The 72,089-nt window shown below is 45.9% G+C and overlaps 2 protein-coding genes across 2 annotated transcripts in view; both read right to left on the bottom strand.

The window, feature by feature from the left end:
* Positions 1 to 1,267, bottom strand: part of LOC106566745 (interferon regulatory factor 4) — a 4,638-nt gene extending 3,371 nt beyond the window's left edge. The window contains exons 1-3 of the mRNA XM_014135095.2: positions 799 to 1,267; positions 342 to 537; positions 144 to 229 (exon numbers count right to left, since the gene is read on the bottom strand). Coding sequence (XP_013990570.1) covers positions 144 to 229; positions 342 to 537; positions 799 to 972 — 456 coding nt within the window. The 5' untranslated portion in view covers positions 973 to 1,267. The remainder of the gene's footprint in view (positions 1 to 143; positions 230 to 341; positions 538 to 798) is intronic.
* A 13,325-nt stretch (positions 1,268 to 14,592) lies between these two features.
* Positions 14,593 to 69,433, bottom strand: LOC106566746 (bone morphogenetic protein 7). Its single transcript, XM_014135097.2, has 7 exons — positions 68,685 to 69,433; positions 28,034 to 28,226; positions 26,873 to 27,021; positions 25,855 to 26,061; positions 16,952 to 17,028; positions 16,222 to 16,332; positions 14,593 to 16,067 (listed from the first exon to the last, which is right to left on the bottom strand). Exons 1-7 carry the CDS (start codon positions 69,082 to 69,084, stop codon positions 15,918 to 15,920), a joined length of 1,287 nt encoding a protein of 428 aa, XP_013990572.2. The 5' UTR covers positions 69,085 to 69,433; the 3' UTR covers positions 14,593 to 15,917.
* Between the last annotated feature and the right edge of the window lie 2,656 nt (positions 69,434 to 72,089).

The following is a 72,089-nucleotide window of genomic DNA, read 5'->3' as shown; positions in this document are numbered from 1 at the left end:
AATAATCTGACTTGTAGAACATTCTGTGCAAATGTGCAAAACTTCATTCATATGTAAATGTAAGTTATTGCAACCATTGTCCTCTAGATGGCAGCAACTATCCACCTGCTACACAGCATCTAAGAGAAAACCTGCCGTGTTACCTGTGGATGGTGTGTGACAATGTTCCTCAGTGGAACACTGGAGCGGCTGGTCTGGATGATCACCCTACTCTCAGGCGGAGGAGATTCTGAGACAGAGGAGGAATAGAGAGTAAATAATCACACGTTTAACCCATAAAGGGCTCTGAGTTCTCTACACCAGAGCTTCATGAGGAGACTGAACATTGTGGCTACTGGTACCTGAGTCTCTGCCTGTCTCTGGCTCTGCCTGGATGTGGTAGACCTTGTAGGGCTCGGATACATCTAATTGGCTGCGCTCTGGGACTTCTTTGAAGTCTGTGCTCTTGTTGAAGGCACAGCGGAGACGAGTCTTCCAGGTGGTGGGATCTGCCTTGTCTCTCCCCTCCCGATACTTCCCCTTATACACTGCCCACGCCTGGTAGGGACACACACACATAAACACATGCACACACACACAAAGAAGGATATGAATGCCAAAAAAGAAACACAGAGTATGTTAATGGCTGATGAACATAGAGGAAGAGTAACACATGCACTGATATGCACATGGACATCCAAATCAATGCATTAATTAGGTCTATATCAAAAATATTGATCAATCTATTAAACAAAATTAGACTAGACACACTGACAATCTTGGGTGAAAAAAATGTATAGAAACAATATACATTCTAACCTTGAATAGTGCTGCATCTTCGTTCAGACTATAGTCCTGTTTTGCCGCGTGTTTCCATGGGATCCTGAACATAGTTTTGTCTTCGTTCTCCCAGGTGAGCCCTGCATACTTTCCACTGTCTATCTGCGCTATCAGCCACTCTCTCAAACGCATTTTCTTGACCGGCTCCTCCATCTTCAAAATACATATGAAACAAATAGGCTACTACCAAAAAATCTAAAAGTTGTAGTTGTACGTGTAGACCACAAGTAGACGTAATCACATGATCCCTCTTTGCACATAGACTATAACATGCTAATACAAAATGATTAATCAAAATAAATTCTTATCAAAATAAAACGTCTATGTTTCAGTTAGGCTATATCAATATTTTCCAGTATTCATTTCAGCACAACGAATATGACCATGGAAATGTCCCCAAGAAAGTAATCATCAAGCACTGTAGAAGTGCTCAGGGCGCCTTTTTAAATGAAAATGAAAGTAAAACGTGGGCTAAAGCAAAGATGATCTATGTGAGAGTACTTTCAGTTTCCGACTAGATTTGTAGGCTACATGCCATAGGCTCAGTTAGCGCCCAGAGTGCAGGGAGGTGAGATTACAAAAAATAAAACCATTTTATCCTAAATACATTAGTAGAATAAGTCATTTTAGCTTACCTATTCTTTTGTAAAACAAGACATTATATAGGCTTACAGTCCGTTCAGTTATGATCAAATATCGCATGCCATTATAGCATTTCGAAACAATTGATGTCATCTATTATCAGTTACCATCTGAAGTCATCTATTATCAGTTACCTATCAGCCTAGTTTATTTTCCTGAAGACTGAGTAGCCTAGGCAATGTCTTTCCCTTTCCCTTCCTCATGCGGTGGATGGATATTCATGCACCACAGTAATGCTCTTTCAGGATGAATAGCTAAACATCCGTTTATTTCATGAAGGGTTGTGAAAGTCCCAGGGCCACATAGGCCTACAGATCATTTCATAAATCATTAATATGATTGTAGCCCCCATCAAAATACCTACTAAAAAGACACAAAAAGAGAGAGGGAAGATATTTATCACGTTATTATGAAGTTATATTAATATATATATTTATCCTTTATTTAACTAGGCAAGTCAGTTAAGAACAAATTCTTATTTACAATGACGGCCTACCCCGGCCAAACCCGGACGATGCTGGGCCAATTGTGCGCCGCCCTATGAAACTCCCATTCACGGCCGGTTGTGATACAGTCTGGAATCGAACCAGGGTCTGTAGTGATGCCTCTAGCCCTGAGATGCAGTTCCTTAGACTCCTACACCACTCAGGAGCCCTATATATATATCATAGCTTGGTTGAAAGTAACTGAAAAACATTGAAATAGATTTTTAGCAATTAAAGGCTGTCCCGTAAGGAATTGTGCCTCTCTCTCTCCTCCCTCTCTATGTGGTGAGGTACAGAGATGAGAGGAGTGGAGAGAGTTTGACAGAAGAAACAAGGGGATTTCCCCTTCAATCAACACTGGAATAAATGTGTGTTGTTATTAGAGGGCACCCCCTGGGTATGTCATGTTCCTGCTCTCAGCCAGGCAATGCGCACGTTCTTTAAAAAATGTAGGTATGTGTGTGTTTGTGTGTGTGTGCGTGTGTTTGTGTGCGTGTGTGGGTGTGCGTGTGTGTGTGTGGGTGGGTGGGTGTGTGCGTGGGTGTGCGTGGGTGGGTGTGTGCGTGGGTGTGCGTGGGTGTGTGCGTGCGTGAGCGTGTGTGTGCCTGTGTGTGTGTACGTGTGAATAGTTGTGTTTCTCTGTCTGCTCTAGGTTTGGGTTCCTGTTCTTAACCACAGCAGTGACAATGAAGATTCATTTAGCCTCTGATGCAAAGGGGGAAAAACATCACGACAAGTCAGCACACAACATATATATGTTTGGAACAGAGATGGAGTGTTCCAACAAGGTAAAGATTTGTCATTGGCTGTCTCAGTATTCACATTCCTTAGACTCCCTAGTAGGCTCACCTTTATGTGTATCAGGTTGTGTTTCTACAGTATATTTATCATTTTATTTCAAAAGAGATAGGAAATCACCTTTAAAGGTCAACTCACACACGCACAGATGCACACACACACACACAATAACTGATTAGAATTACCTTACGCTAACACAATCTTCCGCTAGAACGACCAACACACACACGTATGCACGCATGCAGCCACACACACACACACATTCACAAACACACACACACACACTCCTAAACACACACACACATGCACACAGACATTGTATACTAAAATGACTCCTATTGGCTAAGATCTAACTCGCCCACATACTGAAACCTGATAAGAAATTCCATGTGAAAGTGAAAGTTAAGAGGATTGTTCTGGAAAGGCTTTCTAGCTTCTGCTCCTTTTACTACCAGCAATGAAAAAATAACAAGCAGTACTTTTCATCAGACCAACTGGTAGAAATAGAGTCCATGTCATTGTCTGGCCAGCCGAAAGTACAAGAACCAGGACCATATTACACACAGTACCAGTCAAACGTCTGGACACACCTACTCATTCCAGGGGTTTTTCTTTATTTTAACTAGTTTCTACATTGTAGAATAATAGTGTCACAACGTCCACAGAAGGTGGCGCCTCTCCCCGGTCGGGCGGTGCTCGGCGGTCATTGTCGCCGGCCTACTAGCTGCCACCGATCCATGTTTCTGTGTCTTTTGGTTATGTCTGTTTAGTTCTGCACCTGTTCCTTGTTAGTCATTAGTGGGGGGTATTTAATTTGTCTGTTTCGTTTGGGGATTCGTGCGGGATTGTTGCTTGTCATGTTTTATGTGGTAGTCAGGATTTTCTTATGTTCTGCTACGCCGCGTATTTTGTTAGGCATTAGGGTTGCCGGGCTGCGCCCCGTCTGTTTGGATTTTGGAGCTGTCCTCCTGTCTATTTTGACTGTGCACCCTGCCTTGTTGCGGCATATTTCTCTGTGGATTCTTAAACGTCTGTTCAACGGACCTCAGTCTCCTGCGCTTGACTCTACCCCTTTCCTGCTATCTAAGGATATCGTGACAGAATCCCGCACCCGTACCAGATGGAGTCAGCAGGAGCAGAAACGCCGTCCATGGCGGAACAGGTGTCTCAACATGCCAGCCTCCTCCACCGCCTGGGCACGGCCATGGATCAGATGCTAGCCCGTTTGGAGAGCTGGGAGAGAGGTGCTCCCCCACCACATCAGCACCGGTTCACCACCTTGCGTCCCTACCGGCACCCACAGAACCCAGCTCGAGTGGGATCAGGATCACGCCTCCCAGGGAGTTCGATGGGGCGGCCGCTGGGTGCAAGGGGTTTCTACTCCAGTTAGATCTGTACCTGGCGACCGTCCGCCCCTCTCCCTCTGATGAGGAGAGGGTGAGCGTCCTCGTCTCGTGTCTCACGGGTAGAGCCCTAGAATGGGCCAACGCAGTCTGGGAGGGCCCAGACTCGGCTAGGGGCGACTACCCGGAGTTCACCCGCCGCTTCCAGGCGGTATTCGATCATCCCCCGGAGGGCAAGGCGGCGGGTGAGCGATTATTCCACCTGAGACAGGAGACGAGGAGCGCTCAGGACTTTGCCGTGGAATTCCGGACTCTCGCCGCAGGATCGGGGTGGAATGAGCGGGCCCTGATTGACCACTACAGATGTAGTCTTCGAGAGGACGTCCGCCGGGAGCTGGCTTGTCGGGACAATACCACCAACCTGGACCAGCTCATAGATTTGTCCATCAGGCTGGACAACCTGCTGGCTGCCCTGGTGCGTTCCAGTCGGGGCCTGTTTGTTCCACCTCCCAGCCCTCCTGCTCCAACCAACGCCCATGGAGATAGGAGGGACTGCAGCTAGGTGGACCGGAGGGGGGGGGCCTCTCCTGCACCCACTGTGGTCGTAGAGGACACACTGCGGACCGGTGCTGGAGAGGTCCACCCGGGAGTTCAGATGGCAGACAGAGCACCAGGTCGACCCCCCAGGTGAGTCAGCACCAGCCACACCCAGAGCCCCCTGTCGACCACATGTACACCTCAGTTTGTTTTCCTGAGTTTTCCCCTCACCTCCAGCATAAGGCACTAGTCGATTCAGGTGCAGCTGGGAGTTTTATGGACCGTTGGGTCACCAAAAGTTAGGGATTCCCCTGGTTCAGCTGGACCACCCCTTCCCCGTGCATGCCCTAGATAGTCGACCACTAGGATCCGGCCAAGTGAGGGAGGTCACAGTACCACTGGTCATGGTGACGCGGGGGGGGGGGGGCATGAGGAACATATCAGCCTGTTCCTCATTGATTCCCTGGCGTTTCCTGTGGTACTGGGAATTCCCTGGCTAGCCACTCACAACCCTAAGATTTCGTGGAGGCAGAGGGCTCTTAAGGGGTGATCGAGGGAGTGCTCAGGCAGGTGTATAGGAGTTTCCATCAGTGCGACCACGGTGGAAAGTCCAGACCCGGTCTCCACCGTGCACATTCCCTCAGAATATGCCGATTTGGCTATCGCCTTCAGTAAAACGAAGGCGACTCAATTACCCCCTCATCGATGAGGGGATTGTGCGATAAACCTCCAGGCTGACGCGGCCCTTCCTAGGAGTCACGTGTATCCTCTGTCTCAGGAGGAGACAGCGGCTATGGAGACACACGTCACTGAGTCCTTGAGACAGGGATACATTCGGCCATCCAAGTCACCCGTCTCCTCGAGCTTCTTTTTTGTGAAGAAGAAGGAGGGAGGTCTGCGCTCGTGCATTGACTATAGAGGTCTAAATTCCATCACGGTGGGTTTCAGTTACCCGCTACCTCTCATCGCTACGGCAGTGGAGTCATTTCACGGGGCGCGCTTCTTCACAAAACTAGATCTCAGGAGCGCGTATAACCTGGTGCGTATCCGAGCTGGAGGTGAGTGGAAAACCGCATTTAGTACCACATCTGGCCATTATGAGTACCTCGTCATGCCGTATGGGTTAAGAATGCTCCCGCCGTCTTCCAATCCTTTGTGGACGAGGTTCTCAGAGACCTGCTCGGTCAGGGTGTGGTGGTGTACATCGATGACATTTTGATCTACTCCGCCACACGCACTGCGCATGTGTCTCTGGTGCGTAAAGTGCTTGGGCGGCTGCTGGAGCATGACCTGTACGTCAAGGCTGAGAAATATGAGTTCTCCAAACGAGCCGTCTCTTTTCTGGGGTATCGAATTTCCACCATAGGGATGGTGATGGAATGTGACCGCATTACGGCCGTGCGTAATTGGCCGACTCCAACCACGGTGAAGGAGGTGCAGCGGTTCTTGGGGTTTGCCAATTACTACAGGAGGTTTATCCGGGGCTTTGGTCAGGTGGCGGCTCCCATCACCTCACTGATGAAGGGGGGTCCGGTGCAGCTGCGGTGGTCGGCAGAAGCGGACAGAGCCTTTCGTCATCTGAAGGCTCTGTTTACCGACGCCCCGGTGCTGGCGCATCCGGATCCCTCTTTGCCATTCATAGTGGAGGTGGACACGTCCGAAGCTGGGGTAGGAGCGGTGCTGTCGCAGCGTTCGGGCGCACCTCCGAAGCTTCGCCCCGGTGCGTTCTTTTCTAAGAAGCTGAGTCCGGCAGAGCGCAACTATGATGTGGGGGACAGGGAGTTGTTAGCCGTGGTCAAGGCCCTGAAGGTGTGGAGACATTGGCTTGAGGGGGCACGACACCCTTTCCTCATCTGGACTGATCACCGTAACCTGGAGTACATCCAGGCAGCGAGGAGACTTAACCCTCGTCAAGCCAGGTGGGCCATGTTTTTTACGAGGTTTCAATTCACCCTGTCGTACATTCCAGGTTCCTGGAACCTGAAGGCCGACGCACTGTCGCGTCTCCACGACACCGAGGAGCGGACCATTGATCCTACTCCCATACTCCCTGCCTCCTGTCTGATGGCACCAGTGGTCTGGGAGGTGAATGCGGACATCGAGCGGGCGGGGCAGTCAGAACCCACTCCACCTCAGTGTCCCGCGGGTCAGAAGTACGTCCCGCTCGGTGTTCGCGATCGTCTGATCCGGTGGTCGCACACTCTACCCTCCTCGGGTCATCCTGGTGTGGAACGGACGGTGCTAGGCCTGAAGGGGAAGTACTGGTGGCCCACTTTGGTTAAGGATGTTAGGCGCTATGTCTCTTCCTGTTCGGTGTGCGCCCAGTGTAAGGCTCCTTGGCACCTGCCTCAAGGGAAACTACAGCCCCTCCCCGTTCCACAGCGACCGTGGTTCCACCTGTCGGTGGATTTCCTCACGGATCTCCCGCCGTCTCAGGGGAACACCACGATCCTGGTCATTGTGGATCGGTTCTCGAAGTCCTGCCGTCTACTCCCTTTGCCCGGTCTTCCGACAGCCATACAGACCGCGGAGGCCCTGTTTACGCATGTCTTCCGGCACTACGGGGTGCCTGAGGACATCGTCTCTGATCGAGGTCCCCAGTTCACGTCCAGGGTGTGGAGGTCGTTTATGGAGAGGCTGGGGTCTCGGTCAGTTTGACCTCGGGTTTTCACCCCGAGAGTAATGGGCAGGTGGAACGTATTAACCAGGATGTGGGCAGGTTTCTGCGGTCCTATTGCCAGGACCGGCCAGGGGAGTGGGCGAGGTTCGTGCCATGGGCAGAACTCTCTGCGCCACTCCTCTACTAACCTGTCGCCCTTCCAGGTGGTGTTAGGTTACCAGCCGGTCCTGGTGCCATGGCATCAGAGCCAGACGGAGGCTCCTGCGGTGGAGGAATGGGTACAGCGCTCGAAGGAGACCTGGAGTGCCGTCCAGGAGTGCTTTAAACGAGCAGTAGGACGGCACAAGGAGAGCGCTGACCGCCGCCGCACTGAGGCCCCCGTGTTTAACCCGGGGGACAAAGTCTGGCTCTCGACCCGGAACCTGTCCCTCCGCCTGCCCTGCCGGAAGCTGGGTCCGCGATTTGTGGGGCCGTTCAAAGTCCTGAGGAGAATAAACAAGGTGTATTATAGGTTACAACTTCCTTCATATTACCGTATTAACCCCTCGTTTCATGTGTCTCTCCTCAGGCCGGTGGTAGCTGGTCCGCTGCAGGACGCTGAGGTGCGGGAGGTCCCTCCGCCCCCCCTGGACATCGGGGGGGTTCCGGCGTTCACAGTCCGGTCCATCTTGGGCTCCCGACGTCGGGTGGGGGGCCTGCAGTACCTTGTGGACTGGGAGGCGTACGGCCTGGAGGAGAGGTGCTGGGTCCCAGTGGGGGACATTCTGGATCCAGCCCTGCTGCAGGAATTCCACAGCCTCCATCCGGATCGCCCTGCGCCACGCCCTCCGGGTCGTCCCCGAGGCCGGCAAGTTTCTTCAAGTGCAGTTGCAAAATAAAGGGCTCCCTATTGGCGTTGGGGTCTAAGGCACTTCATCTCAGTGCTTGAGGCTTCACTAAAGACACCCTGGTTCAAATCCAGGCTGTACCACAACCGGTCATGTTTGGGAGTCCCATAGGGCGGTGTGAAATTGGCCCAGCATCGTCTGGGTTTGGCCGATGTAGGCCGTCATTGTAAATAAGAATTTGTTCCTAACTGACTTGGCTAGTTAAATAAAGGTTCAATAAAAAAAAAAATATATGATGAAATTGACTCTCATGAGCACCGCCACAAGAAAGGAAGACCCAGAGTTACCTCTGCTGAAGAGGATAAGTTCATTAGAGTTGCACCTCAGATTGCAGCCCAAATAAATGCTTCACAGAGTTCAAGTAACAGACACATCTCAACCTCAACTGTTCAGAGGAGACTGCGTGAATTAGGTCTTCATGGTCGAATTGCTGCAAAGAAACTACTACTAAAGGACACCAATAAGAAAAAGAGACTTGCTTCGATCAAGAAACACAAGAAATTGACATTTGACCAGTGAAAATCTGTCCTTTGGTCTGATGAGTCCAAATTTGAGATTTTTGGTTCCAACCGCCATGTCTTTGTGAGACACAGAGTAGGTGAATGGATGATCTCTGCATAAGTAGTTCCCACCGTGAAGCCTGGAGGAGGAGTTGTGATGGTGCTTTGCTGGTGACACTGTCAGTGATTTATTTAGAATTCAAGGCACACTTAACCAGCATGGCTACCACAGCATTCTGCAGCGATACGCCATCTTATCTGGTTTGCACTCAGTGGGACTATCATTTGTTTTTCAAAGGACAATGACCCAAAACACACTTCCGGGCTGTGCAAGGGCTATTTGACCAAGAAGGAGAGTGATGGAGTGCTGCATCAGATGACCTGGCCACCACAATCACCCGACCTCAACCCAATTGAGATGGTTTGAGATGAGTTGGACCGCAGAGTGAAGGAAAAGGATCCAACAAGTGCTCAGCATATGTGGGAACTCCTTCAAGACTGTTCGAAAAGCATTCCTCGTGAAGCTGGTTCAGAGAATGCCAAGAGTGAGCAAAGTTGTCATCAAGGCATAGGGTGGCTACTTTGAAGAATCTCAAATATAAAATATATTTTGATTTGTTTAACACTTTTTTTGGTTACTACATGATTATTTTCCTCATGACTTGTTTTGATGTCTTCACTATTATTCTACAATGTAGAAAATAGTAAAAATCTGGAAAAATCCTTGAATGAGCAGGTGTGTCCAAACTTTTGACTGGTACTGCACATATACAGTTGAAGTTGGAAGTTTACATACACCTTAGCCAAATACATTTAAACTCAGTCAGTTAGGATTACCACTTTATTTTAAGAATGTGAAATAATAATAATAGTAGAGGGAAGGATTTATTTCAGCTTTATTTCTTTCATCACATTCCCAGTGGGTCAGAAGTTTATATACATTCAATTAGTATCTGGTAGCATTGCCTTTAAATTGTTTAACCTGGGTCAAACTTTTCGGGTAGCCTTCCACAAGCTTCCCACAATAAGTTGGGTGAATTTTGGCCAATTCCTCCTGACAGAGCTGCTGTAACTGAGTCAGGTTTGTAGGCCTCCTTGCTCGCACACGCTTTTTCAGTTCTGCCCACACATTTTCTATAGGATTGAGGTCAGGGCTTTGTGATGGCCACCACAATACCTTGACTTTGATGTCCTTAAGCCATTTTGCCACAACTTTGGAAGTATGCTTGGGGTCATTGTCCATTTGGAAGACCCATTTGCAACCAAGCTTTAACTTCCTGATTGATGTCTTGAGATGTTGCTTCAATATATCCACATAAATTTCCTTCCTCATGATGCCATCCATTTTGTGAAGTGCACCAGTCCCTCCACAGCAAAGCTCCCCCACAACATGATGCTGCCACCCCATGCTTCACGGTTGGGATGGTGTTCTTCGGCTTGCAAGCATCCCTTTTTTTCCTCCAAACATAACAATGGTCATTATGACCAAACAGTTCTATTTTTGTTTCATCAGACCAGAGGACATTTCTCCAAAAAGTACGATCTTTGTCCCCATGTGCAGTTGCAAACTGTAGTCTGGCTTTTTTATGGAGGTTTTGGAGCAGTAGCTTCTTCCTTGCTGAGCGGCCTTTCAGGTTATGTCGATATAGGACTCGTTTTTTTGTGGATATAGATACTTTTGTATCTGTTTCCTCCAGCATCTTCACAAGGTCCTTTGCTGTTGTTCTGGGATTGATTTGCACTTTTCGCACCAAAGTACGTTAATCTCTACGAGACAGAACGCATCTCCTTCCTGAGCAGTATGATGGCTGCGTGGTCCCATGGTGTTTATACTTGCGTACTATTGTTTGTACAGATGAACGTGGTACCTTCAGGCGTTTGGAAATTGCTCCCAAGCATGAACCAGACTTGTGGAGGTCTACAATTTGTCTTGGCTGACGTCTTGGCTGATTTCTTTTGATTTTCCCATGATGTCAAGCAAAGATGCACTGAGTTTGAAGGTAGGCCTCGAAAAACATCCACAGCTCACCTCCAATTGACTCAAATTATGTCAATTAGCCTATCAGAAGCTTCTAAAGCCATGACATCATTTGCTGGAATTTGCCAAGCTGTTTAAAGGCACAGTCAACTTAGTGTATGTAAACTTCTGACCCACTGGAATTGTGATACAGTGAATTATAAGTGAAATAATCTGTCTGTAAACATTTGTTGGAAAAATGACTTTTGTCATGCAGAAAGTAGATGTCCTAACCGACTTGCCAAAACTATAGTTTGTTAACAAGAAATAGGTGGAGTGGTTGAAAAACTAGTTTTAATGACTCCAACCTAAGTGTATGTGAACTTCCGACTTCAACTGTATATAGTGTAGTGGACACGTGTGGGCATGTGTCCACTACATTTACAGTACCAGTCAAAAGTTTGGACACCTACTCTATTCAAGGGTTTTTCTTGATTTTTACTATTTTCCAAACTATGAAATAACACATATGGAATCATGTAGTAACCCAAATAGTTTAAAAAAAATCTTCAACTGCATTCTCTGAGTGGTTTGGAGGGGGAAAGTGCATGTGTGTGTGTGTGTGTGTGTGTGTGTGTGTGTGTGTGTGTGTGTGTGTGTGTGTGTGTGTGTGTGTGTGTGTGTGTGTGTGTGTGTGTGTGTGTATGGGGTTGTGTGTGTGTGTGTGTGTGTGTATGGGGTTGTCAAGTGTCAGTCTCTGGGGGAAGCAAATAAACAGAACTGTTCATTCTCTTCATCAGTGTGATGAGGTAACAGTGGAGCCTGTGGGGACATATAACAACGTGACACCAGGAGGAAGTCAGAGGGAGAGGTGGTGATGGATGGGTGGGCCATAGATATCCCTCATTCATTACTATAGGGGGTTGGTGCTTGGCTGTATTGCTGGGGGTCAGGTCTGGAGGGTTGATGAGGGCTGAAGACAGGCAGTGTTTGGGGTCAAGTTTGGGGGCAGGGAGCAGGGGGGCAGTAGGGGAATAAAGCTTCTGGGTGCAGAGAATTGAGGGCCACATTACCACTCTATTGACCCCTGACACCTGTTGTCTGAGGAATGGGGCTGAAGTACACCAGAGCTGAAATGGAAATGGTCCATTTCATTTAGTCCTTTTCTCCAGGTTGCTACAGGTTACTACGTGTAAATATTTTGACCTAGTGGAGGCTGAAACACTGAAACACTGTCCTGTTCTCCAGCCTCTTGGTATGAAACCGTGTTGCCCACACACATACGCTGAGTTTAGGAAGTCTGCGGGTGGCGAGGAGCACTAATCCCAGCCAGGCCATGTAATAAACAGGATGGGGAGAGGAGAGAGGGACGAGGCATGCGGAAAGAGAAGAGGGGGAGATGAGATGAGAAAGGGGTGAAGAGTGAGAGAGGAGGGGAGATGGGAGGGAAGATAAGAAGTGGTAGAGGAGAGAGGGAAGTGGCAAGGGGAAAGAGGATAGAGGGAAGAGGAGAGAGGAAAGAGAAGAGAGGGGCAGGCCCGACTCCAGGATGACATTTTAAATCCATCCTGGGGCACAACTAGTATTGCTTTAGAGCCCTAATAAAACAAGGTAGATTGGTCCTACTACTATTTACAAATGTCTCTGATATGTAGCCGTACACATTAACAACCGTCGTTTTATCGAATAACACAAAAAAGATATGCACCTCAATACCACATACCACAAGTGTATCTGAAATGCAGCCGTAGTTGCCGTAGGCCTACACATTTGCACCTACTGTACCAACACGCACAGATTAGCTCGGCAGAATGAGCACCACTAGTCTATTAAAGATTCTTCATAGCTTAAACTTCAGTAATTACAACTATAGGCTACATTCCTGTCAAATATGTGACACTACGCAACGAGTGTAACCAAGACCGCTTCTACAGGTTTGAAATATTTCATGTTGGGGAGAGTTTCACACACACACACACACACACACACACACACACACACACACACACACACACACACACACACACACACACACACACACACACACAATAGCAAGAGAGCAGGGAGGGGGTGTTTTCATAGTATTGACATCACTTTTACAGTAGCCTATCACACAACTAATGTGTAATGCAAATGAATGATACAGAGTGAATGTTTCTACTTCTTTTAGTAGGCTACACACGGTATTGGTCCTACTACTGCGACATACAAAATGTACTCAAATGTAGGCCTATCTGAAATGCATCCATATACAGAACAACTGTCATTTTGCAAACAAGAAAGCATGTTGAGGAGAAGCCCCATGAAGACTGGACCATGGACAGAAGGCTACCGCCAGTCAGCGCAATGAAAGGATAACGTTAGATGCGCTGCCATTTTCAGCACCACCAGAGTGGACAGCCAGGACACCGCGAGCACTGCACTAGGGCTCACAACCATTAGGCTACATTGGTCATTGTCCCTAAACCCATCAAATAACTCAAAGCTGTATATCTATCAAGAGCAAAAAGACCGGCAAAAAGAAGAAGCCTAATAGCATTAAGAATCATAGATACATCTAAAAGATGCATTGAAGTAAAATGGCCTAAACTATACATTCAAAAATGAGCCAAACAACCAGTAGGTTTACATGAGGGAAAACATGAGGGAAAACATAAGGGAAAACCAATGAATAAATCATTCTGGAACGGCAGCCAGGGCCATAAAGGTTGTAGATTACCGTTTAGAGGAGTTGCAGCCTCCTCCATGCTGTTGAACCTCATGAGACGTTTCTGATTCCAAAATGTACTTGTCAGGTCCCTCTCAAATGCCATCTGGACAAGCTGGGCTTTTCATTGATGTAACATACTCTGTGTTCAAAGTCTGTGTTCACTGAATAGGTTCTTCAGGGTTTTTTTGCACATTGCAGTAGATGCCCCAAAAATGTTAATCATGTTTCAGTGCCAACAGCACAGTCGTCATTGCTAACAAAGGCCCGCCGTGTCTTTGAAGAACACAGATGGGGTACATTTGTTGCTGCTGGCTGTGATTGGGATTTTATTTTGCAAGAATGTGCGAGCCACAATCAACTCTGCTTCCACTGGTTCAGGTGGTCAGGTGCTAGTGGCTGGGGTAATGGAGGTGCAGGTGCTTGTTGTAATGTTACCCTGGTTCTGCTGGTGCTAGGCCCTCTTCTCGATCATGTTGGTCAGCAGGCGGCGTGGGGGATGGGCGGGTATTACATTTGATGCTAGGCTCCTCAACCTCGGTGGTCAGGCCTGCAGACTGCTCGGTGAGCTTGGCATCGCTCTCAAAATGGTGCCCAGCCATTTTCGGATATTCATGCTGATCAAAGCTTAGCCAACTAGCTATAATTATTCAGTGGTCCGCTACCAAAACATAACAAAGCTAGTAGCTAATAGCTAGCATGTTATTAGCTGTAGCTGTCTGCAAAAGTGAACAACATTTTCCCCTCTCTGTGAGAACCCGACCTGGGATCCAATGAGCTTCCTAAACAAGGTAATGAAGGTGGTACCTTATGACATTGCATGGCCAAGTGCCCAATCAGAATACATTTTGGGATTTTAACTACTAAATTGTACATTATTACATCCCCTCTCACTCACCCCTCCTCAGATCATGAGCGTAAACCCAGCATACAGCCTCTTTCCCGGTCTACATTGGCAAAACCGGGCAGGGTAATTCATACACCATTTGTTATGTTTATGGAGAAACAAAACTGGAAGGGCACAAATTCTATCTGGGGGGTTCATGCCACCCCGTAGAGCATGCAATGGAGAGGGGGGAGGAGAGGGGGGAGAGGAGAGAGGAAAGAGAAGAGAGGGGTGAGGAAATGAGAGGGGAGAGGAGAGGGGGGAGAGGAGAGAGGAAAGAGAAGAGAGGGGAGAGCAGTGAGAGAGGTGAGGAAAGACGAGAAAGGGTAGAACGCAAAGAGGGGAAAGAAAAGAGGAGAGATGAGAGGAAAGTGTGCTGTTGGTTAGGGAAAAGAAACCCGACACCAGAAAGTCAGTGATGCTTCCTCCCATTTTATTGAACCAGTTCTGCAGTAAAACAAAGACTTTTGTAAGTTAATAAGATTTAGCGTTGGTAGAGAATACCAGCCTTCTCGCCTCTCAATAAATAGTCCTCTTAAATAGACAGACCATCCTAAAATGGCCTGGCACACAAGTACACATATCTATCTCTCTCAATCCCCCTTCTTTCTCTTACGTCTGTTTTTCTGAAACCCTCTGTATTATTGCTTCTCAATGACTTGTGTGACACGTTTTTAAGCCTAGCTTATAAACAGAGCTATATTAGTGCAAATGTTGTCGTTTTTTCTGAAGAGAACTATCCACTTTTTTCTATATCTGAGTCAATACACTATGACATCAGAGTAACATTAAGACAATGTTTGGGATATGGAGAGGAAAGGGCAGAGTTGTTTCCCATGACAAGACTGTAATGATAGGTCCACACTGATGATAGATTTAACACTGTTACTCTGCAGGGCAAACAACTGAGCAAGCATGGTGTAAAACAGAGAGGGAGAGAACAAGAGATAGAAAGAGAGAGAGAGCGAGAGAGAGAGAGAGAGAGAGAGAGAGAGAGAGAGAGAGAGAGAGAGAGAGAGAGAGAGAGAGAGAGAGAGAGAGAGAGAGAGAGAGAGAGAGAGAGAGAGAGAGCGGAAGAGCGAGAAAGAGAGAGAGAGAGGTGTGTTTGTACTATACTGTATGATGAGTGGGACGCAATGTAAAGAGTTGCATAACATACAGTACATGTAGACACTGGAGTACAGAGGAGAAACATTGAACCTACCCTTAACATTCCCAAGACCAGGAAATAAATACACTTCTCTTTGTTTGAAAAACTATTTACACAGTAATGTACATGAAGAGTCCATAGAGCATCCACACTTCCTAAAGCCTAGTCTTTCAGTCATAAAAAGCATACAAAAACAATATAGATCAAAAATATCTAGAAAAACACCTTTAACTACACAGAAAACATATTGACATGAACAAAATATTGTGGACTGTGTATTACTATACAATCACTGCTTATAATGTCTCACACACAGTAGAAAGCACAGAAAGTGTGTGTGTGTGTGTGTATGTGGGTGTTTGTGTTTGTGTGTGTTTTCCAGGTTGGACTCAATAATCATGATTGTCCGCCAGTGCTCATGTAGCTCCTATCCAGCAGCACGGCAAGGCACTCTAGGACATGTAGTTCATTCATGTGTCCATTCAAGTCTCTAGATGAAAGTGACGAGTGTTGAGGGATATTTAGAGGCAGGAATGTGTGTGTGTGTGTGTGTGTGTGTTCTGAGGGTTGAGAGGTTGGCTGGAGTCTAATGGCAGCCACAGGCTCTGACCACCATGTTGCGGTACTTCTTGAGGATGACATTGGAGCTGTCGTCAAAGTAGAGCACTGAGATGGCATGGAGCTGGGTGGGAGCACAGCAGGGCTTAGGAATAGTGTCTGGGTTTATTAGGTGGACCTGTACAGGGGGTGGGGGGGAGACAGGTGGGGATTGGAGTAAGGGAGACACTGAACTGATAAAATGTCAATGCAGTTGTCTTTGTGTTGACACTGTCTAGTATATTGACTGAATGAATGATACGAAAATATCATGTTTATTCTTGGGTACTCACTAGTGTCTGCACGATGGCGTGGTTAGTGGCATTCATGTAGGAGTTGAGAGGGAAGGCACACTCTCCCTCACAGTAATAAGCTGCATAGCCCTCTGGAGCTATGATCCAGTCCTGAGAGAGAGAGAGAGAGAGAGAGAGAGAGAGAGAGAGAGAGAGAGAGAGAGAGAGAGAGAGAGAGAGAGAGAGAGAGAGAGAGAGAGAGAGAGAGAGAGAGAGAGAGAGAGAGAGAGAGAGAGAGAGAGAGAGAGAGCGGGATAGAGAGAGGGTGGATAAAGAGAGAAAGAGAGTCACACTGTTATCCTTCATGTGATTGTGTGATCAGCATGTGATGCAAGCCACAGTAGTCACAGTAGCCTCAGTAGTAACAACAAGCTTCCCGGTTCTAAACTCAGAACTTGTTGTGAACTGTGGAGCCCTAGTAAGGCGATAAATCTGCCCCTTTCCTTCGCATATCCCACTGTTTACCCAGCTGTTGGAATGGATATCATGGACAACAGTGAGAACTGAAGATCACTTTGGATTTAGGTCTCTGCTAAGAAAAGGCATTAGGGAGGACAGGGAGGGAAACAGCGGGGACAGAGTGTAAAAGAGGGAGAACAGAGGTGTGGTGAGGAAGAGATAAGTGTGGGAGCGAGTGAGAAAAAGGGATAGATTTTAAGAGGGAGGGTAGATAAAAGAAAAGGAGAAGAGGAGAAAGAGGGAGAGATAGAGGAATGTGTGGGGTGCGTACCTGCCACCCCAGGTCTCTGAAGCTGACATAGAGCTCGTGTTTCTTGCATGCCTGCTTCTGATCAGCACTGCTGTTCTCTGAGAGAGAGATGGGGGAGAGAGAGAGAGAAAGAAAGAAAGAGAGAGAGAAAGAAAGAAAGAAAGAAAGAAAGAAAGAAAGAAAGAAAGAAAGAAAGAAAGAAAGAAAGAAAGAAAGAAAGAAAGAAAGAAAGAAAGAAAGAAATGGAGAGATAAAGAGGAGTGTAAAACATTACAATATTATAGCATGGAAACCTTGCTGAACATGATATCAGTCTATGTAGTACAGGCCTAAACCTTTTTGGGTAGTTCACTGTGCCCTCTGTATACTCTGAGTTGTGGGGCTAGCAGAGCATAGAGGACAGAGAGAGGACAAAGAGGCTTAACCCATCTCTTTCACCACTCCATTCTATTCCCTCTCTTTTTCTTTCTATTCCCTCACTCCCTCTGGTACCCGTACCCTCAGGGGTTCTGTGGAACATACATCTGTCCCAGTCATTGGGATTGGGAATGATCAGGAACAACTGGTTCTCATCAGCTCTGTCACACACACACACACACACACACACACACACACACACACACACACACACACACACACACACACACACACACACACACACACACACACACACACACACACACACACACACACACACACACACACACACATACACACACACACACGTGATCTGCCCCAAACATAGGACCTGACTTTGCTCTATGCCGGGTTCTTGGCCCTGTCTGTCCACTCCGTGAGGCTCATGTATTTAAAGCCAATGAATTAAGGCATCAAGATTCACAGTTTTGGCAAGTCGGTTAGGACATCTACTTTGTGCATGACACAAGTAATTTTTCCAACAATTGTTTACAGACAGATTATTTCACTTATAATTCACTGTATCACAATTCCAGTGGGTCAGAAGGTTACATTCACTAAGTTGACTGTGCATTTAAACAGCTTGGCAAATTCCAGAAAATGATGTCATGGCTTTAGAAGTTTCTGATAGGCTAATTGACATCATTTGAGTCAATTGGAGGTGTACCTGTGGATGTATTTCAAGGCCTACCTTCAAACTCATTGCCTCTTTTCTTGACATCATGGGAAAATCTAAAGAGATCAGCCAAATCAGACCTCCACAAGTCTGGTTCATCCTTGGGAGCAATTTCCAAACGTTCATCTGTACAAACAACAGTATGCAAGTATAAACACCATGGGACTACGCAGCCATCATACTGCTCAGGAAGGAGATGAACGTACTTTGGTGCGAAAAGTGCAAATCAATCCCAGAACAACAGCAAAGGACCTTGTGAAGATGCTGGAGGAAACAGGTACAAAAGTATCTATATCCACAGTAAAATGAGTCCTAAATCGACATAACCTGAAAGGACGCTTAGCAAGGAAGAAGCCACTGCTCAAAAACCACCATAAAAAAGCCAAACTACGGTTTGCAACTGCACATGGGGACAAAAATCATACTTTTTGGAGAAATGTCCTCTGGTCTGATGAAACAAAAATAGAACTGTTTGGCCATAATGTCCATCGTTATGTTTGGAGGAAAAAGGGGGATGCTTGCAAGCCGAAGAACACCTTCACAACCGTGAAGCACGGGGGTGGCAGCATCATGTTGTGGGGGTGCATTGCTGCAGGAGGGACTGGTGCACTTCACAAAATAGATGGCATGATGAGGAAGGGAAATTATGTGGATATATTGAAGCAACATCTCAAGACATCAGTCAGGAAGTTAAAACTTGGTGGCAAATGGATCTTCCAAATGGACAATGACCCTAAGCATACTTCCAAAGTTGTGGCAAAATGGCTTAGTGGCCATCACAAAGCTCTGATCTCAATCCCATAGAACATTTGTGGGCAGAACTGGAAAAAGCGTGTGTGAGCAAGGAGGCCTACAAACCTGACTCAGTTACATCAGCTCTGTCAGGAGGAATGGGACAAAATTCAGCCAACTTATTGTGGGAAGCTTGTGGAAGGCTACCCGAAACATTTGACCCAAGTTAAACAATTTAAAGGCAATGCTACCAAATACTAATTGAGTGTATGTAAAATTCGGACCCACTGGGAATGTGATGAAAAAAATAAAAGCTGAAATAAATAATTCTCTCTACTATTATTCTGACATTTCACATTCTTAAAATTAAGTCGTGATCCTAACTGACCTAAAACAGGGAATTGTTACTCTGATTAAATGTCAGGAATTGTGAAAAACTGAGTTTAAATGTACTTGGTTAAGGTGTATGTAAACTTCTGACTTCAACTGTATATATATTATAAAGCAGATAGACAGGCATCGAGGCATTCGGTTACTGTTCGATTGAACGTTAGATGGGCAAAACTTGTGGCCTAAGGGACTTTGAGCATGGTATGATCCAGCATCCTGGAGTCGCCTCTTGACTGTTGACGTTGAGACTGGTGTTTTGCGGGTACTATTTAATGAAGCTGCCAGTTGAGGACTTGTGAGGCGTCTGTTTCTTAAACTAGACAATCTAATGTACTTATCCTCTTGCTTAGTTGTGCACTGGGGCCTCCCACTCCTCTTTCTATTCTGGTTAAAGACAGTTTGCGCTGTTCTGTGAAGGGAGTAGTACACAGCGTTGTACGAGATCTTCCGTTTCTTGGCAATCTCTCACATGGAATAGCCTTCATTTCTCAGAACAAGAATAAACTGATGAGTTTCAGAAGAATGCTGATGCTCCAGATACTCAAGTTGTCTAAAGAAGGCCAGTTTTATTGCTTCTTTAATCAGAATGACAGTTTTCAGCTGTGCTAACAGAATTGCAAAAGGGTTTTCTAATGATCAATTAGCCTTTTAAAATCATAAACGTGGATTAGCAAACACAATGTGCCATTGGAACACAGGAGTGATGGTTGCTGATAATGGGCCTCTGTACGCCTATGTAGATATTCCATGAGAAATCTGCCGTTTCCAGCTACAATTGTTATTTACAACATTAACAATGTCTACACTGTATTTCTTATCAATTTGATGTTATTTTAATGGACAAAAATGTGCTTTTCTTTCAAAAACAAGGACATTTCTAAGTGACCCCAAACTTTTGAATGGTGGTGTATGTAAAGACAAGATTAATTCAAGAATAGTGTGATGGGTGACAATATTAGCCTATCATTTGTAAATTATATATTATCACTTGTGAATAATGCCTAGCTTAAGGCAAACAGGACATGCTTTTTCCCCCAACGTTTTCAAATCCTTGTCGCTCACTTCATGTAGCCTAGCCCATAGGCCTTTATGTTTTCATAAAGTTTGTTTACTAACAACTAAAGTGGTCAAATAACTTCTTAAAATGAAGCACATTAATCCACTTTACAACAGGTGTAGATCCTAACTGGCATACATACACAGCGCGTGAGTTTCTCGTTTGGGGAAGATGATTTTCACCATAAAAATGCACCTTTATAATAAAAGCATTACATGCATAATCACATCTGTGGTCACTTTTGATAATGGTGTTTTCCTGCTAATGGAACATTTGTGCTTATAGCCTACTGCCGTGTGCGCATTGCTGCGCTCAGAATGTGAAGAAATAGCCCAAATGTTTGTCAACATTTTAAGCTAAATGTTCTCATCTGTTGCGTCAGGCTCATTGCGTAAAACAGGTTTTTTGATGCTAGTGGCTGTATTAATGTGGCATCTATCACATCCCACAACTGTCCCAGACTATGTTTGGAATATTTATTTCTCGCACAGAATAGAATAGGTGAACTTTTGTACTATGGGGGATAGTAGATTGACATAGGCTAGTGCTTTTGCTGTTCGTTAGGCCTACTCATCTTATTGGCTGATGAAAAGCTAATGTGGACAGTTCTTCCATATCTTCAATATGCGCCTCAGAATTGGATGAGGACGCACACAGTTGGGTCCCTGATGTGTCTGTCTTCACTTGTTGTAAGGATCTATGCTGGAGACGAGAAGCAAGTACAAGGAGTGAACATTTACTGGAAAACGGACATCAAACCAAAACAAGAACACCGTCTGAATAGGTTGAACATAACCACAATAATGCTGACATGGGGAATCAACTGAGGAACAGACAGATATAGAAGGGAAATCAACAAAGTAATGGAGTCCAGGTGAGTCCAATGAAGGGCAGCCTGGCACCCTCGAGCGCCAGAGGGGGAGCGGGAACATGCTTGACACTTGTAGCCTGTGAGAAAGAGGTGCTTCGGCACACAGCTGGGAGAAGGGAATTATAATTATTATATGCAGCCCAAGGGCACAACAGCCACTGGCCGCAAAAGGCATGCATTTGTTTTAGGGGGCATTATGGCCACAAAAAGGGGATGACGCCAAATCGAAACATTATCAATTGCTTGTCAAATTGTGAATGAGAGACTGATGAAGTGTGTGCTGCCTGCACAAGAAACAAAGCAGAGCTCATGCCTTTCATGCAACTTTTTTCAAATTAGAGTCTCATTAGAGTCTCATCATGCAGCCGTAGAATGTAGTAAAATCATAACATATAGCCCAACGTTTGTATCACAACTAAAGTTACATAAATAACTCTAAATTAAATATATATGAGTACCTCTTTCATTGTTAACTGTTCAACACAGAATAGCCGCATGTGCAAACTGTGAAAACGTGCAAACTGTAAACCACATATCCTGAGGCCGCATTTATTGTAGCTGGGGATTTTAACAAAGCAAATTTGAGGAAAACGCTTCCAAAGTTCTATCAACACATTGACTGTAGTACTCTCTTAGGAAAAACACTAGACCACTGCTACTCGCCTTTTCGAGATGCCTACAAGGCCCTCCCCCGCCCTCCCTTCGGCAAATCAGATCATGACTCCATTTTACTCCTCCCTTCCTATAGGCAGAAACTCAAACAGGAAGTACCAGTGCTAAGGTCTATTCAACACTGGTCTGACTAATCGCAATCCATGCTTCAAGATTGTTTTGATCATGCGGACTGGAATATGTTCCAGGTAGCCTCTGAGAATAACATTGACGTTTACACAGACATGGTGACTGAGTTCATCAGGAAGTGTATAGGGGATGTTGTTCCCACGTTGACTATTCAAATACAAAACAGTGTAGTTATTCCCTCCATAAGGCAATCAGTCAAAACATCAGTACAGAGACAAAGTGGAGTCGCAATTCAACAGCTCAGACACAAGACATATGTGGCAGGGTCTAAAGATAATCATGGATTACAAAGGGAAAACCTGCCACGTCACCCTCAGACAAGTTAAACATCTTCTTTGTCCGCTTTGAAGATAACACAGTGCACCGATGTGGCTCGCACCCAAGGACTGTGAGGTCTCGTTCTCTGTGGCCGACTTGAGTAAGACATTTAAGCGTGTTAATCTTCACAAGGCTGCCGGCCCAGACGGCATCCTTAGCCGCGTCCTCAGAGCATGCACAGACCAGCTGGCTGGAGTGTTTACGGACATATTTAATCTCTCCCTATCCCAGTCTGCTCTCCCCACTTGCTTCAAGATGTCCACCATTGTTCCTGTACCCAAGAAGGCAAAGGTAACTGAATTAAATGTTTATCGCCCCGTAGCAGTCACCTCTGTCATCATGAAGTGCTTTGAGAGGCTAGTTAAAGTTCATATCACCTCTACCTTAGCTGACACCCTAGACCCACTTCAATTTGCTTACTGCCCCAATAGATCCACAGACAATGCAATCACCATCACACTGCCCTATCCCATGTGGACAAGAGGAATGCCTACTTCAGAATGCTGTTCATTGACTATAGCTCAACCTTCAACACCATAGTACCCTCCAAGCTCATTATTAAGCTCGTGGCCCTGGGTCTGAATCCACCCTGTGCAACTGGGTCCTGGACTTCCTTACAGGCCGCCCCCAGGTGGTGAAGGTAGGAAACAACATCCTCAACACAGGGGCCCCAGAAGGGTGCGTACTGGGGCCGTACTTAGCACCCTCCTGAACTCCTTGTTCACCCATGACTGTGTGGCCACGCACGCCTCCAATTCAAACATCAAGTTTGCAGACGACACAACAGTAGTAGGCCTGATTACCAACAATGATGAGACAGCCTACAGGGAGGAGGTGAGGGCTCTGGCGGAGTGGTGCCAGGAAAATAACCTCTCCCTCAACGTCAAGAAAACAAAGGAGCTGATCGTGGACTTCAGGAAACAGCAGAGGGAGCACTGCCCTAACCACATTGACGGGACCACAGTGGAGAAGATGAAAAGCTTCAAGTTCCTTGGGCGTACACATAACTGATAATCTGAAATGGTCCACCCACACAGACAGTGTGGTGAAGAAGGCGCAACAGCGCCTCTTCAACCTCAAAAGGCTGAAGAAATTTGGATTGGCCCCTAAGACCTTCAGAAACATTTACAGATGCACAATTGAGAACATCCTGCCGGGCTGCATCACCACCTGGTACGGCAACTGCACTGCCCGCAACCGCAAGCCTCTCCAGAGGGTGGTGCCGTCTGCCCAACGCATCACTGGGGGCACACTGCCTGCCCTCCAGGACAGCTACACCAGCCGATGTCACAGGAAGGCCAAAAACATAATGAAGGACATAAACCACCCGAGCACGGCCTGTTCACACCACTAAGGTCAGTACAGGTGCATCAAAGCTGGGACCGAGAGACTGAAAAACAGCTTCTATCGCAAGGCCATCAGACTGTTAAATAGCCATCACTAGCCTGCTACCACCCGGTTACTCAACCCTGCATCTTAGAGGCTGCTGCCCTATATACATAGACATGGAATCACTGACCACTTTAATAATGGAACACTAGTCACTTTAATAATGTTTACATACTGCTTTACTCATTTCATATGTATGTACTGTATTCCATTCTACTGAATTTTAGTCAATGCCACTCTGACATTGCTCATCCTAATATTTATATATTCCTTAATTCCATTATCTTACTTTTAGATTTGTGTGTATTGTTGTGAATTGTTAGATATTACAGCACTGTTGGAGCTAGGAACACAATCATTTCGCTACACCCGCAATAACATCTGCTAAATATGTGTATGTGATCAATAAAATTAGATTCCCTCAAATCGTTTGGTCAATATATGTTTTCTATTTTATTCAGCTATGTTAAACTGTATTCTTCATATTGTAAAATAATGGCACGGAATTCTAAGAAAATCTTGCTAAATGAACCAGTGTAGCCCACAGCCATATGGCACAGCCAGATCAGGGCCTAACATAAGGACAACTCAGAATATGCTAGACTACATTTTCATCATATAATTTCTCCTTAGACCTGTCTAAAATAAATAATGGATTTATTGTGATGGTGTAGACTATATTACATGGATATATTAGACTTTTTAAAGTGTAGATGTTCCAAAGGTCTTCATCAGTGGCTTGTGGAAGCCAGGAGATGCTAAATGTGTTCATGTTAATTAACGGTCAATTACCGTGAGACCGGCAGTTATTTCATGACTACCACAGCGCGGGCGAAAACAGCTCGTTGATGAGAGGTCAAAGGAGAATGGCAAGAATCGTGCGTGCTAACTGGCGGGCCACATACAGGCAAATAACGGTGCAGTACACCAGTGATGTGCAGAACGGCATCTCGGAACACACAATTTGTCGGGATTTGTGACGGATGGGCTGTTGCAGCAGATGACCACACCAGGTTCCACTCCTATCAACTAAAAACAAGACGAAAAGCCTCCAGTGGGCACGTGATCACCAACACTGGACAATAAGGAGTGGAAGAACAGTGCCTGGTCTGATGAATCCTGATTCCTGTTGTGTCATGCTGATGGCAGAGTCAGGATTTGGAGTAAGCAGCATGAGTCCATGGCCCCATCCTGCCTGGTGTCAACGGTACAGGCTGGTTGGATTGGGGTAATGGTGTGGGGAATGTTTTCCTGGCACACGTTAGGTCCCTTGATACCAACTGAGCAACTTTTTCATGCCCTGAATCATTTAGGCTGTTCTGGAGTCAAAGATACTAGATGGGTGAATCTAATAAAGTGGTGTATGTGATCGTATACAAATGTAAGCAAGGTTTGAAATTATGTTTTAGTCAAATATTATATCTGTTTGGGCTTCTTGCGGTCAATTTGCAGTCTGCAATCGGCCTGCAGCGGAATCTATTTGATGAACCCTGGCCTAGACTATTTTCCCATCCAGTCCCAATCCCACTGAAATCCAAAATCTGGACTCCTGTCTCGCATGAAAATTCCTAACTTTATTCTTTAATCCATAGGTTGAAGTATCAAAGTATGTTTCTCACCTATGCATGTCAAAATACCACTATAACATTTTGCCCGCTTACTGTACTTGCTGATCAGCGCTTCTGTAGAGAATGTGTGATCAACAAACAGTATGAGATATTTTTAAAACAGAGTTGGTCCCCATTAAGATACCCTGATATTTCAACTATTTCCACTCTTCATCTCCCTGTTACTCATGATCTGATCTGCTATCTGTATGATCATGAACTCGATTAAGACAAAAAATATATTCTGTCATTCGTTGAAGGAGGTTATCTAATCTAGCAAGCTTAGCAACTTTGGTCACTTGACTTTTGTTTGACTGCCATTACAAAGTTTGTATAATTGGTTTGGAGGGGGAAAGTGTGTGTGTGTGTGTGTGTGTGTGTGTGTGTGTGTGTGTGTGTGTGTGTGTGTGTGTGTGTGTGTGTGTGTGTGTGTGTGTGTGTGTGTTGACCCTTGGAGATATGTGGAAAATTATTATAAGGAGGCTGTAGTAGACAGTAGTAGCCCTGGCCTCCATCTGCCTCCCATTTCACCTGGAACCCACACCAGAGCCAGCCATCACTACACCAACATATCACTGTGCCATTTAAAAGGCCTTCCACAATTACACATACTGCTGTAAGGCACATTCTCTTAGCTTCCCTCTCCCCTCATCCCCCAGTCCTTACCTGCGATGTTGGTCACTCGAAGTGCCTCCTGGCCCTTGTTGGCCCCTTTGGAGCGGTTGGGGTTGCGTTGTTTGGTGCCCCCTGGTGCTGAGCGGATGCTGCGCAGGTGCACCTCTGTGGCTTTGAAGAAGGCCACCATGAAGGGCTGTTTATTCTGAGGACCACTGAGGCCGATCAGCCCTGCCATCCGCGGGTTCACACTCTCACCTGCAGGGGGAGACACAGAGGACAGCATGTCAGAGTCATGTCTCTGTGAGTGTGGGTATGTAAAGTGTGTGTGGTCCACTCAGTCTCTAATGAGAACCATTTATTTAGTCTGTGTAATGCTGAAAATTGATGGTGACGGGACGGGATGTCTCACGAGCGTGCCAGCACACGCCCGTCCATACCCCTCCCAACACACACACACACATAAACACACACTGTCCCTAACATGAAAGAAACATGGATCATCCTTCTATCATCACTGAGGTAAACTCAGAAACACTGTCATACAGTACTACTGTTGATGCTGCTGTTGTGGTTATTGATTTCAAGTGGCTAACATCCTGCCATCCTGATAGCAATCTCTCCTCCGCTCTAAAGAGAAACTTGACTCAATAGAAATACATCTGCACTACATGTTGTTTGTTGAAATCTCTTCTGCATGGGTGATAGTGATGATGAGGGTATAGTGGATCGTGTTAAATAATGAGGGCTTGTATTATCCCTCTACCAGTGTGTTCTCCCTGTATTGTGTGCTGGTAGAGAATGTGCCATTGCTATGCACTGAGGTCATACTGCTTATGCTGTCTCCTGTTCTTACATGAATCCAGGCCAGGGCCCATATACATAATTTAGATCCTAATTAATAAGATTATATGGAAAGGGATGAGCTGGTCCTAGATCAGTACTCATACTCTAATAAGCTATATGGTTATGGGTCCTGGTTCTTATAGGGTTTGACCTCTCATATAGAAGTTCTGGTTTAGAGAGCTCCCTCTGGGTTCTAGACCTGGTTCAAAGGCCCTCTGCTTACCCGCGGTGCTCTCCAGAGCCAGCTGCAGGCCCAGGTTGCGTCCAGGATTCAGAACCCAGTGGTTACTGGTCAATGTCACATCAATCACCAGCCAGCCCTCCTCAGCCGCCCAGATGACCCGCGAGTCCAACAGAAACAGGTCCGACTCCCTGGAGGAGATACACACACACACACACACGTGCATGCATGAGTAAACATTCACACAAACACGGAGACAAACACACACACATACACAACCAGAACCACATGGGACCCAAACATGCAAACATACGCAAAGAAACACAGACACACAGATACAAACAGATACAGACAAATACACACACACACACACAAGCCTGCATACTTAGATAATATGTGCAAAAAGTGTGGAGCTGAGGAGTAGAACAAGTAAGGGAGTGAGATCAGGGCAATAGAGAAAGAGAGGAAGGGAGGGAAGGCTCCAGATGGTGAGGTCCAGGGGAACACTTAATTTCCATAATTGACAATAATGACTTTATAAACGACTGTTCCATTCATACTGAACACACTGTCCATCACACACTGGAATTAAGGGAGTGAAACAGAGAAAGAGCCAGAGAGAGAGAGAGGTAGAGAAAGAAAGAAGGATACAGCAAGAGAGAGAGAGAGAGAGAGAGAGAGAGAGAGAAAGAAAGAAGGATACAGCAGAGAGAGAGAGAGAGAGAGAGAGAGAGAGAGAGAGAGAGAGAGAGAAAGAAAGAAAGAAAGAAAGAAAGAAAGAAAGACAGAAAGAAAGAAAGAGAACAAAGGAGAGAGAAAGAAGCATAGAGAAAGAATCCTTGTCCAACTAAAAATCATTGTTCTAAAGTGGAATGTTTTTCTCTTTTCTCCTCTTTTCCTTTCTGATATTCTATCCCTTCTTCCTCCAGTGTCCATCATTCCTCCCAGGCAGAGGGATACGTGTTGTTCCCCCTAGAGCTGTGCAGGCAGCAGAAGACTTTAGGAGGGGTCAGAGACCTGGCCCTTTACACAGCATAGGTTATAAACACCTTCCACATGGCTGTGGGAAAGACTGGATATACTCACTGATCTTTGAAAACAATGGTGGGAGAATAGAAGTGAGGGAACACAACCTGTTGCTGTGTGACATAACAGAGGAAAACCCTAAAACATACTGACACACACACACACACTATCCCTCACCTGTCGTTGTGTTCCTTCAGCACCTGGTAGACACTGATGCGGAAGGTCTCATTCTCAAAGCGCTCGTGGATGAAGTCCTTATAGATGCGGAACTCTGCAGCGGTGACCGCTTCCCCATCGGGGATACGTGATAGGTCGAAACGAAACTCTCTGTGGTGCCGCCGGACCGAGAGAAACTCCTTATCGTGCTCCACTGGAACACAAAAACACACACAAAGGATCATCAGACAGACCACCACAAACACACGCATGCACATGCACACACACACAAACTCTCTCCTCCTCCCTGAACCACAGAGACTAGTCTCTCCTCTCCTCCTCTCTGAACCCCAGAAACTAGTCTCTCCTCTCATCCTCTCTGAACCCCAGAAACTCGTCACTCCTCTCATCCTCTCTGAACCACAGAGACTCGTCTCTCCTCTCATCCTCCCTGAACCACAGAAACTAGTCTCTCCTCTCATCCTCTCTGAACCCCAGAGACTAGTCTCTCCCCTCATCTCTGAACCCCAGAAACTAGTCTCTCCTCTCATCCTCTCTGAACCCCAGAAACTCGTCACTCCTCTCATCCTCTCTGAACCACAGAGACTCGTCTCTCCTCTCATCCTCCCTGAACCACAGAGACTAGTCTCTCCTCTCCTCCTCTCTGAACCCCAGAGACTAGTCTCTCCTCTCTGAACCCCAGAGACTCGTCTCTCCTCTCATCCTCCCTGAACCACAGAGACTAGTCTCTCCCCTCCTCTCTGAACCCCAGAGACTAGTCTCTCCTCTCCTCCTCTCTGAACCACAGAAACTCGTCACTCCTCTCCTCCTCCCTGAACCCCAGAGACTAGTCTCTCCTCTCCTCCTCTCTGAACCCCAGAGACTAGTCTCTCCTCTCATCCTCTCTGATCCCCAGAAACTAGTCTCTCCCCTCCTCCTCTCTGAACCCCAGAGACTCGTCTCTCCTCTCCTCCTCCCTGAACCACAGAGACTAGTCTCTCCCCTCCTCTCTGAACCCCAGAGACTCGTCTCTCCTCTCATCCTCCCTGAACCACAGAGACTAGTCTCTCCCCTCCTCTCTGAACCCCAGAGACTAGTCTCTCCTCTCCTCCTCTCTGAACCACAGAAACTCGTCACTCCTCTCCTCCTCCCTGAACCCCAGAGACTAGTCTCTCCTCTCCTCCTCTCTGAACCCCAGAGACTAGTCTCTCCTCTCATCCTCTCTGAACCCCAGAAACTAGTCTCTCCCCTCCTCCTCTCTGAACCCCAGAGACTCGTCTCTCCTCTCCTCCTCCCTGAACCACAGAGACTAGTCTCGCCTCTCCTCCTCTCTGAACCCCAGAGACTAGTCTCTCTCCTCCTCTCTGAACCCCAGAGACTAGTCTCTCTCCTCCTCTCTGAACCCCAGAGACTCGTCTCTCCTCTCATCCTCCCTGAACCACAGAGACTAGACTCTCCAGAGACTAGTCTCTCCCCTCCTCTCTGAACCCCAGAGACTAGTCTATCCTCTCCCCCTCTCTGAACCCCAGAGACTCGTCTCTCCTCTCATCCTCCCTGAACCACAGAGACTAGTCTCTCCTCTCCTCCTCTCTGAACGCCAGAGACTAGTCTCTCCTCTCCTCCTCTCTGAACCCCAGAGACTAGTCTCTCCCCTCCTCTCTGAACCCCAGAGACTAGTCTATCCTCTCCTCCTCTCTGAACCCCAGAGACTAGTCTCTCCTCTCCTCTCTGAACCCCAGAGACTAGTCTCTCCTCTCATCCTCCCTGAACCACAGAGACTAGTCTCTCCCCTCCTCTCTGAACCCCAGAGACTAGTCTCTCCTCTCCTCCTCTCTGAACCCCAGAGACTAGTCTCTCCTCTCCTCCTCTCTGAACCCCAGAGACTAGTCTCTCCCCTCCTCTCTGAACCCCAGAGACTATTCTATCCTCTCCTCCTCTCTGAACCCCAGAGACTAGTCTCTCCTCTCCTCCTCTCTGAACCCCAGAGACTAGTCTCTCCTCTCCTCCTCTCTGAACCCCAGAGACTCGTCTCTCCTCTCATCCTCCCTGAACCACAGAGACTAGTCTCGCCTCTCCTCCTCTCTGAACCCCAGAGACTAGTCTCTCTCCTCCTCTCTGAACCCCAGAGACTAGTCTCTCTCCTCCTCTCTGAACCCCAGAGACTCGTCTCTCCTCTCATCCTCCCTGAACCACAGAGACTAGTCTCTCCTCTCCTCCTCTCTGAACCCCAGAGACTAGTCTCTCCCCTCCTCTCTGAAGCCCAGAGACTAGTCTCTCCTCTCATCCTCCCTGAACCCCAGAGACTAGTCTCTCCCCTCCTCTCTGAACCCCAGAGACTAGTCTCTCCTCTCCTCCTCTCTGAACCCCAGAGACTAGTCTCTCCTCTCCTCCTCTCTGAACCCCAGAGACTAGTCTCTCCCCTCCTCTCTGAACCCCAGAGACTATTCTATCCTCTCCTCCTCTCTGAACCCCAGAGACTAGTCTCTCCTCTCCTCCTCTCTGAACCCCAGAGACTAGTCTCTCCTCTCCTCCTCTCTGAACCCCAGAGACTCGTCTCTCCTCTCATCCTCCCTGAACCACAGAGACTAGTCTCGCCTCTCCTCTCCTCCTCTCTGAACCCCAGAGACTAGTCTCTCTCCTCCTCTCTGAACCCCAGAGACTAGTCTCTCTCCTCCTCTCTGAACCCCAGAGACTCGTCTCTCCTCTCATCCTCCCTGAACCACAGAGACTAGTCTCTCCTCTCCTCCTCTCTGAACCCCAGAGACTAGTCTCTCCCCTCCTCTCTGAAGCCCAGAGACTAGTCTCTCCTCTCATCCTCCCTGAACCACAGAGACTAGTCTCTCCCCTCCTCTCTGAACCCCAGAGACTAGTCTCTCCTCTCCTCCTCTCTGAACCCCAGAGACTAGTCTCTCCTCTCCTTCTCTCTGAACCCCAGAGACTAGTCTCTCCCCTCCTCTCTGAACCCCAGAGACTAGTCTATCCTCTCCTCCTCTCTGAACACCAGAGACTAGTCTCTCCTCTCCTCCTCTCTGAACCCCAGAGACTCGTCTCTCCTCTCCTCCTTTCTGAACCCCAGAGACTAGTCTCTCTCCTCCTCTCTGAACCCCAGACACTAGTCTCTCTCCTCCTCTCTGAACGCCAGAGACTAGTCTCTCCTCTCATCCTCCCTGAACCCCAGAGACTAGTCTCTCCCCTCCTCTCTGAACCCCAGAGACTAGTCTCTCCTCTCATCCTCTCTGAACCCCAGAGACTAGTCTCTCTCCTCCTCTCTGAACCCCAGAGACTAGTCTCTCCCCTCCTCTCTGAACCCCAGAGACTAGTCTCTCTCCTCCTCTCTGAACCCCAGAGACTAGTCTCTCCCCTCCTCTCTGAACCCCAGAGACTAGTCTCTCCCCTCCTCTCTGAACCCCAGAGACTAGTCTCTCCTCTCCTCCTCTCTGAACCACAGAGACTAGTCTCTCCTCTCCTCCTCTCTGAATCCCAGAGACTCGTCTCTCCTCTCCTCCTCTCTGAACCCCAGAGACTAGTCTATCCTCTCCTCCTCTCTGAACCCCAGAGACTAGTCTCTCCCCTCCTCTCTGAACCCCAGAGACTAGTCTCTCCCCTCCTCTCTGAACCCCAGAGACTAGTCTCTCCTCTCCTCCTCTCTGAACCCCAGAGACTAGTCTCTCCTCTCCTCCTCTCTGAATCCCAGAGATTCGTCTCTCCTCTCCTCCTCTCTGAACCCCAGAGACTAGTCTCTCTCCTCCTCTCTGAACCCCAGAGACTAGTCTCTCTCCTCCTCTCTGAACGCCAGAGACTAGTCTCTCCTCTCATCCTCCCTGAACCCCAGAGACTAGTCTCTCCCCTCCTCTCTGAACCCCAGAGACTAGTCTCTCCTCTCATCCTCTCTGAACCCCAGAGACTAGTCTCTCTCCTCCTCTCTGAACCCCAGAGACTAGTCTCTCCCCTCCTCTCTGAACCCCAGAGACTAGTCTCTCTCCTCCTCTCTGAACCCCAGAGACTAGTCTCTCCCCTCCTCTCTGAACCCCAGAGACTAGTCTCTCCCCTCCTCTCTGAACCCCAGAGACTAGTCTCTCCTTTCCTCCTCTCTGAACCCCAGAGACTAGTCTCTCCTCTCCTCCTCTCTGAATCCCAGAGACTCGTCTCTCCTCTCCTCCTCTCTGAACCCCAGAGACTAGTCTATCCTCTCCTCCTCTCTGAACCCCAGAGACTAGTCTCTCCCCTCCTCTCTGAACCCCAGAGACTAGTCTCTCCCTCTCCTCTCTGAACCCCAGAGACTAGTCTCTCCTCTCCTCCTCTCTGAACCCCAGAGACTAGTCTCTCCTCTCCTCCTCTCTGAATCCCAGAGACTCGTCTCTCCTCTCCTCCTCTCTGAACCCCAGAGACTAGTCTCTCCTCTCCTCCTCTCTGAACCCCAGAGACTAGTCTCTCCCCTCCTCTCTGAACCCCAGAGACTAGTCTCTCCCCTCCTCTCTGAACCCCAGAGACTAGTCTCTCCCCTCCTCTCTGAACCCCAGAGACTAGTCTCTCCTCTCCTCCTCTCTGAATCCCAGAGACTCATCTCTCCTCTCCTCCTCTCTGAACACCAAGAAACTCATCTCTCCTCTCCTCCTCTCTGAACCCAAGATATTTGTCTCTCCTCTCCTCCTCCCTGAACCCAAGAGACTTGTCTCTCCTCTCCTCACATTTACATTTACATTTTAGTCATTTAGCAGATGCTCTTATCCAGAGCGACTTACAGTAGTGAATGCATACATTTCATACATTTTTTTCCCCGTACTGGTCCCCCGTGGGACACTTGTCTCTCCTCCTCTCTGGATCTCATGAGGTGGCGCACACACACACACACACACACACACACACACACACACACACACACACACACACACACACACACACACACACACACACACACACACACACACACACACACACACACACACACACACACACACAGTAACCGAAGGTTGCTAGTTTGAATCCCCGAGCAGACAAGGTTACAAAATCTGTCGATCTGCCCTTGAGAAAGGCACTTAACCCTAATTGCTCCAGGTTTGCCGTCAATAATGGCTGATCCCTGGCTGTGACCCCACTCTCCGAGGGTGTCTCAGGGGGAGTTGGCATATGCAAAAAAATATATATTTCACACCTCACACTTGTACAGGTTGTGACACAAGACAAATATAAGCACCTCCTGTTTGACTGTTGGAGTGTGCGCATAGATACGCACTCACGTACTAAAGATGGTGCTGTATGGCTGCTGTCTTGCTCTGACCCAATGTATCCATTTTGTGATTATTTTGGCGTTTATCTTAATTTTTCTTTGCACTAAATGTAACTGCTTTCATTTCCTAGGATCGACAAAAACTTCTGAACATCAGATCGGCAGTTACTAACCTCAATTCCGGCTTCAACTTCGACTCATCTGCCCTGGGCTCTTTGTGTACCTCCGTGCCAATTTTCAGGCAACATCTGTCTTATCTCCATGTTTCCGGTTTGTAATACTCGTTACTTTCAACAAATGTACTATCACCAATAATTTCATGTTGATGTCAACTTGAAAAAGAATTAATGCTATTGGTTCGACATTTATGAAAATGAACCATGCGTCAACATTGCAATGTTGCACAACCACAATATTTTGTCTTACAATATTAATCAGACTAAAATGGATCACATAATAGTTATATAAACCATCATTTTCTCATTTCACTTTAATGGGAATGTTTCACTATTTTTAATGACTAGTCATGCTTATCTCTACAAATCAGGTTCACTCCAGCTGTCCTTGTCATGCGCGCTCCTCATGTCTTGATAGAATAAATGTCTTTATTCTCTTCCAAAACGGAAAACTCATCATGCTTATCATATTTCCATGGCTTGAGATAATGTAATTGACCCCCAGAATCATAAAGTTAGATTTTTTTTAACCACTAACCTGTCGACAAAAGCTTATGTGAGAAGCTCATCCATACAAATCATTAAAATCCAGACAGAAAATATTTACACAAGAAGCAACCTATTACCACAATTGATTAAGGCATAATTCTAATGAATATAATTTTCAAACATTCAGTTACTTGTTGATATTTTGCTAATTTTATAAAAGCAATATGAACTAGAGGAGACAATGGCCTGTGCTTAAACGTTTTTCTATTTTATTCCAGATCATCAGTTTACATTATGTTACTTTCGTCCCATATGTCTCTCCTTTAACTTCTCCCAGGCTAACCCCCAAGACTAGCTAGCACGATACTTGAAACTTATGCTGTCATTTAGGCACTGGATGGGTTAAGAAAATTATATATGTTTGGAACCTTAATGACTTGGAGAAGATCTGCAAAGAGGAGTGGGACAAAATCCCTACTGAGATGTGTGCAAACCTGGTGGCCAACTACAAGAAACGTCTGACCTCTGTGATTGCCAACAAGGGTTTTGCCACCAAGTACTAAGTCATGTTTTGCAGAGGGGTCGAATACTTATTTCCCTCATTAAAATGCAAATCATTTTATAACATTTTTGACGAGTTATTCTGGATTTTTTCCAATAAACCTACCATTAAAATTATAGACCGATAATTTCTTTGTCAGTGGGCAAACGTACAAAATCAGCAGGGGATCAAATACTTTTTTCCCTCACTGTAAGACTGTATCATCTGCATATAAATAGATGAGAGAGCTTCCTACTGCCTGAGCTATGTTGCTGATGTAAATTGAGAAGAGCGTGGGGCCTAGGATTGAGCCTTGGGATACTCCCTTGGTAACAGGTAGTGGCTAAGACAGCAGCTTTTCTGACTTTATACACTGCACTCTTTGATAGAGGTAGTTAGAAAACCAGGCCAAAGACCCCTCAGAGACACCAATACTCCTTAGCCGGCACACAAGAATGGAATGGTCCGGTATCAAAAGCTTTGGCCAAGTCAATAAAAATAGCTGCACAACATTGCTTAGAATCAATGGCAATGTTGACATCATTGAGGACCTTAAAGGTTGCAGTGACACATCCATAACCTGAGTGGAAACCAGATTTCATACCAGAGACAATACTATAGACATCAAGAAAGCCAGTCAGTTGATTATTGACAAGTTTTTCCAACACTTTTGATAAACAGGGCCTATAGGCCTATAACAGTTAGGATCAGCTTATCTCCATGTTTAAATAAAGGACGGACCGTGGCTGCCTTCCAAGCAATGGGAACCGCCCCAGAAAGGAGAAACAGGTTAAAAAGGTCGGAGATAGGCTTGGCGATGATAGGGGCAGCAACCTTAAAGAAGAAAGGGTCTAAACCATCTGACCCAGATGTTTTTTGGGGTTCAAGTTTCAGGAGCTCCTTTAGCACCTCAGACTCAGTGACTGCCTGTCGGACGGGCAAGATGGCATGGCTGAGTCGAATAGGAATCCTGACTTAATGAAGTGGTGATTAAAGGGCTCAGCCATCTGCTTCTTGTCAGTAACAACCACATCATCAACTTTAAGGGACATTAAGTACTTCTTGGGGTTAGACCCCCAGAGAGAGAACTGCTCCTTAAAGAAACTAACTTTGGCCTTCCGGATAGCCTGAGTGCACTTATTTCTCATTTGCCTGAACGAGAGCTAGTCAGCGTGAGTATTCGTGTGCCGAGCCATTCGCCAAATGCAATTCTTGTGGTGGAGAAACTCTGTGAGATTACAGTCTCATTTTCTTTATGGGGGCTTGTTTGTTAACAATACCAATGAAAATATCAAAAAAGAAGGTCCAAGCGTCTTCGAAAAGCTGTTTCTATACCATTTTACAGAGGCCAGTTCATGAAGGAAGGCTTTGTAACGGGTGTCGTGTGTGGAGGACCAAGACGCAACAGGGAAGTGTATACTCATCTTCTTTTTAATATTGAAGAAGGTGAAACAAAATGAAACACGTATACAATTACGAAAACGACACTAACAGTTCTGTCAGGTGAAAAACACAAAACAGAATACAACTACCCACAATCCACAATACAAACAAACCCCTAATTATAGGACCTTCAATCAGAAGCAACGATAAACAGCTGCCTCCAATTGAAGGCCCCAATCCCAAAACAAACATAGAAACAGAGTGACTAGAATAAACATAGAAAATGCCCTAACATAAAACATATACCAAAACTCTGGACCACTCTAAACAAACAAGCCTTGTCTATACACATAGACTAACCATCCCCGAAACATATAAACAAAATACCCCCCTGCCACGTCCTGACCATACTAAACACTAACAAATAACACCTATACAGGTCAGAACTTAACAGGCTTGCTCATTAAAGTTTTTTAGCAAGCGTCTATGACAAATCAGGACAGGTCGTTTCACTGAGCAGCCATTACGAACACAGGCTGTAAAACAGTGATCACTAAGGTCATTACAGAAAACACCAGACTGATACCCGGACACTAATAAGAAATCCTGCTATGCCCTCAGTCGGACCATCAAACAGGCAAAACGTCAATACAGGACTAAGATTGAATCGTCCTACACCGGCTCGCACAGCTGTGAGCCTACCAAACAAGCTAAATTACTTCTATGCTCGCTTTGAGGCAAGCAACACTGAAGCATGCATGAGAGCATCAGCTGTTCCGGACCACTGTGTGATCACGCTCTCCGTAGCCGATGTGAGTAAGACCTTTAAACAGGTCAACATTCACAAGCCCGCGGGGCCAGACTGATTACCAGGACGTGTACTCCGAGCATGCGCTCACCAACTGGCAAGTGTCTTCACTGACATTTTCAACATGTCCTTGACTGAGTCTGTAATACCAACATGTTTCAAGCAGACCACCATAGTCCCTGTGCCCAATAACACTAAGGTAACCTGCCTAAATGACTACCGACCCATAGCACTCATGTCTGTAGCCATGAAGGGCTTTGAAAGGCTGGTCATGGCTCACATCAACATCATTATCCCAGAAACCCTAGACCCACTCCAATTTGCATACCGCCCCAACAGACCCACAGATGATGCAATCTCTATTGCACTCCACACTGCCCTTTCCCACCTGGACAAAAGAAACACCTACGTGAGAATGCTATTCATTGACTACAGCTCAGCATTCACACCATAGTGCCCTCAAAGCTCATCACTAAGCTAAGGACCCTGGGACTAAACATCTCCCTCTGCAACTGGATCCTGGACTTCCTGACGGGCTGCCCCCAGTGGGTAAGAGTAGGTAACAACACATCTGCCACACTGATCCTCAACACGGGGGCCCCTCAGGGGTGCGTGCTCAGTCCCCTCCTGTACTCCTTGTTCACCCATGACTGCATGGCCAGGCATGACTCCAACAACATCATTAAGTTTGCCGACGAAACAATAGTGGTAGGCCTGATCACCAACCACGATGAGACAGCCTATAGGTAGGAGGTCAGAGACTTGGCCATGTGGTGCCAGGATAACATCCTCTCCCTCAACGTGATCAAGATAAAGGATTTGATTGTGGACTACAGGAAAAGGAGGACCGAGGTTTAGAGCTTCAAGTTCCTTTGTGTTCACATCACCAACAAACTATCATGGTACAAACACACCAAGACAGTCGTGAAGAGGGCATGCAAAGCCTATTCTCCCCAGGAGACTGAAAAGATTTGGCATGGGTCCTAATATTCTCAAACATTTCTACAGCTGCACCATCGAGCGCATCCTGACTGGTTGCATCACTGCCTGGTATGGCAACTGCTCAGACTCCGACCGCAGGACACTACAGAGGGTAGTGCGAACAGCCCAGTACATCACTGGGGCCAAGCTTCCTGCCATCCAGGACCTCTATACCAGGCGGTGTCAGAGGAAAGCCCTAAAAATTGTCAAAGACTCCAGCCACCCTAGTCATAGACTGTTCTCTCTACTAATCAAATGGCTACCCAGCCTATTTGCATCCCCTCTATTTTATGCTGCTGCTACTCTCTGGTTATTAGCACTTTAACTCAACCTACATATTACCTCAATTACCTTGACTAACTGGTGCCCTCGCTACTGTTATTTTACTGCTGCTCTTTAACTATTTGTTATTTTTAGTCAATGATTTATTTAAATCTATTTTTCACTTCACAATAATTGTATCTTAAAACTGCATTGTTGGATAAGGGCTTGTAAGTAAGCATTTCACTGTAAAGTCTACACCTGTTATTCGTCGCATGCGACAAATACAATTAGATTTGATTTGATTTTGTCCCCCTGAAGGCAAATCAGATCTTGACTCTACACTGAAAAAAACGGTGCTTTCTAGAACCTAAAAGGGTTCTTCAGCTGTCCTCATAGGAGAACTCTTTGAAGAACCCGTTTTAGTTCCAGATAGAACCCTTTTGGCTCCAGGTAAAACCCTTATGGGTTCCATGTAGAACCCTTTCCACAAAGGGTTCTACATGGAACTCAAAAGGGTTATACCTGGAAACAAAAAGGGTTCTACCTGGAAACAAAAATGGTGCTGCTGTGGGATCAGCCAAGAACCCTTTCGGAACCCTTTTTTCTAAGAGTGTATAATCCTGCTTCCAAAATTCAAACAGGATGTACCCGTGACACGTTCCATAGAAAAATAGTCTACCGAAGCAAAGGCTATGCTGCAGGACTGGCTTGCTAGCGCTGACTGGAATATTCTCCGGGACTCTGCTGATAGCATCGACGAGCTAACCACATCTGTCACCGGTTTCATAAGGAAATGCATCACCGACGTCGTCCCCACAGTAAAGGTTCGCTACTTCCCCAATCGAAAGCCCTGGATTAACACAGGGCTACAGCTCACAGGGCTATCGCAGCCAACCCCGAGGCTACGTCTGAGGACACGAATGCGTACATGAAGTCCCGCCACAACCTCCACAGAGCCATCAATCAAAGGTGGAATCCTATTATACTATACCGGCTCCAACGCTCAACGCATGCGGCAGGGGCTACAGTTCATTATGGACTACAAAGGAAGCCCTAGCCTTCATCTGCTCAATGACGTCTCTCTACAAGACGAACTCAATGCCTTTTATGCACACTTCGACAAAAACAAAATAGAACACTGCATAAAGGCCCCTGCTGATCCGGAGGACAGGGTCATGTCTCTCGCCGAGACTGATGTGAGTACGTTTTTTAAACAGTTTAACACTCGTAAGGCAGCAGAGTCTATAGGGAGTCACTTGTCTCTTAGTTGGATTAGAGCACTCCAGTTTGATCTAATTTACCCCTCCCTCCCTCCCTCCCTCCCTCCCTCCCTCCCTCCCTCCCTCCCTCCCTCCCTCCCTCCCTCCCTCCCTCCCTCCCTACAATCCCAATCCTCTATCCCTCCCTCCCTCTCTTCCTCTCCCCTTTTCAGTTGTGATCAGGGCCTGGTGACCCAAGACCCCCCCCACCCACAGCAGCTCCCCACCCCCTCTCTAGCCCCCCCATCACCGTGCTCCCACTCAACAGCTCTTTATCAGACAGACCGCCTCTGATCTCTGAGCAGCTTTGACTGCGTTGCCAGTGACGCATCTCTGCCAAGGCCTCCAGTCCACACAGACAGAGCGAAAACATACACACGCACACATGCACACACACACGCACGCACACACATGCACACTCTGAATCACACTCATACACCACAGACATACACACTCATAGAGCGAAAAACGCACACTCACATAGTCAGACACACACATACCAGTTCCACACCCTGAGATGTGAAATTCCGTTGTCCTTGTACTGCACCAGCTGCTATGGATGGATGTGAATGAGGGAGCAAAGATGATCGACTGAGGAGAACACATTTCCCATTGATGAGTGTTTGGATTCCATTCAGTCTCTCCTGCCTCTTACTATGTCTCTGCAATACATCTACAGTATATCACATTGCTCCACTTTTCATTTAATCTCTTTCTCTTCATCTTCTTTTTACTGTTGCTACTTTCATTCACCATTATCATATCGAACACACTATAACACAGACAGGAACAGTGTGGGTGCATGTGTGTCTTACAAAGACAGCACTGTCTGACTGGGCAGCGAGTGCAGGGTAAAGGCATGGATCTAATTACTGTCCAATGGGGGAAAGTTCTCTCCCTTTCTCTCTTTCCCTCTATCTCTCTCTCTCTCTCTCTCTTTCTCTCTCTCTCTCATTCTCTTTCTGACTCTTTCTCTCTCGCTCTCTATCTTTCTCTCTCTCTCTCTATCTCCCTAAATTCAATTCAAATGGGCTTTTTTGGCATGGGAAACACATGTTTATATTGCCAAATCAAGTGAAATAAAAAGAAACAAATTGAACAACATCAGCAGAAAACTGTTAGAAATGAATAGTAAGGATTGCACCTAAAAAGGTTTCAAAAAGATAAAGACATGTCAAGTGTTACATTATTAGCCATGTACAGTGTTAGCAATGTGCAAATAGTTGTAGTACGAATAGTGGGGGAAGATAAATAAACAGATACATATTGGTGGTATTTACAATGTTGTTTGTGCTCCACTGCTAGCCCTTTTCTTATGGAAACGGGCCACAAATATTGCTACTGTGATGGCACATTGTGGTATTTCGCTTAACAGATATGGCAGTTTATCAATCTTAGATTTATTTTCAAATTCTTTGTGGGTCTGTGTACTCTGTGGGAAATATAAGGCTCTAATGTGGTCATACATTTAGCAGGAGGTTAGGAAGTGTAGCTCAGTTTCCACCTAATTTTGTTGACAGTGGGCACAAGTCCTGTCTTCTCTTAAGAGCCCGGTCTGCCTATGGCAACTTTTCTCAATAGCAAGGCTATGCTCACTGAGTCTGTACATAGTCAAGGATTTTTTTACATTTTGGGTTAGTCACAGTGGTCAGGTATTCTGCCACTGTGTACTCTCTGTTTAGGGCCAGATGGAAAGTGGAAAGTGTGGGCATCTCCTCCTTTTAGGTGGTTGTAGAATTGAACAGATCTTTTCTGGATTCTGATAACTAGCGGGTCTACTCCTCATTCTGTCTCATTGGGGGTTTGTCCCATTTTGTGAATTATTGGTTGGTGATTGGACCCCAGACCTCACAACCATAAGGGGCAATGGTTTTATAACAGATCGTTTTTTGCCAGATCCTAATTGGGATGTCGAATTTTATGTTCCTTTTGATGGCATACAAGGCCCTTCTTTCCTTGTCTCTTAGATCATTCACAGCCTTGTGGAAGTTGCTTGTGGTGTTGATGTTTAGACCGAGGTAGGTATAATTCTTTGTGTGCTCTAGGGCAACAGCGTGTCACACCCTGATCTGTTTCACCTGTCCTTGTGATTGTCTCCACCCCCTCTAAGGTGTCACTTGTTTTCCCCAGTGTATTTATCCCTGTGTTTCCTGTCTCTCTGTACCAGTTCGTCTTGTATGTTTCCAAGTCAACCAGCGGTTTTTCGTTCTCCTGCTTTTTGCATTCTCCTTTTTCTAGTCCTCCCGGTTTTGACCCTTGCCTGTTTCTGGACTTTGTACCCACCTGCCTGACCATTCTGCCTGCCTTGACCACGAGCCTGTCTGCCACTCTGTACCTCCTGGACTCTGATCTGGTTTTGACCTTTTTGCCTGTCCACAACCATTCTCTTGCCTACCCCTTTGGATGAATAAACATTATAAGACTTGTGCCTTGATACAGTGTCTAGATATAATTTGTATTTGTTTCCCTGGCAACTGGACCTTTTTTGGAACACCATTATTTTTGTCTTACTGAGACTCACTGTCAGGGCCAAGGTCTGACAGAATATGTGCAGAAGATCAGGTGCTGCTGTAGGGGTTCCTTGGTTGGGGACAAAAGCACTAGATCAACAGCAAACAGTAGACGTCAGATTCTAGTAGGGTGAGGCCGGGTGCTGCAGACTTTTCTAGTGCCCTCGCCAATTCATTGACATGGTGTATAATAAAGAGGGTGGGGTTCAGTCTGCATCTGTCTCACCCCATTGTCCTGAGGAAAGAAATCTGTGTGTTTATTGCCAATTTTAACTGCACACTTGTTGTGTACATTGCTTTTATAATGTCATAGGTTTTTCCCCAACACTGCTTTCCAGCAATTTGTCTAGCAGACCCTTATGCCAAATTGAGTACATTTAAACAAAAAAAAATAAAACCTTGAGGGTGTCTCAACGTCAACAGTGAAGAGGCGACTCCGGGAAGCTGGCCTTTTAGGCAGAGTTCCTCTGTCCAGGGTCTGTGTTATTTTGCCCATCTTAATCTTTTCTTGTTATTGTCCAGTCTGAGATATGGCTTTTTCTTTGCAACTCTGCCTAGAAGGCCAGCATCCCGGAGTCGCCTCTTCACTGTTGATGTTGAGACTGGTGTTTTGCGGGTACTATTTAATGAAGCTGCCAGTTAAGGACTTGTGAGGCGTCTGTTTCTAAAATTAGACACTCTAATGTACTTGTCCTCTTGCTCAGTTGTACACCGGGACCTCCCACTCTTTTTATTCTGATTAGGGCCAGTTTGCGCTGTTCTGTGAAGGGAGTAGTACACAGCGTTGTACGAGATCTTCAGTTTCTTGGCAATTTCTTGCATGGAATAGCCTTCATTTCTCAGAACAAGAATAGACTCACAAGTTTCAGAAGAAAGTTATTTGTTTTCTGGTCATTTTGATCCTGTAATCGAACCCACAAATGCTGATGCTCCAGATACTCAAATAGTCTAAAGTAGGTGAGTTTTATTACTTCTTTAATCAGCACAACAGTTTTCAGCTGTGCCAACATAACTGCAAAAGGGTTTTCTAATGCTCAATTAGCCTTTTAAAATGATAAACTTGGATTAGCTAACACAACGTGCCATTGGAACACAGGAGTGATGGTTGCTGATAATGGGCCTCTGTACGCCTATGTAGATATTCCATAAAAAACCTGCCGTTTCCAGCTACAATAGTCATTTACAACATTAACTATGTCTACACTGTGTTTCGGATCAATTTTAAGTTATTTTAATGTACAAAAAATGTGCTTTTCTTTCAAAAACAAGGAAATGTCTCAGTGACCCCAAACTTTTGAACAGTAGTGTACAGTGTACTGTACTACTATAACTAACTAGAGCCCAGGGGAGCTATCAGGAACACCCTCAGAGCTGCCAACACATGCTCTGCTCCTCCCTTCCCCTCTCCACTTTCTCCTCTCCCGCTTCTTTCTCCTCTCCTCTCTATCCTCTCCTCTCTATCTTCTCCTCTCTATCCTCTCCTCTCTATCCCCTCCTCTTTCTCCTCTCCTCTTTCTCCTCTCCTCTTTCTCCTCTCCTCTTTATCCTCTCCTCTCTATCCTCTCCTCTCTATCCTCTCCTCTATCCTCTCCTCTTTCTCCCCTCCTCTTTCTCCTCTCCTCTTTCATCATCTCCTCTCTATCCTCTCCTCTCTATCCTCTCCTCTCTATCCACTCCTCTTTCTCCTCTCCTCTTTCTCCTCTCCTCTTTATACTCTCCTCTCTATCCTCTCCTCTCTATCCCCTCCTCTTTCTCCTCTCCTCTTTCTCCTCTCTATCCCCTCCTCTTTATCCTCTCCTCTTTCTCCTCTCTATCCTCTCCTCTCTATCCTCTCCTCTCTATCCTCTCCTCTCTATCCTCTCCTCTCTCTCCTCTCCTCTCTCTCCTCCCCTCTTTCACCTCTCCTCTTTCACCTCTCCTCTTTCACCTCTCCTCTTTCTCCTCTCCATCCTCTCCACTTTTTCCTATCCTCCCTTCTTTCTCCTCTCCTCTTTCTCCTCTCTATCCTCTCCTCTTTCTCCTCTCCTCTCGATCCTCTTTCTCCTCTCCTCTCTATCCTCTCCTCTTTCTCCTCTCCTCTCTATCCTCTCCTCTCTATCCTCTCCTCTTTCTCCTCTCTATTCTCTCCTCTCCTCTTTATCATCTCCTCTCTATCCTCTCCTCTCTATCCTCTCCTCTCTATCCTCTCCTCTCTATCCTCTCTTTCTCCTCTCCTCTTTCTCCTCTCCTCTCTATCCTCTCCTCTCCTCTCCTCTCTATCCTCTCCTCTTCCTCCTCTCCTCTCTATCCTCTTTCTCCTCTCCTCTCTATCCTCTCCTCTTTCTCCTCTCTATTCTCTCCTCTTTCTCCTCTCCTCTCTATCCTCTCCTCTTTCTCCTCTCCTCTCCATACTCTCATCTTTCTCCTCTCTATCCTCTCCTCTTTCTCCTCTCCTCTTTCTCCTCTCTATTCTCTCCTCTTTCTCCTCTCCTCTCTATCCTCTCCTCTTTCTCCTCTCTATTCTCTCCTCTTTCTCCTCTCCTCTCTATCCTCTCCTCTTTCTCCTCTCTATCCTCTCCTCTTTCTCCTCTCCTCTCCATACTCTCCTCTTTCTCCTCTCCATCCTCTCCTCTTTCTCCTCTACTCTTTCTCCTCTCCATAGTCTCCTCTTTGTCCTTTCCTATCCTGTCCTCTTTCTCCTCTCCTCTCCTCCACAGTCTTCTCCTCTCTTAGAGTCACACTGACTATAGCAGGACGTTTTCAGAGTCAAAGCAGACAGAGCAGCAGCAGTATGAGTGTTTCCACTCCTCTTTCTCCTCTCTATCCTCTCCTCTTTCTCCTCTCCTCTTTCTCCTCTCTATCCTCTCCTCTTTCTCCTCTCCTCTCTATCCTCTTTCTCCTCTCCTCTCTATCCTCTCCTCTTTCTCCTCTCCTCTCCATACTCTCCTCTTTCTTCTCTCTATCCCCTCCTCTTTCTCCTCTCTATCCTCTCCTCTTTCTCCTCTCCTCTTTCTCCTCTCTATTCTCTCCTCTTTCTCCTCTCCTCTCTATCCTCTCCTCTTTCTCCTCTCCTCTCCATACTCTCATCTTTCTCCTCTCTATCCTCTCCTCTTTCTCCTCTCCTCTTTCTCCTCTCTATTCTCTCCTCTTTCTCCTCTCCTCTTTCTCCTCTCCTCTCTATCCTCTCCTCTTTCTCCTCTCTATCCTCTCCTCTTTCTCCTCTCCTCTCCATACTCTCCTCTTTCTCCTCTCCATCCTCTCCTCTTTCTCCTCTCCTCTTTCTCCTCTCCTCTTTCTCCTCTCCTCTCCATACTCTCCTCTTTCTCCTCTCCATCCTCTCCTCTTTCTCCTCTACTCTTTCTCCTCTCCATAGTCTCCTCTTTGTCCTTTCCTATCCTGTCCTCTTTCTCCTCTCCTCTCCTCCACAGTCTTCTCCTCTCTTAGAGTCACACTGACTATAGCAGGACGTTTTCAGAGTCAAAGCAGACAGAGCAGCAGCAGTATGAGAGTGTTTCCACCTCAGTGAGATAGTGCTGAAGACAGTGGATGACATCCTCCACTCTATGACTTTTACTACAGCGGAATGTGTAAACACATAGGCACTGCAAACCTCTGCCCCTGTTAGTCTATGAGATTGGACCATCAAGGAATTACGTGTTGATCTAATGCTAACATTACTTTTTGGTAATATTAGTGTGGTTTTCTTTTTCCCTTCTAACCTGCCAATAGTGATATAAATAGACAGTGACATTGACTCAGCGCACAGTGAGTCAGTGTGTTTAGGCTATACACTGAGTATACAAAACATTAAGAACACCTGCTCTTTCCATGGCATAGACTGCCCAGATGACTTGAGGTGAAAGCTATGATCCCTTATTGATGTCATTTGTTAAATCGGACTTCAAATCAGAGTAGATGAAGGGGAGGAGACAGGTTAAAGAAGGATTTATAAGCCTTGAGACAATTGAGACATGGATTGTGTCTTGCAAGACAAAAGATTTAAGTGCCTTTGAACGAGGTATGGTAGTTGGTGCCAGGCTCACCAGTTTGTGTCAAGAACTGCAACGCTGCTGTGTTTTTCACGCTCAAAAGTTATCAAGAATGGTCCACCAACCAAAGGAAATTCAGCCAACTTGACACAACTGTGAGAAGCATTGGAGTCAACATGGGCCAGCATCCCTAAGGAACGCTTTTAACATCTTGTAGAGTACATGCCCCCTAAACTTGAAGCTGTTCTGAGGGCAAAAAAGAGGGGTGCAACTCAATATTAGGAAGGTGTTCCTAATGTTTGGTATACTCAATGTATATGTGTGTGTGATTGTGCGACCTCACACAAATGCACACTCAATGAGGCCACAAGAATGCCAAGCCACGAGGGCTGACCTAAGAGAGCTCAGCTGTGCTCAAACACACACACACACACACACACACACACACACACACACACACACACACACACACACACACACACACACACACACACACACACACACACACACACACACACAGCTGAGATGACTCTGGTTCCCTCCTTTCTCCTGCTGTGCGATTTTACTATCGTCCATAAACAACAGCTAAGAATCAAAAGAGCCAAGGCAGCGATGACATGGGGATGACCCCATCTCACCACTTCCCCCTAAAAACACCAATGTATTCTCACCCCCACCCCCTCGCCACCCAATTGCACCACCACCACACCAAAATACTCCCCCACCCCTCTCAGAAACCCCTTGCTTTCTCTTCCCTACCCCCTCGTCTCCACCCTTCTCCCCTACACCCACCCCCCTCCTGAGAGCCCCGCTAAACCCCAGTCAATAAGTCAGGCCCTACTCAGCTCCAGGGCTTAGTCCTCCACCTAGGGCCCTCTTTCTCCTCCCACGGCCCGCGCAGGTGCAATCCCTCTGGGAAGAAAGCCAGACCTGTTCCCTTGTCCTGGAGAGCAGCCGCCTGCCCCTCCACTGTAAAAGCTGTTTATCTGGGTGCAGCTGCATGTGAAAGTCGTTCTGGTCCCCCCAGTAGTATGGTAGTCATTAGAAGCAGGGCACAGCAGTGAAAGCCAAGCGGGCGCGTTTATGACTTCCTCTAGGAGGACGTGACTGGCGGTTCGCAACGCTCGCCCTCACTGTGTATATGTGTTTGTGTTTAGCTGTGTATGTGTGTGTTGGTGTGAGTCACTTGTCTCCTCTATGAACCCATCATGCTGAACAGTGGTGCTCCAGGCCTACTGTACTCTACAGTGGAGGAACACAAATACACTTCTACTTCAACACACACACACACTAGGGTTTGGCGGTATTCAGATGTCCATACCGTCATACCGTTTCTGTACCATACCGGGGTTAACTTTCACTACTATGCGGATGACACACGGCTGTACATTTCAATGAAACATGGTGAAGCCCCAAAATTGCCCTCGCTGGAAGCCTGTGTTTCAGACATAAGGAAGTGGATGGCTGCAAACTTTCAACTTTTAAACTCGGACAAAACAGAGATGTTTGTTCTAGGTCCCAAGAAACAAAGAGATCTTCTGTTGAATCTGACAATTAATCTTGATGGTTGTACAGTCGTCTCAAATAAAACTGTGAAGGACCTCGGCGTTAATCTGGACCCTGATTTCTCTTTTGACGAACATATCAAGATTGTTTCAAGGACAGCTTTTTTCCATCTGCGTAACATTGCAAAAATCTGAAATTTTCTGTCCAAAATTGACGCAGAAAAATGTATCCATGCTTTTGGTACTTCTAGGTTAGGCTACTGCAATGCTCTACTTTCCGGCTACCCAGATAAAGCACTAAATAAACTTCAGTTAGTGCTAAATATGGCTGCTAGAATCCTGACTAGAACCCCAAAATTTGATCATATTACTCCAGTGCTAGCCTCCCTACACTGGCTTCCTGTAAAGGCAAGGGCTGATTTCAAGGTTTAACTGCTAACCTACAAAGCATTATATGGGCTTGCTCCTATCTATCTTTCCGATTTGGTCCTGCCGTACATACCTACATGTACGCTACGATCACAAGACGCAGGCCTCCTAATAGTCCCTAGAATTTCTAAGCAAACAGCTGGAGGCAGGGCTTTCTCCTATAGAGCTACATTTTTATGGAATGGTCTGCCTACCCATGTGAGAAACGCAGACTCGGTCTCAACCTTTAAGTCTTTACTGAAGACTCATCTCTTCAGTAGGTCCTATGATTGAGTGTAGTCTGGCCCAGGAGTGTTAAGGTGAACGGAAAGGCACTGGAGCAACGAACCGCCCTTGCTGTCTCTGCCTAGCCGGTTCCCCTCTCTCCACTGGGATTCTCTGCCTCTAACCCTATTACAGGGGCCGAGTCACTGGCTTACTGGTGCTCTTCCATACCGTCCCTAGGAGGGGTGCGTCACTTGAGTGGGTTGAGTCACTGACGTGGTCTTCCTGTCTGGGTTGGCGCCACCCCCCCTTTGGGTTGTGCCGTGGCGGAGAGCTTTGTGGGCTATACTCGGCCTTGTCTCAGGATGGTAAGTTGGTGGTTGAAGTTATCCCTCTAGTGGTGTGGGGGCTGTGCTTTGGCAAAGTGGGTGGGGTTATATCCTGCCTGTTTGGCCCTGTCCGGGGGTATCATCGGATGGGGCCACAGTGTCTCCTGACCCCTCCTGTCTCAGCCTCCAGTATTTATGCTGCAGTAGTTTATGTGTCGGGGGGGCTAGGGTCAGTCTGTTATATCTGGAGTATTTCTCCAGTGTCCTGTATGAATTTAAGTATGCTCTCTCTAATTCTCTCTTTCTTTCTTTCTCTCTCTCGGGGGACCTGAGCCCTAGGAACCATGCCTCAGGACTACCTGGCACGATGACTTCTTGCTGTCCCCAGTCCACCTGGCCATACTGCTGCTCCAGTTTCAACTGTTCTGCCTGCGGCTTTGGAACCCTGACCTGTTCACCGGAGGTGCTACCTGTCCAAGACCTGCTGTTTTCAACTCTCTAGAGACAGCAGGAGCGGTAGAGATACTCTCAATGATCGGCTATGAAAAGCCAACTGACATTTACTCCTGAGGTGCTGACCTGTTGCACCCTTGACAACTACTGTGATTATTATTATTTGACCATGCTGGTCATTTATGAACATTTGAACATCTTGGCCATGTTCTGTTATAATCTCCACCTGGCACAGCCAGAAGAGGACTGGCCACCCCTCATAGTCTGGTTCCTCTCTAGGTTTATTCCTAGGTTTTGGCCTTTTTAGGGAGTTTTTCCTAGCCACCGTGCTTCTACACCTGCATTGCTTGCTGTTTGGAGTTTTAGGCTGGGTTTCTGTACAGCACTTTGAGATATCAGCTGATGTAAGAAGGGCTATATAAATAAATTTGATTTGATATTAGCGGAAGTGCACACAAGGCGCATTATTTCAACAACTATATATATATATACTGCTCAAAAAAATAAAGGGAACACTTAAACAACACAATGTAACTCCAAGTCAATCACACTTCTGTGAAATCAAACTGTCCAGTTAGGAAGCAACACTGATTGACAATAAATTTCACATGCTGTTGTGCAAATGGTGACAACAGGTGGAAATTATAGGCAATTAGCAAGACACCCCCAATAAAGGAGTGGTTCTGCAGGTGGGGACCACAGACCACTTCTCAGTTCCTATGCTTCCTGGCTGATGTTTTGGTCACTTTTGAATGCTGGTGGTGCTTTCACTCTAGTGGTAGAATGAGACGGAGTCTACAACCCACACAAGTGGCTCAGGTAGTGCAGCTCATCCAGGATGGCACATCAATGCGAGCTGTGGCAAGAAGGTTTGCTGTGTCTGTCAGCGTAGTGTCCAGAGCATGGAGGCGCTACCAGGAGACAGGCCAGTAAATCAGGAGACGTGGAGGAGGCCGTAGGAGGGCAACAACCCAGCAGCAGGACCGCTACCTCCACCTTTGTGCAAGGAGGAGCAGGAGGAGCACTGCCAGAGCCCTGCAAAATGACCTCCAGCAGGCCACAAATGTGCATGTGTCTGCTCAAACAGTCAGAAACAGACTCCATGAGGGTGGTATGAGGGCCCGACGTCCACAGGTGGGGGTTGTGCCTACAGCCCAACACCGAGCAGGACGTTTGGCATTTGCCAGAGAACACCAAGATTGGCAAATTCGCCACTGGCGCCCTGTGCTCTTCACAGATGAAAGCAGGTTCGCACTGAGCACGTGACAGACGTGACAGAGTCTGGAGACGCCGTGGAGAACGTTCTGCTGCCTGCAACATCCTCCAGCATGACCGGTTTGGCGGTGGGTCAGTCATGGTGTGGGGTGGCATTTCTTTGGGGGGCCGCACAGCCCTCCATGTGCTCGCCAGAGGTAGCCTGACTGCCATTAGGTACCGAGATGAGATCCTCAGACCCCTTGTGAGACCATATGCTGGTGTGGTTGGCCCTGGGTTCCTCCTAATGCAAGACAATGCTAGACCTCATGTGGCTGGAGTGTGTCAGCAGTTCCTGCAAGAGGAAGGCATTGATGCTACGGACTGGCTACGGACCCGTTCCCCAGACCTGAATTCAATTGAGCACATCTGGGACATCTTGTCTCGCTCCATCCACCAACGCCACGTTGCACCACAGACTGTCCAGGAGTTGGCGGATGCTTTAGTCCAGGTCTGGGAGGAGATCCCTCAGGATCCGCCACCTCATCAGGAGCATGCCCAGGCGTTGTAGGGAGGTCATACAGGCACGTGGAGGCCACACACACTACTGAGCCTCATTTTGACTTGTTTTAAGGACATTACATCAAAGTTGGATCAGCCTGTAGTGTGGTTTTCCACTTTAATTTTGAGTGTGACTCCAAATCCAGACCTCCATGGGTTGATAAATTGGATTTCCATTGATTATTTTTGTGTGATTTTGTTGTCAGCACATTCAAATATGTAAAGAAAAAAGTATTTAATAAGATTATTTATTTCATTCAGATCTAGGATGTGTTGTTTAAGTGTTCCCTTTATTTTTTTGAGCAGTGTATATATGTATATGTATAGATTTTTTGGACGCACAAAACAATTTAGTCAACAGGGATCTTGATCCAGGAGGGATTTGAACTTCTCTGCTGTAACCAAGAAGCTTGATCTAGACATCTAGCCACTTAGCTAGCAAGTTAGCAAACCAAATGCATAGCTGGTGTCCTGAGCTTTGATATAATTTATTTGACAAATTTTAGATTTCTTCTAGTTATATTTAACTTATAGTTATAAGCAGTGGCTTAGCACGCAACCCCGCAGCCCCCACAAGGCGGGGATGCCCCCAACCCCCCCAAAAATATAAATACATTAAAAAAATATATATGTATATATATCTTTTTTTTTTACGGTATTGAAAATAATACCATCAATAATACCATCGCTTCATTTTTCATACTCCCATTTGTTTTGTCTTTGTCACGGTTGTCGTAGGAAGGAGCGGACCAAAGTGCAGCGTGTGTGTCGTTCCACATTTTATTTTCACTGTGAAACTATGCAATACATACAAAATAAACTGACTGAACAAAAACAACAAACCGTGACGAAGAGTTAACATACACGTACTCCAAATCAATCTCCCACAAACCCAGGTGGGAAAAACACCTACTTAAGTATGATCTCCAATTAGAGACAGTGATGACCAACTGCCTCTAATTGGAGATTATCCCAAACAAAACCCAACATAGAAATACAAAACTAGAACATAACAACATAGAAAAAATAAACTAGAAACCCCCCCCTGTCACGCCCTGATCTACTCTACCATAGAAAATAACAGCTTTCTATGGTCAGGATGTGACAGTCTTGTTCCATTCACACCTGGTTTTCATTCCCTAATCACACTGAATGTATTTAGTCCTCTGTTCCCCTCCATGTCTTTGTGTGAAATTGTTTTGATGTTATGTGTGTATTGTTACGCGCCAGACTTTTGTTTATTGTTCCATGTTTTGGGCACGTTGTATGTACTTCTGTGCTTTCGTTTGGACCGGAATTAAAAGTGCGCCTGTTAACTGCACTCTACTCTCCTGCACCTGACTTTGCCTCCAGTACACACCTGTAACACACACTGGATGTGTAAACAGCCTTCATGTCATGTGTGTCAATGCAAAATAATGATGGACGTCTCTGATCCATAATTAGTTATACACACATGCCTATGCAAAGACACTAACACACAACACCACACAGAAGCATGACTTTAAATAACTTTAATGGAACGTGAACACATGAACGCTTCAGTCACTAGCCAACTCCCATTCTGTTAGCAAATTTGGGAATGAAACAATCCTGCTATCTCAACACAGATGTATGCCTTTTAACAAGATGCTGGATGTGGTTATGATCTGGTTATGGTGTGGATGGGGAGATCAAAACCACATTGTTTGTCCCTAGATTGAAGCCCCACACATGGACAGACCACAACAGAGCTACAATGATGAGGTCCCTTCCAAAAACATTCAGTACTGCACACACCTGGCATGCAGAAGAAGGTTACCATCAATACATTCTCAATAAAGAGTGAACCCATTTCTGGAACACTGCCCAATGTGGTCATGCGCTCCAGCTTCAATGCTCTCTCATAGAGACCGTGCCTAAAATAAATCTGTGTATATCCTATATCAAGGCCCAGACTATCCCAGCTCCTCTCCTCTTCTCTTCATGAGGGAAAGAGCTGCATTACCCACCCCCAACCATGGACAAAATATCTCTCAACAACAGCCATCGGTGCAGGCTGAAATCCTGCTGTTCTCTTTCAAAACTCACATAATCAATGCAAGAATGTTTTCTTTTCTCTCTCCCTCTCTATCTCAACCTATTCTCTCTCTCCCCACAGCTGTTGCTCCCCCAATCTCCTCTTCCCCCTCCACTCTTGCCTCTCCTCCCCCTCTCCCTCTGGGCCACTGGACCCCAGACACTTCCCCCGACACCTCTCTCTCCGGAGCAACAGGAGACAGAACTGACAGGTCACATTAGCTCAAGTGTCTGTTCAGCACCCTCACACCAGTCAATCCTGCACCGCTCACTTCCACTAGACAACGGGGGGCAGCTCACCCCTTACTCCTCAACCCCCCCCCGCCACCTCACCCTTTTACCCCTCTCCCTAACAGAGATGTCCCACCACCATCACCTCTCCCCCCCACCTCCGCCTATTATAGTGCCTGACAACCTCAACCAGGACACACACGGAAGCACGGAAGCACACACGCATGCGCACACACACACACACAGGCACAGGTGTTGGAAGGTGGGGAGATGTAGAGAGGGTGAGGTGGAAGTCAGTCCATTCAGGTTACAGTCAGAACCCTCACATGGTTCATAAAGGGATTATAATGCTTTGTAGGGTCAGCCTTAATCTCCTTATCACACACTCTAACCTGGGAAGGACTGACTGGAGCACTGCAATTACCTCAGCCCACCTCCCTCTATCTCTCTCTTTCGTTCACTTTTTCGCTCTGAGTCTCTCTCTCTCTCTCTCTCTCTCTCTCTCTTTCTTTCACTTTTTCTGTCTGAGTCTCTCTCTCTCTCTCTTTCTTTCTTTATTTCACCTTTTCTCTCTGAGTCTCTCTCTCTCTCTCTCTCTCTCTCTCATCCTCCTGCAGAAGATGTTGATGCAGACCCTCCACCAATGTTTTCAAATGTGGTACAAAAAAACTAAAACGTGTCACATTTTCCATAACCTACAGAGAGAGGGAGGGGAAGAGAGAGATAAAGAGAGGAAGAGGATGTGTGTGTGTGTGTGTGTGTGTGTGTGTGTGTGTGTGTGCGTGCGAGAAAGACAGAGAGAGGGACAGAGAGAGAGAGAGAGAGACAGAGTGAGAAAGGGAGAGAGAGAGATAGAGGGAATGAGAGCGAGGGGGGAGAAGGAGGGAGAGGGAAAGAGAAAGAGAGGGGGAATGAGAGAGAGGAGGGAGAGAGAAAGGGGGAGTTTGCTCAACATGTTGATCCTATAAAGAGGAGAAAAGGTTTGATCTCCCGGGTAACGGGTGACTGCCCACAGCAGAGTGATTACCGCGTTAGGAAACATCCTGCCCACTGGCGACTACTGATGACATCAGCGCTCTGCGATGTATTTATACTGCTGTAACCCCTGACAGCGCTGGCTGTCTGGGAAATGGCCACTCTTAAGACCCATTCAACACTGGATGCTGTGTGTGTGTGTGCGTTTGCGCTTATGTGTGTTTCCGCCTGTGCATGTGAATGTATGTGTGTTTGCGCCTTTGTGCAGCAATTGAGTGATTCCTGGAACAAGGTGGTAGAAGAGGGTTAATGCATTTGCACTGGTAGAACATATAGCCCTGAGAGAGCTCTGTGCCTGGGCAGTTGGTTGTGACCTCTCTCCTTCTTATTGTAACACACAGAAAGGAAGAGAGCCGTGGTAGAATCACTCTGCGTCCATAAACATGAGAGCTGGGTTTCCCCTCACGCTCCACTGTCTGTTATGGAGGTGCACTTCCCCCCTGAACCTCAGAGATTTACAATACCACCACAGACCCACTGTAGGGATGGGGCTCCAACTACCTGGACTCATCTCCTGGACAAAATATTAACATCAACAAGAGATGTTTAACACATCTGCCGTAAGGTGACAATACATCAGAATGCCACATATTAGAGTTGCATTTCTAGACAAGCTGTACTTGAAGCTGTCTTCCAGTGGGTTGTTCTGTGGTGTGTCTCAACACATGTTGAGGGAGTTGGATAAAGGAGTGTACACTGTAACCAGCTATACTTCCTCTTGGTATCACCACTCTGAGAGACAGAACCACAGACATCCAGTTTTTCCTCTCTTTTCTCATCTTCCCCCCCTTTTTAACGTTCTTTCATTTAGAGGCCGCAGCCACCACACCCTTCTCAACCAGCCAAAACGCCTCTTATTATAGACCTCAGGAGATTTTACAAGCACACGTGCACAGCGCACACACACATACACACATGCACACACGCACGTCCATACACACACACACACACACACACACACACACACACACACACACACACACACACACACACACACACACACACACACACACACACACACACACACACACACACACACACACACACACACACACACACACACACACACACACACACACACACACTTACAGATAGACACACATGAACACAGACACAGACAAATTTCCCCCCAAAACCCAGGGCGGCATCCCCTGCATACATGACAGGCACATTGGCACCCTCATTTAAAGAGCTTGTTGTTTGTTTAGTTTAATTATAACCATTCCCTTTCCAAATAAATGAAATAGTTAAGAGAGGGAAATGGTCCAACGTAAGGCCAACAGCTGCCACCTTCCCAAATAAACACAAAACTGACATCAAATTCATATTTCACACTATACATTATATTTCGGCACTTATAAAAGCAGTTGCTTACTGTTGTTGCTTGGCTTTTACAAGCTTTGATTTGGCTGTTTGTGCCTGTTGGAGAATCTGTTAAGCCCTGTTTATACCTGCCTTTAACTTGCATACCTGCCTTTGTCCTGATCTTGTCCACATTCTGATTGTGCCCACACTTTTAGACACGCGTAGACAATCAAAAGACACATTGTGATTTGATTGTGATCAGATCATCCTGCCCACATCTGAAGGTAGTCAGACATGCATTGTCTGGATAACTTACAAGTGTAGACAGATCTGGACAGGGAAACCATTTAAATCATCATTATTCCAGTCTCTAAAATCACTGACAGTTGGCAACGTTGACTGATTTCATCAATATGTGTCTTAAATCATTTGCATAAAGGAAATTACCAGGAAATCTGGTCACAATGCAGACACAGTGGACAGATAATAGACACATTTTAATACTACGTATAGACACATTTCTGGAAAGATGGCGCCTACAGAGAGGGTTGCCTCGCTTCTTGTCCTTAGGAAACTTTGCAGTATTTTGTTTTTTTATGTATTATTTCCTACATTGCTAGCCCAGAAAATCTTCAATGTTATTACGTACAGCCGGGAAGAACTATATCAGTGACGTCAACTTACCAGCACTACGACCAGGAATGCAACTTTCCTGAAGCGGATCCTTTGTCCGAACCACCCAGGGCATTTGAACTGATTCCAGAGACTGACCCAAAACAACGCCGCCGGAGAAGAGGTAGACGGAGTGGTCTTCTGGTCAGACTTCGGAGGCGTACACATCACCCACTGCTTCCGAGTATATTACTCGCAAATGTCCAGTCTCTAGATAACAACGTAGACAAAATTAGGACAAGGGTGCTTTCCAGAGAGACATCAGGGATTGTAACATACTCTGTTTCACGGAAACATGGCTCTCTCGGGATATGCTGTCGGAGTTGATACAGCCACCTGGATTCTTTGTGCATCACGCCGACAGGAATAAACATCTCTCTGGGAAGAAGAAGGGCGGGGGTGTATGTTTCATGATTAACAACTCATGGTGTAATTGTAACAACATACAGGAACTCAAGTCCTTTTGTTTACCTGTCCTAGAATTCCTTCCAATCAAATGCCCACCGTGTTATCTCCCAAGGGAATTCTCCTCGGTTATTGTCACAGCCGTGAATATCCCCCCTCGAGCCGATACCATGACAGCCCTCAAGGATCTTCACTGGACTTTATGCAACCTGGAAACCATATATCCTAAGGCTGCATTTATTGTTGCTAGGGATTTTAACAAAGCAAATTTGAGAACAAGACTACCTAAATTCTACCAGGATATTGACTGTAGCACTCGCACTGGTAAAACACTGGATCAATGCTACTCTAACTTCCGCGATGCAAACAAGGCCCTCCCCCGCCCTCCTTTCGGCAAATCGGACCACGACTCCATTTTGCTCCTCCCTTCCTATAGACAGAAACTCAAGCAGGATGTACCCGTGCTAAGGACTGTTCAACGCTGGTCTGACCAATCAGAGTCCACGCTTCAAAATTGTTTTGATCACGCGGAATGGGACATGTTCCAGGTAGACTCAGAGAATAATATTGACGTATACGCTGATTCGGTGAGTGAGTTTATAAGGAAGTGCATAGGAGATGTTGTACCTACTGTGACTATTAAAACCTACCCTAACCAGAAATCGTGGATAGATGGGGGCATTCACACAAAACTGAAAGCGCGAACCAGCACATTTAACCATGGAAAGGTGACTGGGAATATGTCCGAATACAAACAGTGTAGTTATTCCCTCCGCAAGGCAATCAACCAAGCGAAATGCCAGTACAGAGACATTCAACAGCTCAGACATGAGACGTATGTGGCAGGGTCTACAGACAATCATGGACTACAAAAGGAAAACCAGCCACGTCAAGGACACCGACGTCTTGCTTCCAGACAAACGAAACACCTTCTTTACCCGCTTTGAGGATAATACAATGCCACCGACACAGCCCGCTACCAAGGACTGTGGGCTCACCTTCTCCGTGGCTGACGTGATCAAGACATTTAAATGTGTTAACCCTCGCATGGCTACCGGCCCAGGCGGCATCCCTAGCCGCGTCCTCAGAGCATGCGCAGACCGGCGGGTGTGTTTTAAGGACATATTCAATCTCTCCCTATGCCAGTCTGCTGTCCCCACATGCTTCAAGATGGCCACCATTGTTCCTGTACCCAAGAAAGCAAAGGTAACTGAACTAAATGACCATCACACTGCACACTGCCCTACCCCATCTGACAAGAGGAATACCTATGTAAGAATGCTGTTTATTGACTATAGCTCAGCATTCAACACCATAGTACCCTCCAAGCTCATCATTAAGCTTGAGGCCCTGGGTCTCAACCTTACCCTGTGCAATTGGGTCCTGGACTTCCTGACGGGCCGTCCCCTGGGGGTGAAGGTAGGAAACAACATCGCCACTTCGCTGATCCTCAACACTAGGGCCCACAAAGGTGCGTGCTCAGGCCCCTCCTGTACTCCCTGTTCACCCATGACTGCGTAGCCATGCACGCCTCCAACTCAATCATCAAGTTTGCGGACTACACAACAGTAGTAGGCTTGATTACCAACAACGATGAGACAGGCTACAGGGAGAAGGTGAGGGCACGCGGAGTGTGGTGTCAGGACACAACCTCTCACTCAACGTCAACAAAACAAAGTAGATGATTGTGGACTTCAGGAAACAGCAGAGGGAGCACCCCCTACCCACATCGACGGGACAGCAGTGGAGAATGTGGAAGGTTTTAAGTTCCTCGGTGTACACATCATGTACAAACTGAAATGGTCCACCCCCACAGAAAATGTGGCTTGCCACCTAAAACACTCACAATTTTTACAAGCATTTCGCAACACTCGCAATAACATCTGCTAACCATGTGTATGTGACCAATAAAATTTCATTTGATTTGAATCAGAATGTAGACAAGATCAGGACAAAGGACACATGTTAGCACCAGGTATAAACAGGGCTTTAGACATTACAGATTAGAATTAATTTAGGCTAACAAAATCTTCCGCTAGAACAACCAACACACTCTCCATCAGTGCTCCAGTATGGGCCATAGAGCAGAGTTCTGAGCCTTGTATTCATTTGTTTTCCCAGCAGTGTGGTTTGTCACTGGGTCCTTGGCTTTGTTCTGGCCCACATCTGGACTCTCGCTCTGGGGTAAACTCCACTCAATGCTGCCCTCCGCAGAAGACAAGGGCACTGGGCTCTATCTGACTTCCATTCACTAAAACTCACTCTGCTTGGGGGGCTATTAAGGCAGAACACTTGATGTGCCCGTTGTAGGGCACAGTTATCCAGTGCAAGAGTAGCTGATGTGAAGGGTGTATACATCACAGGAGGTTGGTGCCACCTTAATTGGGGAGGACGGACTTGTGTCAATGGTTGGAGCGGAATAGGTGGAATGGTATCAAATACATGATTTCCATGTGTTTCATGCCATTACATTTGCTCCATTCCAGACGTTATTATGAGCCGTCCTCCCCTCCACTGGTATACATACCTATAGAGCCCCACAGTGGAGGTGTCATAATAGCCATAAAACCTAGCAATCAAACAGGGAAATGGCTCCAATTGTTTTTCCACCATTCATTTTCCCCATAGGGGATTTTAGAAACACTTAAAATAAGGACTGTGTTTAGACCGACCCTGGCATGACGTTTTGATAACCGTGTAAATCTCTCTCGGACAAGGTGACATTTATCAATATTATTGGCTCTATTTACTCTCAGATTCGAAAATGCTAATCAAAGTAGACATCATGCAAAACTACAAAACCCTGCACATCATCTCTAGCTGACACCTTTGCTAACAGGTATTGTGTCAATTTAAAACTTGCACAAAACAGTTCACAGAATTGTCCATTTAAAGAAATGTTGCCAATTTATTAACTACTACATTTAGCTCACATTAGATAGTTAATCCAGAAATTCTTACCTTTGCCTCGATTCGGCAGTCTCATCCAGATCATCATGAGCTTTTTTATAGTACTTTATGATAGCCACATTAGCAGAAAATTAGCATTTCATTTTTAGGGGAGGTAAATACAGGAGAATATACTGATAAAAGTCACCTTGTCCTAGAGAGATTTACACAGTTATCAAAATGTCACGCCAGGGTAAGCCTTCACAAAACACAGCCCTTATTGGAAGTGTTTCTAAAATCCCCTAAGGTAAAAATGAAGGGTGGAAAAACGATTGGAACCATTTGACTGCTAGGTTTTATGGGTATTATGACTCATACTGTTGTACTCTATTATCATCACAATCCTATCATTTTCTCCAAGTCTGTCGCTGAAATTCAGGGATACTTTTCATTCTTTATCTTCTGCCCCCCTTCTCTCTCTCTCTCTAACCCCATTCTGATGTGTTTATGAGCAACCTCAGGGGTCAATTATGTCAGCAGCATACTCCTACAGTGAAAATTACCCATGCTCAGCCTCAGAGAGAGAGAGAGAGAGAGACATGACTTAGAAAGCGTAGTGTTGTTGGCTGAAACATTCCTGGCCTTGAACGCACGTTGTCCGTCATTTCAGCCGAGCGAGAACACTCGCTACTCTGTACATCTGGGTCTTTTGACAACTCGCCACATTGTCAAGTCCCACCCGCAGGCTGTTTCATCACAACTCACAGCAAGTGTCTGGGACAGTCCAAGAGTGAGGAGATGCTGTGCATATCCAGATGTCAGTTTGTTTGGAGATCTACAGGTGAACATACAGTTCCAGGAGTTAAATAGAAAGGGAATGGAAGGATTTGACCTTGATAAATAATCCATGTGTTATGTGGTAGCCTAGCAGAAACTGTGTGTGAGTGTGTGGGGGGGCATTATTTTGCCTCTCTGTGGTATGTTAAGTGCTTTAACTCTGCATGAAGCATTGAAAAAAGTGGAAAAGAGGACAGCAGTCATGACCTGAAGACAACAGTAACTACCTGAACCAACTATCACATGATTCTATCCCAGTTAGTTCGCTCCTATCCAATGGGGGGCATAAAACATGCAATCTCTGACACAAATCAGCTCCAAAATGTATTGTAAACACTCTGTATGTGTGTGTGTGTCCACCAAGTAGTGACCACATAAATCAATGGGGAGGGAGGAAGAATAACACCTCCCAGTGTCAAAGCCAGGCCAGTAGGAGAACAGAGCTGATTGGACCTCAACAGAAAGACCATCCAACAGGCTTCAGCTCCAATCTACTGTTCCTAACCTGGCAGACAGAGAGAACTATCTCACACCCCAGAGAGCTTATAAAAGTCAGAGATGGATGGCTTCTGGGGCTGGTGTGTGTGTGTGTGTGTGTGTGTGTGTGTGTGTGTGTGTGTGTGTGTGTGTGTGTGTGTGTGTGTGTGTGTGTGTGTGTGTGTGTGTGTGTGTGTGTGTGTGTGTGTGTGTGTGAGAAAGTGTTGACATGTTTTGTGTCTCGCAGGTGGGAAGGTTTGATTCCCTAGAGTTAAGGGGCAGAGTTGGGGGTTGGAGAGAGGACACTAGGGAACACTGTTGGTGTAAGCTATGAAAGTTAGGAGGCGGTCAGTGTATTTTGGTAGGTTTAAGTGTGTGTGTGTGTGCGTGCGTGCATGTGTGTGTACATGCGTTTGTGTGTTTTGGTATAGGGTGGTGCAAGGTGGGGAGGGAGGGTCAGACATTGCTGTGGTTGATATGAGAGGGACAGAGCTGGGGGACAGAGGGATGTAGGGAAGGGGTCTGTTGAATTGCGAGGAGATAGAGTTTCTGTGCACATCTGCTTTGGACTGCAGACGTAGAGAAACATCTGTATTAACCTCAGTCCCAAGGGCAGCCCACTGAGCACAGGCCTGCAAGGAGGCCAGGGAGAGAAGGAGCAAGAAGGGATGTGTGTGTGTGTGTGTGTGTGTGTGTGTGTGTGTGTGTGTGTGTGTGTGTGTGTGTGTGTGTGTGTGTGTGTGTGTGTGTGTGTGTGTGTGTCTGCCTACAGTACATACCATTTCAATCCTATTCCAACATCATCACTTCAGCACCCACACCATATACCCACCCCCACCTACTCACCAACTATTTCCCTGCTGCCACATCTACCTAGCATATACCATGTTCCATATTCCTTACAGCACCATGTTCCATATTCCTTACAGCACCATATTCCATATTCCTTACAGCACCATGTTCCATATTCCTTACAGCACCATATTCCATATTCCTTACAGCACCATGTTCCATACTCCTTACAGCACCATCTTCCATATTGCTTACAGCACCATGTCCATATTCCTTACAGCACCATCTTCCATATTCCTTACAGCACCATGTTCCATATTTCATACAGCAAAATGTTCCATATTCCTTACAGCACCATGTTCCATATTCCTTACAGCACCATGTCCATATTCCTTACAGCACCATGTCCATATTCCTTACAGCACCATCTTCCATATTCCTTACAGCACCATCTTCCATATTCCTTACAGCACCATGTTCCATATTCCTTACAGCACCATGTTCCATATTCCTTACAGCACCATGTTCCATATTCCTGACAGCACCATGTTCCATATTCCTTACAGCACCATGTTCCATATTCCTTACAGCACCATGTTCCATATTCCTTACAGCACCATGTTCCATATTCCTTACAGCACCATGTTCCATATTCCTTACAGCACCATGTCCATATTCCTTAAAGCACCATGTCCATATTCCTTACAGCACCATCTTCCATATTCCTTACAGCACCATCTTCCATATTCCTTACAGCACCATGTTCCATATTCCTTACAGCACCATGTTCCATATTCCTTACAGCACCATGTTCCATATTCCTTACAGGACCATGTCCATATTCCTTACAGCACCATGTTCCATACTCCTTACAGCACCATGTTCCATATTCCTTACAGCACCATGTTCCATATTCCTTACAGGACCATGTTCCATATTCCTTACAGCACCATGTTCCATATTCCTTACAGCACCATCTTCCATATTCCTTACAGCACCATCTTCCATATTCCTTACAGCACCATCTTCCATATTCCTTACAGCACCATGTTCCATATTCCTTACAGCACCATCTTCCATATTCCTTACAGCACCATGTTCCATATTCCTTACAGCACCATGTTCCATATTCCTTACAGCACCATGTTCCATATTCCTTACAGGACCATGTCCATATTCCGTACAGCACCATGTTCCATACTCCTTACAGCACCATCTTCCATATTCCTTACAGCACCATGTCCATATTCCTTACAGCACCATCTTCCATATTCCTTACAGCACCATGTTCCATATTCCTTACAGCACCATGTTCCATATTCCTTACAGTACCATGTCCATATTCCTTACAGCACCATGTCCATATTCCTTACAGCACCATCTTCCATATTCCTTACAGCACCATCTTCCATATTCCTTACAGCACCATGTTCCATATTCCTTACAGCACCATGTTCCATATTCCTTACAGCACCATGTTCCATATTCCTTACAGGACCATGTTCCATATTCCTTACAGCACCATGTTCCATATTCCTTACAGCACCATCTTCCATATTCCTTACAGCACCATCTTCCATATTCCTTACAGCACCATCTTCCATATTCCTTACAGCACCATGTTCCATATTCCTTACAGCAACATGTTCCATATTTCATACAGCACCATGTTCCATATTCCTTACAGCACCATGTTCCATATTCCTTACAGCAACATGTTCCATATTACTTACAGCACCATGTTCCATATTCCTTACAGCAACATGTTCCATACATCAACACCAGTAAGTTAATGCTATGACTTCTAGGGATTTAGATGTATGACTCCAACATGACTGTAACTCCAACATAACTGTGAAGTGACAGCAAGCGTTTCCAAGCATGCAGGCATGAGTGTGTGTGATAATGTGCGCAAGTGTGTGCATGCATGTGTAAATGTATGTATGTGTAAATGTATGTATGTGTGTGTGTGTGTGTGTGTGTGTGTGTGTGTGTGTGTGTGTGTGTGTGTGTGTGTGTGTGTGTACAGCAGTGGAGTAACACAATGCTGTCTCAATGCAAAACCCTCTAATAAATCCAAACTTCCAAACATGCCAATTCAAGCCTCTTTTTTGACCTGCCTGCTAATACACACCATTAAACCTAAACGGGCTGCCGACTCTGTGCCACCGCCCAGGGGGTGGTGAGGGGGTGAGGGGGGTGGCAGGGGGGCAGGTGGTGCCCTGTGGTTTCACCATGGTAACAGATGGAATCCTTCTCTCATCAAGACACATCCACACACAGGACAAATATGAATCTAACTGAATCAAACAAATCCTTTTCTCTCAATAAAATAATATGTTATAACCCTTCAGACTTGTATCTAAATGTTTCAAACATGCTCTAGATTTCTTATGTTATGGGTTAGGAAAGGATGTATTTCAAATGCATCTATAAACAGTACAAAATGTATACTTATACTGCAAGTAAATATTGAATGCTTATGTACATATTGGCCCCAGGTCTATTGTTGCTAGGCCGACGTTAGAGCCAGCAGAGAGCAAGGACACAAAAGAACTCACATCATTGTTTGTTTTTGAATTTAGTCAAATGTTTCACACATCTGGTGCGGATTAATAGCAGCAGAGCATTTGGACAATGAAAACGCACTGCAGCTGTACACCTTTTTTTAAATAATCTGAACTTTGCTCACATGTGTGTTCGCATTGTAGCCAAACTCAATGCTTTATTTTACGACGGCCCTCCTCTGAGTGTGTAGTCAGAGCAGCTGACTTCCAGCAGGACTATTAGACACCCAGGGACCGATCAGCATGGCTCTGGGGACCTATCAGCATGGCTCTGGGGACCTATCAGCATGGCTCTGGGGACCTATCAGCATGGATCTGGGGACCTAACAGCATGGCTCTGGGGACCTATCAGCATGGCTCTGGGGACCTATCAGCATAGCTCTGGGGACCTATCAGCATGGCTCTGGGGACCTATCAGCATGGCTCTGGGGACCTATCAGCATGGCTCTGGGGACCTATCAGCATGGCTCTGGGGACCTATCAGCATAGCTCTGGTTACTGGAATGCCAGAGAGCAAACAAGCACTGTTTCATTTTTCTTTATACACACACATGGATACACGCGAGTTTGTAAGCGCATACAAACACACACGCATACTCGACGCGGGCAGGCATGCACGCAGACAGACACACACGCACACACACTTTCTCACCGCCTCAGGCTACGGTAATCCTTGCATGATTGCATGACTCCAGCAGGGCATAGCAGGAAGCCATGACTAAACACACCTGATAACACATTACTGTAAGACATTAAAACCCAGAGCTGGAAAACAGACCATAAATACCCCACGCCAATGATGCCACTATTCACTGACCTGTGAGATGCACATAGTAGACATGGAAGTCACCCTGCTGCCCTGTGGTGTGTGAGACCGAGTGGGCATCCGTGTGTGGAAAACGGGTTTGTTTGTGTGTGTGTGTGTGTGTGTGTGTGTGTGTGTGTGTGTGTGTGTGTGTGTGTGTGTGTGTGTGTGTGTGTGTGTGTGTGTGTGTGTGTGTGAAGTGTGTGTGTGTGTGTGTGTGTGTGTGTGTGTGTGTGTGTGTGTGTGTGTGTGTGTGTGTGTGTGTGTGTGTGTGTGTGTGTGTGTGAAGTGTGTGTGAGCATGCACTAGTATAGGTGTGGTGTGTGTGTGTGTGTGTGTGTGTGTGTGTGTGTGTGTGTGTGTGTGTGTGTGTGTGTGTGTGTGTGTCTGTAAGTGCTTGACTTCCCTTTGCCATGCCATGCCAGCTCAGCCCAGCCAAGCAGCCCAGAGCTCTGGAAGCTGTGGTTTGTTGAAGGGGAAATTACTTAATTCACTGTGGCTGAGGGCTAATGCACTGGGGACTGCTGGGACCATATCAAATAATTACCCAAAGGGAGGTGTGTGTGTGTGTGTGTGTGTGTGTGTGTGTGTGTGTGTGTGTGTGTGTGTGTGTGTGTGTGTGTGTGTGTGTGTGTGTGTGTGTGTGTGTGTGTGTGTGTGTGTGTGTGTGTGTGTGTGTGTGTGTGTGTGTGTGTGAAATGGTATGTGTGCTTGGGCAAAGCGTCAATCATTCCAGCTGAAAGGACTACACATTGGGAGAACAAGAAAGACAGAAAGAGAGAGAAAGACAGAGAAAGACAGAGAAAGAAAGAGAGAGAAAGCGAGAGAACATTGCCACATACAGTATAACTCCTATAGACTGTCTCGTCAATATAACTCCTATATGCTGTGTAATAGGTTCATATCCCAAGCTAATGCTACAGAAAAAAAACATACAATTTCACACAGTGAGAGTGTTAGTTAGTGAGTTAGCGTGTAAGAGTTGGATGTTGAGCAGCACACACCCTGTGCCAAGGCGACCCATGTTGCGTGTAGATGTGTACATTCTGCATGTACACCGTAAGCCATTTACACAGCGGGCCTTTTAACTGAGGTGACTCAGATGGAGGAGAGGAGAGGAGAAGAGGGGAGAGGAGAGGACATCTCTGGCCCTGGGGTCTTTCCCAAAGCAACACACCCATCCTGGGCCTGCCCTGGAAACCAACCTCAGAGCAGCTCAGATACACACTGACAACAGATCAGCTATCAGCAGGCCTGAGAACAGCTCAGATACACACTGACAACAGATCAGCTATCAGCAGGCCTGAGAACAGCTCAGATACACACTGACAACAGATCAGCTATCAGCAGGCCTGAGAACAGCTCAGATACACACTGACAACAGATCAGCTAGAGGCAGGCCTGAGAACAGCTCAGATACACACTGACAACACAATTAGCTATAGGCAGGCCTGAGAACAGCTCAGATACACACTGACAAAACATCAGCTATAGGCAGGCCTGAGAACAGCTCAGATACACACTGACAACACAATTAGCTATAAGCAGGCCTGAGAACAGCTCAGATACACACTGACAAAACATCAGCTATAGGCAGGCCTGAGAACAGCTCAGATACACACTGACAACACAATTAGCTATAAGCAGGCCTGAGAACAGCTCAGATACACACTGACAAAACATCAGCTATAGGCAGGCCTGAGAACAGCTCAGATACACACTGACAACACAATTAGCTATAAGCAGGCCTGAGAACAGCTCAGATACACACTGACAAAACATCAGCTATAGGCAGGACTGAGAACAGCTCAGATACACACTGACAACACAATTAGCTGTAGGCAGGCCTGAGAACAGCTCAGATACACACTGACAACACAAGCATGTTGCTCTCTCATTTCCCCCTGCATAGGTCTTGAGTTAAGGCAAGAAAATAAGATCACTCACTCACACACTCTCTCACACACTCTCTCACACACTCTCTCACGTTCTCATATAAAGGCGTATGAATCAGCATTTCGATCTGGGGCTTGGATCAAGCCTGGCTCATATCTGATGGCATCACATAAGACTCAGGAAGAAGAGCACTGACTAAGAGGCCCATTCACGGACGAGACCCATGATGACATCAACAAGACACACATCCACTTTATCCAAATGAGTGACACAGACCATTCGATATATGGTAAGAGGAACCCAATATGGCATCAGGGGAATCCAACCGTCCCTGCAGAGAGGAGAAAGGGCTTCTGTGCTGCTCAGTAACCATATTACCAGGCCTCAACCAATAACAGTCACTGTGAGTTGAGTGGAAGTGACTCTGGACAAACACTCCAAGATTAATTGTATTAGGGCTTTGTTCACAAGCCGCAAGTCACAGAACAAGCATAGAAATCTCTAGGCGAGAAAGGGTCTTGATTACACAAGATGGGTTCAGCTATAATATTATTTATTTTGTTTGCCCCAAATCAAAAAATGCTCTCTTGTTGATGTGAAACATCTTTGTTATGATTGAATGTCTTATTTATGGATCACAGACTAAGAAAATAAGGCCCATAGTAATATCAGAGTGCTCATTTCTCCTATGTTAGGAACTGTTTCTGCTCTTCTCTCTGCCTCTCACAGGCTCTCTACTTGCCCCATTGAAGTCTTCTGTTGCCTTCAAAATGGCACCCCATTCCCTACATAGTGTACTACATTTGACCAGGGCCCTAGAGCCATATGTGGGCCTAGGTCAAAAGCAATGCACTATATAGGGATTTGGAATATTGTGCCTTTTCAGATGCAGCCTCAGTCTGGGAGTGTTAGGAAAAGAGAGAGTCCCTTGACTTTGCAAGGTTCTGCACTCACATCAATCTGTGTCAAAATGCAGCAGGTCCCTCTTTAATGATATAGTGCAGCAGAGGAAGCACTGTCACCTCCCACTTCGTTGCCAAAACCCTCCAACAATCATCCCTTCATCGCTCCAGGATTCATCACAAACTCCAGCTCCATTGAGCAATGATATTTCTTCTTGTTTTCTTTGTTAATATTTGCCTTTTAACTTTCCTATAACCACACAAGTAGTACACTGAATATGTACTCTAGCCAGATCCCATGCTGCAGTGTGGTTTCCCTCTTCCAATTAATCACCAATACTCATCTTGACCCTCATTCATAAATGCAGTTGCTGTGATTGCATAATTTGTTGGCCAAATTGAATTATGATGGTGTGTTTATCTTTTCATAAATCCCCTGGCGTTGCCTGCTAATATTGTGATGATGGGCAGGCAGTAAAGCCTGGCTGGCTGTTGCTGCTGACAGTAATGGTAATCAGTAATGGAGCAGAATCTCAGGGGGATTTCACTAAGACGCACTAATTAGATAAGGAACGTGATTATGAAACATGGCCAAAAAATCCAGAGTCAACAACTGAGAGAAAACGTATATTCTAAGAGGGAAAGAGCATAGGCTATCCGAGACATGGCCCTTTTTCACGTGTTGAGATACAACAGATCATGCCCAACTCTGGAGATAGAATACAAACTGTTGAGGATGTTATTTTGTCGGGAATGCAAAACCTAAAGAGACCTAAGGAGACCAAGATGCACCTTGAACCTATTCTGTTGTTGACACTTGCTCATACTCCAGATAACAACAGTGGACTGAGTGACTGCAGGTTACATCATCTGTAGGGTTGAGCACCTGAACATTAGCTCAACGGACAGCTGTTTGACAGAGACAGACAAGACACTGGAATGTGACACTCTGGGATTCCTCAACTGGACCATTAACTCAATCGCAACACACTGTAAAGATGGACTACCTATTCTACAACTTGTATCTACACTGGATGGCTTTTCTTGTGCAGTGTGTGTGCTGTAGCCTTATAAAGTGCTTCTGCAGGACAAAGACCCAACATCCCCATGTGCAGACGAAAAAGCATGGTTGGTTCAATAGGAAATACATCTAACTTTCATTCTCCTGATATGTGAAAATCCCAGTTGTCTTTTAAGGCCTATAAATCAGGAGGGCGATAAGTCTTAAGGACCCAGTGTAACTTACTTTAAAGTCATTAGATATTGCCTAAACATGGAACAGGGAACCTAAACAATGTCACTTGGTCTGTAAATCAATATTACGAAGGTTAACAGTTATATCATTTGCAAATCGCCTTAACTCCAGTTTCACTCATGTTATTACATATTGGTGTATATGTAATAAGATATGTGCAAATTGTTACATACACATTTAAGGCATGGCGCTTAGATATCTGCCGTGCAAATCGAATACTGCATGGGCACATCATAATATGCACAAATGGCAAGGGGTGACATACCTAAATTGACAAAGCTCATAACCATGTCTGCGTCGTTTAGCAAGTTGTTGTCCTGTAGAGTTGCTATCGGCGGCCCCTGGGTGGTGAAGACGGGTTTGTATGGATAGGAGTACGCGTCCTCTTCCCCCTCCGTGGACATGGCATTGTACAGGTCCATCATGAACATTGGGGCCGCGTTGTGCTTCCCGTGGAGATGCGGTCGCGGCCGGTGTGGGAGCCCGAGTATCGAGAGGATTTCCCGCTGCATCTCCCTGCGCTCCTGGCTTTTCAGCCGCCGGTGGATGAAACTCGAGTGTACCTCATTGTCCAGGGTAAAGTTATAAAATACTGTGTCCGCCAGGACGCAGTAGCCCCATACAAGGAACAAAGCAGGGGCACGTCTATCCAAAAATGAAACCATTTTGATGCCGTGCGTAATTGCGCTGAGTGCTCTAACCCAATACTTAAAATAAGGATATTGAACTTCGCAACATGTTTGTTCAATACCCGAATCATTGACGGCCCCTCATGTTGAGGGAAGAGTTCCCGATTGGAACATCAATTTCACTTAAACGTCCACTCTTATTGGATTGCCTTAAAATCCACTGATCTGTACAATTTTGAATTTCGATTATTTTGCCTTTACATCCAGCTACTCCGACCTCTCACTAGCCTGTCACTGTCTCTCTGGGTCACGCGTAAACTGCAAGGTTGACAAGACGTGTTGCAGCGAGTGCGATGAGCCGAGCTCAGCAATCAGACTTTGAGGAGGTGCTTTGTGCGCTGGGAGGAGTAGAGTGAGAGAGCGCTACAATTGCTGAAGCCCAGTATAGCACTGTGTGTGTGTGCGTGTGTGTGTGTCCGTGCTTGCATGATTACCCTCCCAAAAGAAGCACAATGTGACAAAAGGCCAACATACCATAGCTACATCTATATTGCTTTGAAAAAGACCTGTCATCAGTATCATGTTCTCTTGCATGTGTTCCCTGGAAATGGTTAATACACAGTTTACCTATGACAGGCGCCTGAACTCTTTTCTCTGTTTTATGGAGGAGGAATTATTTGCTCCTAAGGAAACTGTGTGGGCAATGTTGGCAAAAGTGTTCTCCGTGTTGCCTAATACAGAAGGAGAGATCGTAACATACCATACAATGTGTTCATATTGCAGGTGCACTACTCTACTAGAATAAGAACGATGACTAGATTATTACAACTTTACCATCACAACATTTCGTCGGTCAAATTTACCGTCACAATATTCAGTCAGACAACTTTACCATCACAACATTCCCTCAGACAACTTTACCATCACAATATCCAGTCAGACAACTTTACATTCACAACATTCAGTCAGACAACATTAGCATGACAATATTCAATCAACCAATACCGATATTCATCAGTACCATCAAATAAATCAGGCAACTTTAGCATCACAACATTCAATCAACTAAAGTCAGACAACTTAAAAATTCCGTCGCATAAATACAAACCTTCAGTAAGACAACTTTACCATCACAACATTCAGTCAGGCAACTTTATCATCACAACACTCAGTCAGAAAACTTTACCTTCACAACATTCCATCAGACAACAGTATCATCACAATATTCAGTGAGACTTCTTTACCATCACAACCTTCAGGAAGACAACTTTATCATCACAACATTCAGTCAGACAACTTTAATATCAAAACATTTCGTCAGACAAATTTACCGTCACAATATTAAGTCAGACAACTTTACCATCACAACCTTCACTAAGACAACTTTACCATCACAACATTCAGTCAGGCAACTTTATCATCACAACACTCAGTCAGAAAACTTTAGCGTCACAACATTCCATCAGACAACAGTATCATCACAATATTCAGTGAGACTTCTTTACCATCACAACCTTCAGTAAGACTTCTTTACCATCACAACCTTCAGTCAGACAACTTTATCGTCACAATTTTCAGTCAGACAACATTACCATCACATTATTCAGTCAGAAAACTTTACGATCACAATATTCAGTCAGAAAACTTTACCATCACAATATTAAGTCAGACAACTTTACCATCAAATATTCAGTGAGACTTCTTTACCATCACAACCTTCAGTAAGATAACTTTACCATCACAACATTCAATCAGAAAACTTTAGCATCACAACATTCTATCAGACAACTTATGCATCACAAAATTCAATCAGACAACAGTATCATCACAATATTCAGTCAGACAACATTACCATCACAACATTTATTCAGAAAACTTTACCTTCACAATATTCAGTCATACAACTTTACCGAGACAACATTCAGTCAGACAACAGTACCATCGCAACATTTAGTTAGAAATCTTTACCATCACAACATTCCATCAGACAACAGTATCATCACAATATTCAGTGAGACTTCGTTATCATCACAACCTTAAGTAAGACAACTTTAGCATCACAACATTCAATCAGACAACTTTAGCATCACAACATTCAATCAGACAACTTTAGCATCACAACATTCAATCATACAACTTTACCATGACAACATTCAGTGAGACAAATTTACCATCTCAAAATTCAGTCAGTCAACTATACCATCACAACCCTCAGTAAGACAAATTTACCATCACAAAATTCCATCAGACAACAGTATCATCACAATATTCAGTGAGACTTCTTTACCATCACAACCTTCAGTAAGACAACTTTATCATCACAACATTCAGTAAGACAACCTTAGCATCACAACATTCAATCAGACAACTTTAGCATCACAACATTCAATCAGACAACTTTACTATCACAACATTCAGTCAGACTACTTTACCATCACAACATTCTGTCAGACAACAGTATAATCACAATATTCCGTCAGACAACTTTACCATCGCAACATTTAGTCAGAAAACTTTACTATCACCATATTACGTCAGACAAATTTACGATGAAAATATTCAGTGAGAATTCGTTACCATCACAACCTTCAGTAAGACAACTTTACCATCACAACATTCAATCAGTCAACTTTACCATCACAACAATCAGTCAGACAACATTACCATCACAACATTCAGTCAGACAACAGTATCATCACAATATTCAGTCAGATTACTTTATCATCACAACATTCAGTCATACACCTTTACCGTCACAATATTAAATCAGAAAACTTTACCATCACAACATTCAGACACACAACTTTACCATCACAATATTCAGTCAGATAACTTTACCATCACAACATTCAGTCAGACAACTTTACCATCAAAATATTCATTGAGACTTCTTAACCATCACAACCTTCAGTAAGATAATTTTACCATCACAACATTCAATCAGACAACTTTAGCATGACAACATTCAATCAGACAACTTTACCATCACCACATTCCATCAGACAACAGTAACATCACAATATTAAGTCAGACAACTTTAT

Source organism: Salmo salar, chromosome ssa13, assembly GCF_905237065.1.
Source record: "Salmo salar chromosome ssa13, Ssal_v3.1, whole genome shotgun sequence".
NCBI classification, from domain to species: domain Eukaryota; kingdom Metazoa; phylum Chordata; class Actinopteri; order Salmoniformes; family Salmonidae; genus Salmo; species Salmo salar.
The sequence above is the reverse complement of the archived record's forward strand: the minus strand, read 5'-3'. Positions and strand labels throughout refer to the sequence as shown.

Coding starts and splice junctions, on each gene's coding strand:
- LOC106566746 (XM_014135097.2), bottom strand. CDS start 69,084: ATGGTTTCATTTTTGGATAGACGTGCCCCTGCTTTGTTCCTTGTATGG. Junction 16,333..16,951: donor TCAGAGACCTGGGGTGGCAG/GTACGCACCCCA, acceptor TCTCTCTCTCAG/GACTGGATCATAGCTCCAGA. Junction 16,068..16,221: donor ACGCCATCGTGCAGACACTA/GTGAGTACCCAA, acceptor CCCCCTGTACAG/GTCCACCTAATAAACCCAGA.